Here is a 72,089-nt window from a genome sequence, read left to right on the forward strand (position 1 = left end):
GCTCGCTTGGAGGTACCTTTATTATGTCTGCATGTATCTGACAGCGGTGGCATTTCCGGACATACTTGATGCAGTCCATTTCTACAAACAACCAAAAGTAACCAACCCAAAGTATCTTTTTTGCTAGGACAAAACCGTTCATATGTGGACCGCAGGTCCCAACATGAATTTCCTCTAGTACCCTGGATGTTTCCTTCGTGTCAACACATCTTAATAGTCCCAAATCGGGGGTCCTCCTATATAGGATTCCTCCGCTATGAACGAAGTTGTTGGACAATCTCCGAAGTGTGCGTTTCTGAGTAGGATTTGCAAGCTCTGGGTACTCTCCTTTTGCCAAATATTCCCTGATACTATGAAACCAAGGCTTTCCGTCTGCTTCTTCTTCAACATGGGCACAATAAGCCGACTGATCATGGATCTTTACTGGAATGGGATCAATGAAATTCTTGTCTGGATGTTGTATCATAGATGACAATAAGCCGACGGTTGAGATCCCGATAGTCGACACAGACCCTGACCTTCTCGTTCTTCTTTGGCACTAGCACGATATTGTCTAACCACGTCGGGTATTCTACTACCCTGAGAACCTTAGATTTGACCCGCTTGGTAACCTCTTCCTTGATTTTCAGACTCATATCAGTTTTGAACTTTCTGAGCTTTTGCTTTACCGACGGACATATTGGATTGGTCGGCAGTTTGTGAGCCACAATAGACGTACTCAGTCCAGTCATGTCATCATACGACCAGGCAAATATGTCCTCATATTCCTTTAGAAATTTCGTGTATTCTTTCTTTTCTGATGGTGATAGGTGAATGTTGATTCATGCTTCCTTGATGTTTTCTGCGTCTCCCAGGTTAACAATTTTGGTCTCGTCTAGGTTGTACTTAGGTCTGTTCTCAAAGTTCTCAACTTCTCTAACAATCTCGTCAGGTATGTCATCTTCGTCTGAATCAATGTCCATTTGTTGCGTTGTTTGATTGCATGTCATAGTTGTTGGTTCATCAAGATAAGTAATAGTAATGTTGTATAAGTAAAGTAATGAGAGAAAACGATAATGAGTGTTGATTTATAAGAAATGTCAAAATGCTTTGATAAATTGCATAACTGTTTTGAACATTGAAGATCTTATTGCGGGAATTGAAAATACGAAAAGAAAATCATTTAGTAAAAACAATGGATAATGCTTGTTTTAGCCTTGCTACCCCGAGGCTCGTTGGGCTCTGGTTGTCCTGATGGTCCAGTTATTGAGATGTGCACCTTTACTTACAGCTTGTATGGAAGGGCCTTCCTCCCCCTCCTCCTCGAGAACAACACAACAGTCCATGTCGTTGTCTTATAGGAACAAGTTCTTCACCATTGCCAGTGCTTTTTCTTCATCTGACCTATAAACAATGTCGGCCTATTGGAAAGTTTTCTCCAGACGCGGTATTGGATGCTTTAGTGGATAGTAAGGACCGCACCATGGCGGCAACCAATTGTTGAATTCTTCCCAGGTATATTCATATCCCAGACCGAAAGTAGTGCCATGTTTCTTGAGTTTTATGGGCTTAGCGATTCCTTGTAGGTTCTTGCCGAGCCCCTTGCCAGGTTTGTACCCACTCTAATTCAGTATACTCTCAATTTTGTTATCCTACTATTTGTATTTGTCAATAGCATTGACCCGTTTGATGTGGTGGTAAGTCTTTCCACCTAGCTTCCTTCTTCCCTCGATCGCAGGAATGGTCTGACGACCGTATATAGGGTTGCTACTGTCGCCGTGAATGATCAATTCCTGGTGATTCCATTCAAATTTTACTGCCTGATGCAGTGTTAATGCTACGGCCCCAGCAGCATGAATCCATGGTCGTCCCAGCAATAAGTTGTAAGATGCTGGCAGGTCTATCACCTGGAAGTCGACGTAGAACCATGTTGGTCCTATTTGTAAGCATAGAACAATCTCACCGATAGTGGACCTCTGAGAACCATCGAAGGCTTTCACACTAATTGATCCATCTTTTATCTTGTGCAGTCCTTTACCCAGTTTCTTGAGCGTCACCAACGGACAAATGTTGAGACTGGAACCTCTATCAATCAGGATTCTGATGATGAAATAGTCTTCGCATTGCACGGTGATGTGCAGTGCTTTGTTGTGCCCCAACCCTTTAGGTGGAAGCTCGTCCTCATGAAAGGTGATCTCATTGCTCTCCAACACTTGTCCTACCATATTATCCATTTGCCCGCCCGTGATGTTGCTTGGTACGTATGCTTCACTCAGCACCTTTAACAGAGCATTCTTGTGTGCCTCAGAATTCTACAGCAAAGAGAGAATGGATATTTGTGTCGGCATCTTGTTTAATTGGTCGATGACCGAATACTCCTTGGCCTATATTTTCCTCTAGAGGTCATCTGGACTTGTCTCAATGATGGATGGCCGATTGGAGGCCTGCTTGCTTGACTCAGCTAGATATTCAGGGGCATAGACTCTACCAGTTCTTGTTATACCCTGTGCTGCAATAGTCTCTTCAAACCTGACCTTGCCTTTCCTTCTCGCCTCGGCTGTATAGTCCCAGGGTACAGCCTTTGTATGGAATGGTGTTCTTAACTTTAATAGAATTCATTTTTAACCAGAGCAGATCCTATAGGCATGTTATCTACCCAATTTACCCACAATATACAACTACTCACCCTTTTTCACTAATCACCCCAATAATTATTTACAAATTATTACAGACCAAATGATTGAATTACAGATAAAGTGCAGAAATAAGAAATTACAACTAAAGGAAGCCTGATCTTGTCGTTCTCTTTAAGTTATGTAATTAACCACTTCAATACCAATATTTCAAAGCCTTTTTCATATCTGGGTGTGTCAGAGTTCCCTAAGGACCTCAAGGGATCCCGGGCGGTCACACCCAAATTTACATAACCAAACAGAATTAGTGCAGTGTGGAAGGGCCAGCTTTTATGTGTCCAAGTTCAGAAGGAGCTCAAGGGTCCCAAGGCAAGGCTCACACAAGAGGGGCAGAACCTAGATTCTAGGAATAGGTGAGAGTGCTTGACATAGTTTGGGAAAAGAGTTTGTTTAAAACTGAGTTGAAAGTAATCAGTAACAGAGGCAATTTGAAAGCAGTTGTAGTAATAAAACTTAAAACTCAAACAAATAGAATCAGTAATCATACAAGGGGGTAAAGGGATCTTGGGAATACACTTATCTGTAAGCACATGACCCCAGCAGGGGTCTGGTTTGGACATGCACAACAATAGCTGAAGTTGGCTTGGTCACAAACCAGCCAAAAGAACACAAACACATAGAGGGGATATGGGGGTTTGGGATTCACAAGACAGTAAGTACACAACAAGTGACTGCCAGAGTATGCTTCAAAACACACATAGGGGAAGCATCAATCTGAGGAGGAAGGGAACATATTACAGCATGCCAATAATGTAACTTGATTGCGGAACCATAAATACGAGTACTCAAGAATAAGGGAAACTGAAACAACTAAAGAAGCATATTGTTGTTGAGGCTTGAAAAATTAACTAGGACATACCAGTAGAGAAAGCAAGGTGCATAAAGGTAAAGTAAGCAGGATTCCACAATCTAGCCTTGGCTTTTAGCCGGCTAGACAAAGCAATAGCACAAATAGTAATAGAGAAAGAGAGAGTTTTGAGTGTAAGTGTGTTTTGAACTCAATTGTTTGTGTGTTTGAAAGAAGAGAGGGTAGGGTATTTATAGTTTTGAAAACGAGTGAAGAATAAGGTAACCAGTAAAGTTTCAACTCAAACATGGAAATAACCACAATCAGAATCAATTAACACAAGTACTCCCCTTTAATCAAGGGATTATTGCTCAAATATATAGAGAAAATTGGGTATCAACACGCACACAATACAACTATTTTTTTCTTTTTTTTTTCTTTTTCAATTCAAGTGGCTCTTGCTCTTTCAAATTAGTGCACCTTATCCTTATTTCATTATTTCCACTCAAAATCCAAACCAACCACCCCACACTTTAACTTTTATAAAGTTCATAACAATTCAAGTGCTCATGAGAGGTGAAAAGGTTCAAAAAGATGGTTATTTCAAACAAATGGGTAAGGCTTGTAATGTGGTTGCCAAAGAAACATGATTATAGGCTCAAAGGGGTTAACTATGATACATAACAATTAGGCGGGTAAAATACATATATGGCTCAACAAAGAAATGCCTATATCACTTCCAATACTGAACAAAACTACTATTTCGTTGTGCAAACACACAGGGCAAGTTCTAGACATCAAATGCAATGCACAGAATACAACAAACCTCATACACACATGGCATATGACTCACTCAAGATTGGACCATCAAGACACTCTAGTCAAAGCAGTTGAGTAAAGTTAAGAACATACAAGTTAAGGTACTTATACAAGAGTCAAAAACTGAGCCTAACCGTCACAACCAAATGACTCACTATTCTCAAGGCATAATAAAGTCAAGAGATATTGCTTCAATTCAAAACACAACACAATGGCTCCTACTCCCGAAAAAAACTAACTACGCCCGGTTCATACAAAACCCTTGGAAAAGAACCGCGGCACAAAGAAAAACCAATGGGGAATTACTACAAAGAAAATCTTTTTTGTCCTTTTTTCTTTAGACTTAAGTTCCTCAAGAAAATTGTCTAGGATATCCATCGTCAGGAAAAGTTCAATATTTTTTTTCTAAAAAAAAGTATTATTCAATTAAACTAACACCGCTAAAATACTCCCAGACAGTCTCCTCACCCCACACTTAAAATTGTGCATTGTCCCCAATGTACACCATAACTAATAAGAAGGTAAAAGAAACTTCCTGGTAGGCCAAAGGCCGAAGCACTAGCAACTCATAGGGTACTTAGATTTCTCTCAGGCCTGGTCCTTCGTGCGAGTATCTCACACTTAGTTCCAACCATCTGGTTTGCTATTGCATCCTTTCAATAGCTTTTCTGCGCCTAGAAAATAAAAAATTAACACTACAAAAATAATACAATTAAAAAATTAATAAAAAATAAAATAAAAGAAAGCAGTAAAGCTGGGTTGCTTCCCAACAAGCGCTTGATTTAACGTCGCAGCACGATGCGAATCACTTTTTGTCTCCACCTTGAACTTATGAATTGGACCCCTAGTTTTGATTCTGCTCTATGATCATGCTCTTGGGGTGATGGAACGAATTTGACTGGCCCAATAAAATAATGTAGTATTCTGCACTTCTTGCCTTTAGATGAGGTGTGTAATCCTGACTTTCTGGCAAGAAGAATTCCAAAATGTAAGCACCTTGTTCCTCATTCCTTGACTCCTCAAGTGGCTCAGACGACTCTATTTCCATATCATCATCAAAACACAATGTGGAAAAATGTTTGGAGTGTGGACCAATGCGCTCAACTACATGAACCTTGGGACTATCTACATTCTCAACACTAATAACAATAGAGTCAACTAAATATGTATCCTTAATATCCTTGGTTGACTCTAGTATCTCTTCTACGACACTGACATCCTCAAAATCTAATTCGATTGATTGTTGGTGTTTTACTCTGGCCTTCTCCTCTAGCTCCTCAATTTCTGTATCTAATTCATGCTCTTCTTGGATACTATTCACAATATTGACTTGTTGAGCATTAAAATCTTCAACCAGTTGACTCATGTGAACTTTCAAGTTGTGAATAGTTTCCTCCTGCCTTTCTATCTGCAGTTGTAATTTACTATGTTGTTCCAAAATGCACTTTAACATATCTTTGATCTTCTTTAGGTCAGCTTCCCTGGGTTCTTTGTTCCAATTAACTTCACCAGAAAAAGAAGAACCATCAAAGTAAGGGGTTGGGGGAAGGTAAGAAATATAAGCACAACCGTGAAAGTGACCATCTTGACCACCACATATTTCACATATAAGATTGAGTTGGGGCACAAAACTCGCTCTCGGGAATATTTTGATAATTTTTCCCTGGGTGGTTTCCTTCACAATATGCATAAGGAGGATTAAAGGTAGAATTACCAACATCAAAATTCTCATAATTCCATGATATCGTGTTTCTCAAATAAAACTAAAATAAAAAAAATTTAAAAAAATCAAATACTAAAAAATAAAATAAAAGTTCAAACTTGAAACCTAGCAATATGTACACCTACAACTACATCGTTAGTTCCCCGGCAACGGCGCCAAAATTTATCATGCCAACTATGCTTTATAAAAAGGACTAAGCGGTCATTGCAAATATAATCCGGTTTACAAGTCCGGAGTCGAATCCCACAGAGAACTAGGGCTTAGCTACAACTGTTCAATATTGCTAAGACAAGCTCGAACAATTCCTAAGTTATAAATATTAAGATTCTTATATCTAATTAACTAAATAATTAAATTAGTAGATTAACAACTAAAGATACTAAGGGTTAGAGACAAGATTAAGGAGGTCTAGAGTAATGATTTCCCCAATTGTCGGAATCTTTCCCGCTATGTCTTCTATAATTTCGCCTAAGTATTCTCTACCGATCATGAGCGCTCTGCGTGTTGTAATTCTCTCCCGAGTAATTACGAAAATTTACTAGACGTACTCTCCCGAGTTACGCTAGTTGGTTTTAATTACAGATCACTTAGATTGCACCCAAGGTTTCGTTATCCCTAATCCCTCCTTTAAACCCTTGGTTATTGATCCCTCACATACATCGGGAGTGATGTTGTTCAACAACTACCTAAATATGCACTCTCTCCTGAGTAATACACACTAAATAGGAAGAGTCAATTGAGAGTTGTTCAACCAACCATAATATAAACGTAGTTGAACAAATAGAGAAATGTTACGACTCATTATATAAAAACATAACAAGAATTTATCCTACAAAAGGTTCTATCAAAACTCTAGATAACAAATTAGCTATTCATAATAGTATGTAAAACTATAATACTAAAAGTCATAACCAACAATGAAAAATAGGAAGGTGAAGGAAAAACTCGTAGAAGAATTCCCCGCCTAGCTCCTATTGTGTCTCTGCCTCCTTAGGTCGAATCTGTGTCTCAAATCTGTCCAACCTTCCTCAAAATAGCATTTTTACATGTATTTATACCAAGTAGGGTTGGGCCGAGATGAAAATACCTTCTCCTGTGCGAAATAGGACACTCACTCTGTAAAATTTGTACTAATGGGCCGCACCATGCGGTGCGCTAATGGCCTTTATCAGTAGCTTCTCACTTTTTTTGTCAGACCCACCTTTGTACTGCTGCACCGCGCCTTGAGGCGCCCCATGCCGGCAGTGCAATTTCCTTAGAGTGAACTTATTTCGTCCTCTTTTAACATCTAGACTTGGTACACGACCTCCGAACACGATCCCGGTTTAATGTATTGGGCTTTTACTCAGATTTCAAAGCTCCTGATTGATCAATTTAGCTCCAAATTAACTCTTGAGCTTAGGATCACTTCCTGCAAGGCATAAAACACACAATTAGTGCAAGTCACTAGCGATTAAAGCTCAAACTCAATTAAAGTGCAGTAAATTAGAGTGTAATAAGCGACTAAAATACGTAATTATAACCTATCATCAGTAATATTAACCATGTTAATCAATAAACTAGATAAATTAATTAGACAATTTAAGTAAAAAAAACTCAACGGGATCGTTAGTTTACCCATAGCTCTAGAATATCGTCTCTCGTTGAATTCGTGTCTAATTTCTCCAGCTTGTTTTTTTTAATCTCTTAATTTGTTATTCTAGATTAAATTAGTTAAATATTCATATGTTAGGATTCGCTTGAATAGATTAATTGTTTGGTTTAATTTAGTTGATAGTTAATCACAAGTCCCTGTGGGTACGATATCTGGACTTACAATCCTATATTACTTGTCAACTACGTATACTTGCGTGTGCGTTTGGAAGCAACACAAATATTTTGTAACGACTGCCCAATGAATGTTACCCAATATCAATATGGCAAATCTTTCCTATATGTTGTTTTGTCTTCGGGACTTGTTCGGTGTTGATCACTCGTTGTTTGCAACCGATAACAGCTTTTGCGGACTCATATCCCACTTGTCTACAATGCCACGTGCCACACCATCATTCGCCCAGATATTATAAACCAGTTTTACCCCATACATATGTAAGAGCTAAAGAATATATATATAGTGAACTCAACCCACTATTTGTATAAAGATACCAACAATCTTTGGTAGCCCGTTTTGAAAGTAAGTGTATCAAACTAGAGTCCAACTCTTTATAGAATAATGAAGTTAGTTAGGAGTGGTATAGGTTCTAACTTTACAAAGTTGTGTGTGTTTAGGAAAAGGTTTATGTGTTATACTACTGCAAGTAGGAGTCCAAATAATCCGATCGTGTATTATTATTTATACCAACTTACCAAGACATCAACCGTATAAACCATAACAGGAAAACCTCAGAAACAAACTTATTCGTGTTCTTTGTTTCCCTGATTTGCTTATCTCTTCACGTTCTTCTATCGTCCTTCCAACTTAATACCAACTTGCACAAAACCCTTTTGTTTCTTTTCTTTTTTTCTCCTTTGGTAGATCATATTTATCCATATTCTCAGGCTAGAAAATTCAAATTAAAATATTAGAGGAAAAACAAAAAACTAAAAGAAATAGCTCTTAGTTCCTAAATAAGAAAAAGCAATTTGCCGTTTACCAATCAGATATTTGTCAAATGAGAAATGTACAAAAGCTCGATGACTACTGGTATTTCAATATCAAGTAGTTTTCTCTACACAAATGAGCACACTCTACTTTTCTTAAAAAAAACAAAATCCCTCAACATACTAGAGACACCAAAAAAACAAAGAAAGTTGGAGTTGTTTAGGTGTTAGCTTGAAGGAACCAATGCAAGAATCTGTTCTGCTTGATCGGGGAAAAGAGTTATGAATAGCAATGCACCTGAAATATCAGACATTCAACAACAAAAGATTAGTTAAATGAACAAATGGAACAAATGGAATGCCAACTGACTACAACTCTACAAGAAGTTATGACTGAAAAATAAAGGGTGTGTTTGGTATGAAGAAAAATGTTTTCCATGGAAAGTGTTTTCCTAGAAAATGTTTTCCATGGAAAATGAGTGGTTTATCACTTATTTTCCGTTGTTTGGTTGGTGAATGAAAAACTTTTTCCGAAAAATATTTTCTAGTGTTTGGTTAGAGAGTAGAAAATAATTTTTTATGCTACTCTCCTCATCCTCCTTCCCCAAGTCCTCACGTTTCATGTGTTCTTCAACAACCCCCTCCCCCCCCCCCTCAAATACCTAATGTTTTAAGGACTCTATTTTCTTCAAGAATTTAATTATTTTTAAAAAAATTCAAACAAACCCAAAGGAATCAATATGTTGCTTTATTTTTTTACACAAAAATAACGTTGAAATTTGTGCTCCATAACTTAAAAAAATACTCTTTTTTGGTTGAAAAAGAAAGTACTCTTTCTACAACATGAAAATAAAGTACTCATTTTGTTGAAATGAAAGAAAATACTTTTTCTACATCGTGAAAAGAAAAATACTCTTTTTATTGAATTGAAAGAAAATACTTTTTACTACATCATTTTGTTGAAATGAAAGAAAATACTCTTTCAACATCATGAAAAGAAAGTACTTTTTTTGTTAAAATGAAAAAAAAAATACTTTTTTTATATCATGAAAAAAAAGTATTTATTTGATGAAATGAAAAAAAGTACTACTATATCTATAACATAAAAAGAAAGTACTATTAACAATATTTTTATAGAGGGTGGGGTGCGGGGTGGGTTGGTGGGGTGCGGGAATACAGTAGGGAATGTTGAAAAAGAGTTTTGGAAAAAATTTCCCCTTCTCTTGATAGGGAAAATATTTTCTTCCAATTGAAGGAAAATGAGTTCACGAGGAAAATGTTTTCCAAAACATTTAAACCAACCAAACATGAAAAATTGAAGAACATTTTCCGGAAAATGTTTTCCTTCATACCAAACACACCCTTTATTTTTCAAGTTACCATATCGATCTTGGAGAGTTAACGTTATTTAAAGGTAAATTTAACCTGATAGTGTAGAAAACGTATGTACTATGAGTGCACAAAAGTTAAACTCTTAAGAGAATGCATTAAAGATCTATCCTTATAGAACTTACAGATAAGCACAGTTCCTAGAACAGCTGAAATCTTGCCCTGTATGGTAACCAAACCGGCTTTGCCAGCATCTTGCAGTTCTTTGGAACCAACAGAATCAAATGTTCCTAGATACACGAAATTATATTCGGTTTTCAGCTAATCCAGAAAGACAAGATTCAAGTTGAAATGTTAAATTTGAGTTTTAGTGTTTTACCAGGTTTTACAGTTTGAAGACCTGATGTTATGCATGCGATGTTCTCATAACCTGCTTCGTCTAATCTCTGGGCAGCAGCTGCAGACCTTAAAGCATTTCAAGAAACACAACGATTAGCCACAAGAAATTTGGAATACGTAAGTTTACCATCCATCAATAGTGTGAAGATGCATAGATGCGCATGAAACATAAAGGAGGCAAAAGATCATAGACCAGGCAGCTCTTTTAGAACTCAGATGGCACATAACAAGAATCTGTCCGAATTTCAAGGATACTTGTAAGAAAAATAATGATCGATTTCTCCTTTTGTCTATTCACTAAGGATCTCAATATTGAAAAATTTACCTTCGCTAGATCCATGTCTCTATGATAATTGATAAGGTATGATTATATAGTGCTCCAACTAAGCATTCAGCTCTTAAGTTTGGATCATTTCTCGATATGCTCCTGTCATCCTTATGCAGGAGCTGCGATCTTGTATATATATATTATTCCAATTTTGTTGGATGTACCCAAAGGGACTCAGATCTTAAGTTAAGACCAAGTGTAAGAGCATGAATCTTTAGTGTCAAGAAAATTCACTACTGAATTTCACTAATCATTCTTGCCTCATAGGAAATCAAGAATCGATTGTACTCAGTAGACGCACTCCTACTTACTCATCCACAAAATCAAGAACACTAAATTTGCTTGTTGAACAGTGCTTACTATTCGCAGTGTTATGACATCCTGTAGAACAGTGTGTTGTTGTTGTTTCCTGTATAGTACTTCTTATCTGGTATAAATATGGAATGATTGAAGATCAAGTTTTAACTTTTCCACTCTTAGATATTATCCTCTTTATCAGCTACCTACAGCAGTAACATACGTAAATATAAATTATATAACTGAAACAAAAATTAATTCGAGCCCACTGAATTCACAGTGTTTCCTTAAGGAATTTAATCCACTCCTAGTACCCAAGGTTATGGATTATTTCCTCCCAGGATAGAACGAATTACACACTGGTGTAGCGGTACTTCAAACCCCAGTATTTCAGCGAACGCAAAGTTCGGCAGCAAATCACACTTATAGTTGTTTTGTTTGTAGTTTTAAAACAATGCAGAACAAGGGAGGAGAACTCAGAAGTCGAATAGAAATTCTGAGAGGAAGGAATGCAATGTATAGCCGATGTTGAATTCTTACTGAAGAGGATATCAGATTGCAATTCGTTTTTCCAGTGTATACACAGTGCAGTTTGAGTGTATACAGAGTGTATATCAATTATATACAGAGTGTATATCAATTGTATACTGAGTGTTTCGAGTGTTTTTTTCCGGTGTGTTCTTCTTTCTCTACAACTTCTGCTCTATTTATAGCAGTCATATGAGAGAAATCCGCCCCCTCCATGGTGGAACAAGCATTAGGATATCATGGAGGAAGCACTTACATGGTGGAACGAACACTTGCTTGGTGGGAGGAGCACTTGGCCATGGTGGGAGGTGCACTAGGCATCTTGTTGCTTTCTTGGTGCAACACAATACACGGATTGGAAAACATCCGTTACAAACACGGATTATATCACGTTAATATTCACTATTAACAAATAAATTTGGTCCAAATAATTAATCAATCGATCGATCATTTGATCAAATCCAAATCCAAATCCCATTTCCCATTCACTCTCATTTTAAGACTATTTCATCTCAAACAAAAACTCAACAATCCAAAACTCAACAATCCCCCACATGAATGGGGAATGGCTATATCACGGAAGTATGCATGAAAAACTTGTGTGATTTGCAAGCAAGAATTAATTGCATCTGGATAAGTAGGTTTCCCTTTGAACTTTCCGTAGTGAACTTATGTCGGATATACTCGGTCAATCGGTAGATTTGATATCTTTGAACCGTCGAACTTTAGTGTATACCTAGACAACCATAAGTCACACAATCAATCCCTTAACCGTCTTTGGTTCTCATTGTTGTGTTCGTTTCAGCCATGAACACTGCCTGGTTTCATAAGTGCGTAGAGAATTGGCCTTGCAAAATTCTCCTTGAAGCGGCTAACACTTCACACTTACATAGGTGATTCCTAAACGTGTCATCCCGTAGATACACTATTTGATATACCCTGTATCAAATTTAGAAATCATTAAAAAGCATTAATGCTTTATCCTTGGTACTGAACATTGTCTCATCACGAAAATGGACTAAAAAATTTTGTTGACAATGTTGAACCGTCGTTAATGACTTTGTTTGATCTCTTTGAACCTAGATCTTGGGATCTCCAGTCTTCTAGGTAGAGTTACCGCCACAATGACTTGTTCTCGGCCATAGTCCCATTCCCTCGATGATTTCTCAACTACCTCTCTAGTTAGGCCTTTTGTAAGTGGATCCGACACATTATCACTTGACTTTACATAGTCAATCGTGATAATTCCTCTAGAGAGAAGTTGCCTAACGGTTTTATGTCTTCGTCGTATATGACGAGATTTACCGTTATACATAACGCTCCCAGCCCTTCCAATTGCCGCTTGGCTATCACAGTGTATGCATATTGGTGCCAACGGTTTGGGCCAAAATGGAATGTCTTCCAAGAAATTCCGGAGCCATTCAGCTTCTTCACCGGCTTTATCTAAGGCTATGAACTCAGCCTCCATTGTAGAGCGGGCAATACATGTTTGTTTGGACGACTTCCAAGATACCGCTCCTCCACCAATAGTGAATACATATCCACTTGTGGACTTCGAATCAGTTGAACCGGTGATCCAATTTGCATCACAATATCCTTCAATCACCGCAGGATATTTACTGTAGTGCAAATCAAAGTTTTGGGTATGTTCTAAGTATCCCAAAACTCGTTTCATTGCCATCCAGTGAGATTGACCTGGATTGCTCGTGTATCGACTTAGTTTACTTATAGCACAAGCTATATCTGGTCGTGTACAATTCATGATGTACATTAAGCATCCCAACACACGAGCATAATCCAATTGTGATATGCTTTGGCCTTTGTTCTTTGCTAGTGCAAGATTCACGTCAATTGGAGTCTTTGCAACTTTAAAGCCCAAGTGCTTGAATTTTTCAAGTACTGTCTTAATATAATGAGATTGTGACAATGCCAGACCTTGAGGAGTCTTTTGGATCTTAATCCCCAGAATTAAATCCGCAATTCCCAAGTCCTTCATATCAAACTTGCTAGTTAGCATATGCTTAGTAGCATTTATGTTGGCAATGTTATTACTCATTATCAGCATATCATCCACATATAGGCAAACAATGACTATGTGATTTGGAACATTTTTAATGTACACACATTTATCACATTCATTTATCTTAAAACCATTTGACAACATTGTTTGGTCAAATTTCGCATGCCATTGTTTGGGTGCTTGTTTTAGTCCGTAAAGGGACTTAACAAGTCTACATACCTTATTTTCTTTACCTGGAACCACAAACCCTTCAGGTTGTTCCATGTAAATTTCTTCCTCCAACTCTCCATTTAAGAAGGCCGTTTTAACATCCATTTGATGAATTTCAAGACCATACACTGCAGCTAATGCTACTAACATCCGTATAGACGTAATCCTTGTAACTGGGGAGTATGTATCAAAGTAGTCAAGACCTTCTCGTTGTCTATACCCTTTGACAATAAGTCTTGCCTTAAATTTATCAATAGTGCCATCATCTTTCATTTTTCTCTTAAAAATCCATTTAGAACCCAAAGGTTTATTTCCAGGAGGAAGATCAACCAATTCCCATGTATGGTTGTTCAATATGGATTCTATTTCACTATTGACTGCCTCTTTCCAGAACAATGATTCCGAAGAAGACATAGCTTCTTTAAATGTTCGAGGCTCATTTTCCAATAAGAAAGTCACAAAATCTGGTCCAAACGAAGTAGACGTTCTTTGACGTTTACTACGTCTTGGATCCCCCTGATTAAATGTACTTTCTTTTGTTTCTTCCCGAGGTCGTTTAGATCCTTCACCAATCGACTCGCATTCCTTTTTATACGGATATATATTTTCAAAGAACTCAGCATTATCTGATTCTATAACCGTATTATTATGAATGTCGGGATTTTCTGATTTATGAACCAGAAATCGATATGCTTTACTATTAGTCGCATATCCTATGAAAACACAATCAACTGTTTTCGGTCCTATTTTTACCCTTTTGGGTTTAGGAACTTGCACTTTTGCCAAACACCCCCACACTTTAAAATAATTCAAGTTGGGCTTCCTTCCTTTCCATTTTTCATATGGAATGGATTGTGTTTTGCTATGGGGTACTCGATTTAGTATTCGGCTGGCCGTAAGAACGGCTTCCCCCCACAAGTTCTGTGGCAAACCAGAACTTATCAACAATGCGTTCATCATCTCCTTTAATGAACGATTCTTTCTTTCCGCAATCCCATTGGATTGGGGCGTGTAAGGGGCTGTTGTTTGATGAATAATTCCATATTCTAAACATATTTGTTCAAAAGGAGATTCATATTCACCACCCCTATCACTTCTTATCATTTTGATTTTCTTGTTAAGTTGCGTTTCAACTTCATTTTTGTATTGCTTGAATGCGTCTATTGCTTCATCTTTACTATTAAGTAAGTAAACATAGCAATATCGAGTACTATCGTCAATAAAAGTTATGAAATACTTCTTTCCACCGCGAGATGGTATTGACTTCATGTCACAAATATCTGTGTGAATTAAGTCTAAAGGATTTGAATTCCTTTCAACCGACTTATAAGGATGTTTAACATACTTAGATTCCACACATATTTGACATTTTGATTTTTCGCATTCAAACTTAGGCAATACTTCCAGGTTAATCATTTTTCGCAAGGTTTTATAATTGACATGACCCAAACGTACATGCCATAAATCATTTGACTCAAGTAAGTAAGAAGAAGCTGAAGTTTTATTATTAGTTTCAACAACTATTACATTCAGCTTGAAAAGGCCCTCAGTAAGGTAACCTTTTCCTACAAACATTTCATTCTTACTAATCACTACCTTGTCAGATACAAAAACGCACTTGAAACCGTGCTTTACAAGAAGTCCAGTAGAGACTAAGTTCTTCCTAATCTCGGGAACATGAAGGACGTTGTTCAAAGTCATGACCTTGCCAGAAGTCATCTTGAGAAATATCTTACCGTATCCTTCAATTTTTGCTGTAGCAGCATTTCCCATAGAGAGCGTCTCTTCGGGTCCAGCAGAAGCATATGTAGAAAATGCTTCCCTCACAGCACAAACATGGCGAGTGGCTCCAGAATCAATCCACCACTCCTTTGGGTTTCCTACCAGGTTGCATTCAGAAAGCATGGCGCACAAGTCATCAACATCATCATGCTTTTCTACCATGTTTGCTTGACCCCTTTGCTTGTCTTTCTTCCGAGCACGACACTCCGTAGATTTGTGTCCGGTTTTCCCACAGTTGTAGCAGTTTCCACTGAACCGCTTCTTGCTTGGGTTGTATTTCGGACCAGAAGCCTTCTTTCTCTTTTTGTTATCTTCAACAATATTTGCTCCCATTATTGTTGAATTTCCACGGCCTCTCCTTTCAGCAGCTTTATTGTCCTCTTCGATTCTCAATCGAACAATGAGATCTTCAAGGGACATCTCCTTTCGTTTGTGTTTCAAATAATTTTTAAAGCCCTTCCACAATGGAGGCAACTTCTCAATTATTGCTGCTACTTGGAATGCCTCATTGATGACAAGACCTTCAATGAAAATTCCGTTAGTAAAATTACTAAAAAATTTACTTTCAACATTAGCATTCATTTGAAATATACCTTCAGCAAATAGATCATGAATAATCACTTGTAACTCCTGGACTTGGGTAATAACAGACTTGCTATCTACCATTTTGTAGTCCAAAAATTTTGCAGCGACGAATTTCTTCATCCCGGCATCTTCAGTTTTGTATTTCTTTTCAAGCGCATTCCACAATTCTTTTGACGTCTCCACGCCACTGTATACATTATACAGATTATCCTCCAGTCCGCTAAGAATATAATTCCTGCACAAGAAGTCAGAATGCTTCCACGCCTCAATCACGAGAAAGCTATCATTCTCTGGAGTTTCATCTGGAAGATCAGGAACATCTTCCTTGATGAACTTCTGTAGACATAACGTAGTCAAGTAGAAGAACATCTTTTGCTGCCAGCGCTTGAAATCCATCCCGGAAAATTTTCCGGGTTTCTCTGCCGGTGCCAACGCCGGAGTTCGACTTGTCGATGCGTTGGCAGTCATCATCGGAACAGCTTGATTTCCGTCATTCGCCATTTTTACTGTAAAAATGACACAAACAAACGTTTAATAAACGTTTAAAACTGGAGTGAAAAATCACGTAGATTTTAATCTCCAACAAAACGCCACGAAGGCTTTACTCTCCAAATGGGAGTACACAAAACCACAAGGGTTTTAAGTTTCCAGGATAATAAAAGTAACACAAATACAGAAATTAAAATTATTAAATTCCTTAAGTTTGTTGTTGTTGTTTCTTGTATAGTACTTCTTATCTGGTATAAATATGGAATGATTGAAGATCAAGTTTTAACTTTTCCACTCTTAGATATTATCCTCTTTATCAGCTACCTACAGCAGTAACATACGTAAATATAAATGATATAACTGAAACAAAAATTAATTCGAGCCCACTGAATTCCTTAAGGAATTTAATCCCCTCCTAGTACCCAAGGTTATGGATTATTTCCTCCCAGGATAGAACGAATTACACACTGGTATAGCGGTACTTCAAACCCCAGTATTTCAGCGAACGCAAAGTTCGGCAGCAAATCACACTTATAGTTGTTTTGTTTGTAGTTTTAAAACAATGCAGAACAAGGGAGGAGAACTCAGAAGTCGAATGGAAATTCTGAGAGGAAGGAATGCAATGTATAGCCGATGTTGAATTCTTACTGAAGAGGATATCAGATTGCAATTCGTTTTTCCAGTGTATACACAGTGTATACAGAGTGTAGTTTGAGTGTATACAGAGTGTATATCAATTATATACAGAGTGTATATCAATTGTATACTGAGTGTTTCGAGTGTTTTTTTCCGGTGTGTTCTTCTTTCTCTACAACTTCTGCTCTATTTATAGCAGTCATGTGAGAGAAATCCGCCCCTCCATGGTGGAACAAGCATTAGGATATCATGGAGGAAGCACTTACATGGTGGAATGAACACTTGCTTGGTGGGAGGAGCACTTGGCCATGGTGGGAGGTGCACTAGGCATCTTGTTGCTTTCTTGGTGCAACACAATACACGGATTGGAAAACATCCGTTACAAACACGGATTATATCACGTTAATATTCACTATTAACAAATAAATTTGGTCCAAATAATTAATCAATCGATCGATCATTTGATCAAATCCGAATCCAAATCTCATTTCCCATTCACTCTCATTTTAAGACTATTTCATCTTAAACAAAAACTCAACAATCCAAAACTCAACAATCCAAAACTCAACACAGTGTTTACTATTCTATTTACATGCCTTTTGAGCGAGGATCCAAGTGGAGGTCAAGCTAAGTGTTGAAGTGTGTGATCATCTCATCTAAAAGCTTAAGCTATTAGAGAGAACACACTTTTATTTACTTAATTATGTCTTCAACTCGTCCCCTCATGTGCGGGCTTGATTCTTTTCGATGAGCCAAGCACGTGGAAATTCTTTTTGATATTTGGTGGCGATGAGACTCGAACCCAGGACCTTTGCCTGCTCTGATATCATGTTGAAGTGTGTGATCATCTCATCTAAAAGCTTAAGCTATTAGAGAATACACTTTTATTTACTTAATTATGTCTTCAACACTAAGCATTTCGTTTTCATGATTCCACATTTGGAATGGTTTCAATCAACATGGAAGTTAAATTCACTTGGAATATTAGCCCTAAACTGATCTAACTTTAACTAAAAAATAGTTAACTTACCTAAGACCCTCTTGACAGACAAGTAGCAGCTTGCTTTCAGGAGAAAATTGGCTTTTAACAGATTGCACAAACTCAGGATTGGGCTTGGTAAATGGCAATCCATAAAATAAACCAGAAAAATTGTTGTGCAGCTGTCTCTTGATTATAGTCCCTGCAGAAAATAAAAGGCACTAATCAAATTCTGAACAGAACACCAATGCAGCAGCCCCTAATTCCCCGGCACGCGTGGAGCTGGACATCTGAAGTGTGAATAACATAACATTGTATAAACGAATAATATGAATAGCTCCGACCCCAGTAACATGAAAATTAATATTGAGCAAAACTCAGTCTTAAGAGTTTGATCATGAGATGAGAATTGTTCAAGAACATATAAGGAGACAATAGTCTGCTCTCTCAATCAACGTGGGAGATTGTAACAAAAAAAACAACTAAGATAAAGGAGAAATGATATACCTAAGTCATTATCTGTGTTCTCAATAAAGAGTGGTACGTGATAACAGTTTTTGATATGAGCTCTCTCGAATTGAGTTTTGTCGCGCACATCTAGAACTGTATATCCCTCAACAGCTACAAGTTTCTTCGCCTCATCAGCATTCACAAACTCAACTTCTGCTTTAATTTCGAAAGCTCTCCTCCTAAGAGGTTTCCCTATCACGATCCCTCCTCGATACTTGACAACCAACAAAGATGATCCCAAGTTGCTGAAATACACATCACATCACTTAGTTGAGCTCCTAAAATTTTCACGCGAAAATGAAGAGGGTGCAAAATGACAGCTAGAATAACATCATATCATGCATTTTTGTACAAGGTAATACAAAAATATAAGGATCAAATTGATAGAGTCGCCACCTAAAATAACATGCAGTTTGACCAAGTGTTTCCTATAAAATCACATAAATATGCTCTTGCATTCAACTAATCAAGAAACAGTGACAAATGAACCATTAAGACTAATGTAGGCCTTTGGACATAAGAATTGTAATTTTTGAAAAAAAGTAGTATTTGGACTTAAGTTAAAAAATGGTACTATTTGAAATCTGAAATTACGTTTGTACATACATTTCACTTGAAAAAATGTTGCAGCTTTGTGAATGGAAATTTTTTTTTCTAGTTTTTGAAAAACTCATTTTCGAATTTTTTTTAAAAACTTATAAAATTTCATGAACGAACACATTTTAAAAAAAAAAAGAAAAGGAAATTTTTTTTTGGACAAACGGGCCCTAAGCTTACATAGTTTCAACTCATGTAAGCAAATAAAATCTTCTAAAGTTCCTCACTAGGATAGACTTCGTGCACCCAAACAAAAAACAAGAGGGAGTTATTGAAATATAAGGAAAACTGGAACTGTCTGAAATCAAATGCAAGAAACTAAATTATTCATTTTCCGTAGTTTGTTTTTAGGTACCTAAAAAAAGCTTTTCTTGGTAGGAAGGAGGAAGAGAAACATACCTCCGGGAAGAGAGTAATGAAGGAGAATAGCAACTAATCCCTGCCATCTCCACAGGGTTTCCAATGTGTTGTATAATAAATTTAATTTTTTTTCTCCTCTCACTTCGAGTTGATAGTTTCTTGGCTAGAAGCCAGGCGTGGGCCCAAGAAATTTAAGAGAGTGAATGGGTTTCTGCCACGTGGAAACAAGAAAATGAACTGGATTAGATTTCTCGTATACCGAATTTTTCCAGAAATTGCACGAACATGGTATAATAACAGGACCGTGGCTAATAAAAAGCACTTAAGTTAATAGGAACTTCTTTCATTTTGAGACACTTTTCTATAGATGATAATATTCCAATAATTTATATTTTGGGATTTTTTTATAGATACAAAATTAGGACAATATTTACCCCCTTTAACTAGGTTTTTTATTTAACAAAAAAAGTAGCTAGATTTTTTTTTTACAAAATCCGGTTAAAGCATACAATTTTTATACAATTTGTATATACCTTTATGTTGTAATCAAACACATACAACTTGTATACAATTATGTTAGTTGTATGTATTTTGTTTTCGTTTGTGCATCCCACATAAAAAATACATATGTCTTCCTCTTCTATTGCAAACAAATTTTCAACATATGTGAAAAACTATAATCACAAACATAAAAGATGAGTAATTTTATTGATGAATCTTTGTGGTTACAATTCTGCTAGTTCCCTTGATTTTTCTCTCCTGATTATCTCTATGATTCGAGGGCTGAAACAACGTATTTTTCGAATGTAGGATGATGCAAACCTCTTGGGGATGTATTTGATCTCCATCTTCTTGAACTATTTGATTGTCAATAAGTATTCGGCCATATTTTGATCTATTTGTGAATATCCCAAGAATTTATGGAATTTTCGAGATGTCTCTTCAAGAGAATATGTATCTCTTTATATAGGCGTGAGTTAGGGTTGAAATCCTCAATAGACTTTTGGGATATTTATTATTATTATTTGAGAAGAAGAAAGACTTTATCCATTATTAAGTACTAACAATACATAGTGGTGTTATCACATTGGGATGAACACACATGACAGTAGTAAAACAGGTAGAGTTAGTAGCAGATAAACTAAGATTACCAAGTTTGGCCAAATTATTACAAACAGAACTAGATATATGCCTAGTAGTAACAGCTCCATCCCTATCCTGATGCACGAATTCTTTGACTTGGTCTGGAAGCGTTAAAAGGACAACAGAATCCTGTCGTACCATAGGGTTTCCCAACATCCTCAATAGAAACTTGCAATCATTAATTAAATTATTAATAATAGGGATTTTTTTTCTAGTAAATGTATGATCTCAGCAGCAACAGTCTCAATCTCAATGGGTACTAGCTGCCTTTCTATTTCCATTTGTAGCCCCAACTTGAACGCTTGCAACTCCGTGTGAGTTGAGTTGTAACTAAGGATTTTCTTGTTGAACCCCATTATCCATTCTCCTTGTGCATTTTTGATAGTTTGCCAATTCATCCATTAGGATTATTATTCTGGCAAGCACCATCAATATTAAGTTCAAATTTATTTTATTTCTTTTTTTGGCTCGTTTGATAAGGACTGCAGTGTATTTCTGCCCTGGGAGAGGCAGTAAACTTATATTCCAGAGCTCTCTGCATCAAAACCAAGTTTATGAAAAATTATTATTCAGGTTATTGAAGGTGTCATTATTCCTATTCGTCTAGAGGTTCCAAATTGCAAAGGGGAGAAATTCTTTCCAAGATAGGTTAGGATGCTGGACCTGATAATTAATGTATTTTTTTATAATGATTAGCCAGTGGTTAGTAGAAGAGTTAAAAGATGAAGGATCGATGCCAACGTTATTCCAAAAGCTAAGTTAGAGGCTGCAAGTTAGGGCATTGCAGGAAAATATGTCTAATAGATCCCTCCTCCTGTTTGTAGATTTGGCAAGTAGCTTCTATGGCAATACCAATGTGGCTCAGGCATTGCCATGCTTAATCCACTAACTTGAATAAGTGGTTGGAATTGAGCTAGTGGTAAAATTATCAGTGGCATTTAGGGACCAATAGGGGTTGTCGCGATTGTTATGATGATTTGCACATTTGACCATATGGATTTGTTGGAGAGTGGTATTAAGAAGGTCAAAGAATAAGTTAGATAAGTCCCCTTCACCATTTTTCCTGATATCCCTAACCTTGAGATATACAATATAGTATCATTTTGGTATACAAAGAATTTCAGTCTTCTTTGCTACTACTACTCAGTTTCCACCCAAAATTCAAAAATCCAGTCCAAAATCTCTACCAAATTGATTTAAAATTAGCCACAACCTCCGATCAACATTTCAAACACTTTAGTGAATCAAATCGAAATAACTATAAACTCAACAAACCCATTTATGAGTTGCAAGTTTCAAATTTCAAGGTCCTTCGATGATAGATCTGATTTTTCTTACAATAAATCTCCAACAAATCAACGTTAAACAGTAGAATCTACACAGCAAAGAATAATATCCATTGAATTCCAACAACAAAACACTTCAACTCGCACACAAAAATTCAAATCTAAACTTATGAACTCATATACATGGAGTTTCTAAAAAAAAAAAATTCTTTTAGATTTAAAATTGTATCCACTGTTTTGAACGCATACACATGATATTTTGGATTGGAAAAGGAAAAGCGAGAGGAGGGAAATAGAAGAGATAATGAATTAGTTTGAAGAATTAGATATGGTAAAGGCATAAAAATTAAAATGTGTAATTACTTAGGATAAAATGTGTACAGATTGAAACAAAGTTTAGAACGGGTAAACACGGGTAAAAATTTTGAGCTAAGTAGGTATTTATTGTCGTTTCCTCTAATTTAAACAACGAGATGTGGTAGGCATTTATAATATCGAAACTACCCTCAACACCTGACATTATATTCCTAGAGCAATAACAATTCATCAAGCAAGAAAAAACATCTAAAGAGCAGAGTCAGACTTATTTTTCCACTGTTAAAACCTTGAAGTTTCATGTCTAATTTTGATCTTTGAAGTCTTATGCGTATCTAATTTGATTTTCTAACGGAGTTTTGGAAACTTATGTAAACGTTTGGTTGGAACAAAATGCACTAGAAAACAATGGATTGAATATGCCGAGCCAACCACCACAAATTTGATATTGAAGCGTAGTAAGTTTATTGATTGACCGTTGACGAGACACTTGGTAATAAACATTGTATTAACCGAAATGCTTATCCGCTCACTAGTTTAACTTTGAAGAAGAATCTTGTCAAAAAGGTAAATAGTTAACCACACCACAGTGTCTCAACAAATCTAGCAATTTAACCCTAGAAGCCAAAAAATTAAAGTGAAAATACATCACCTAATCATCCTTAAGTGCAAAATGCGCCTGCGAAAAACACTTGTCTTGCATCCATAAGTTTGGTGTGGTATAAACACCTATGTAGGTTAATTTTTTCCATGTTAAAATCATATATTTCAATCTTCTCTTTTCCAATGAACTGACTTGTTCATCTCATCCATTAATTTTTTCCATGTTAAAATCATATATTTCAATTCTCTCTTTTCCAATAAACTGAATTGTTCATCTCATCCAAATGCATATACAAACAATTGTTTCAACATAGATGATAAACAAAAGCAAAACAATGGATAGCAAGATCATTTTTTGTGACACTGATATCCGAGATAACTTGTGCGCACCTCGAGTATTTCACCTAACTCTCACCAACACAGGTATCGGATAACTCCACGGACTAAGGCTAGGCAGAGAAGAAACCACAATTAGCAAGATCACAAGAGATGGACTGGACAACAACTTCAATGCTATAGTTACCAAGTCAAAGTATGCATCCTGTATAAGCAAGTCCAAGCATATCACTGGCAGAAACCAAAAGTAAATGTTGTTGGGGGTTGGGCGCTTGGGGGGCAGGAGTAGACAAATCCAGGTTATCAGAAATGCATTTAGAATACAAAATTGATTCTTTTCAGGGTCAATGTGACCAGTTCTACAAAATACTGGCCTCTCTTCAGCATCTCTTATTTGTATACAGGAACCCAACAAGCCAAAGCAAGCAAATGCTAAAACAGAATGCTATATTTCAGAACCTAGTAAGTCAGGAAAAATGGAGAACCTAATGTTAAAAATACAAGCTACCATATTAGTACAGGAGAATGCATTCTGCTTTAATGAAATGCAGTACAAAAAGCCATTCTAACTTAAATCTGCACAACGGTACAAAAGTTTGAACTTGTTCATAGCTGCACAGGCAATAGCATTAAAACTCATCAGCTGCCTCAAGCACCAAAAGAAATGGCAAAAGAGGAACTTGCTGTGACGAAACCGAAATCTACAGGGAAAGTCGTGTTTCTGCTACTGTCTTTGCAAACTGCTGCATGACCTCTGTAGAACTCTATTCATTTTGAAGACAGTACAATTGCCGTATATTTCCTGAAGCTGACAAATTATGGGAGAATGGGTGAGAGAGAAGGAGCAAACTAGTTTCCATTACACACGAAAATTTAAACCATCACAATTACCATATAACCAGTCTTTAAAGCACTGATGGAGAGCTGTTGTTAATTCCTTTTTCCGGCTCTCTTCAAGATCAGCTTCCCGCAAGTTCTGCTTAATCTCCTCCAAGTTTTTTTGCTGAAACATTAAGTATGAATGACGATAAAGCAAAAGTTTGACAACTCAGATAAACCATTAGAACATGGAATGGACTGTACTACTGAAGGCATAAGAACAACAAATGGCAATGGGGTAAACAAATGTTATACAAAATAATTACAAAAAAGAAGTAAAAGTTTTTCAACTTACCCTTCTCTGCTGCGATGCCATGTAAGCATCAGGTAAAGGGAATGGATTGTTTTTTGTAGACCCAGATTGTTCACCTTCAAACCAGTTTGGAATCTGTGGACATGGAGATGTGTTCTTTTTAGCATGCAAATCATAATCATAAAGCAACAGATTTTCAGCAAACGTTCCTTTGACAGAATTCAGATTTCAGTTTCGGAAACTAACAAGGATACAGGACGATTGAAACTGGAAGCAATACTATGTAAATTGAAAAATAAAACTCAAATATGAACTCGTCATCCAGATTGTTTAAACATACCAAAAAGTTAGTGAACTGATCGGGGACTATGCGACTGGCGGACTCAGTCTGAACATCAGAAACACCTGCAGGATGTGAAAGCGAATCATGTGGATCAACAACGCCAAGAGCCACAGGTTCATCCCATTTGTTGATGGCTGGATCAATACCAACTACATTCAGGTGCTCCTCCAGCTGGGAGTAAAAAGTATTGTATGGAGCCACCTGATAAAACCATGAAACATGAACGGCGCTCAGAATCTAAAATTCCGTGGAACTGTTAACTCTGAAGCTAGGAGCATACTGTCACAATAAATAGAATAGAGATGCATATAATGAGAAAACACAGAACACTCTACTGTCAACTCTTACATCTGATAATAAAAATAGAAATGCATTAACCAAGCCCCAGTCAGCTTAGGAAAATATTTTTTTTATGATGTTTATGTCTGAATCAGCTTGCACGCACCTCGACTATTCCCCGAGTACCTGCTACCTCCCACCAGCACAGGTACCGGATAAATCTGCCCACTAAGGCTTTAGGCAGATACGAAGAAATCATCTACAGCTTGTTTGGATGGTTGTTATCCATCACTTCATAATTTATAGTTCTATAATGTATTGTATTATTTTGTGGATACAAATTCAAATAGATTGTATCTTTTCTTGTGGTTAAGTAACATTTCTATTGTTTGATTTCATTATATGGTATTGTATAATAATTGATAATTTACTAACAACCCCTTGTTGTAAAATATACTAGTAGTTGTTTTCGCTGGTAATACCGCTAAATTAATCATAAAAATATTGGTGTTACTGATAATATGCTTATGATTGAGAGTTGCAAGGAACTAGACGTCTGATCGCAATTCATGTCTAATAGCCATATACTTCCTTCTTGGCTACTGTTTCTTAACATATACTACTAAAGCAAACAACGACAAACAAAAATTATGACAAATAATGATTGCACCAAGTTTTTTTTTAAAAAAAAAAAAAAAGAGAAATCATGAACTAGTACATAATAATTGCATACGAAGTAAGAAAGAGAAATACTTGTGGTTACTAATTGGCTATAAGAGTAGCAAATGAACCTGAAATATGTGGTAGAGATGTCTGATTGCATAAGTAAGAAAGAGAAATACTTGTGGTTTCTAATTGGATATAAGAGTAGCAAATGAATCTGAAATATGCGGTGGAGATGTCTAAAGTAGATGAGAATGAAGAAATTATAATATGATAAAGATAAAATAGGGTATAGGGTGGAGTTAAGTAGAAAAACAAGGTAAATGGTAAAATAGGATTATCAAGTAATAAGAGCATAACGGGAAAGAGAAATAAGGTAACGATCCCGACACACCAAATCAGTCGTCACACAAAATGGGCTTTTTTGCTAGCATTTTCTGCTTCCCTGGGATATGGATCTCGGACTTCGTGGTTCTCCTACTTCATTGATCATTAGGCCACAGTGTTATAAATAGCGCTCGCCTCAGCGCTAATAGCGTGAGGCGAGGCGAGGCGAGGGTGTGTCGCTTCAGAGCATATCTTGCGTTGCGATTCCAAATAGCGCTCGCTTCAGGGTGTGTTGCGTGAGGCGACAGTGTCGCGAGTAGCGACTGTAGCGCCGCTATTTTAAAAAAAAAAAAGAGAGAAAGGGAGAAGACTCAAGTCGGGAATTAGGGCTTCGATCTTTTCACCTGCGAACAAAAAAACTTCAGTGATTAGGGATTTTCACCGGCGAACAAACCAACAGTCTTCTTCCGTCTTCTTCCTCGTCATCTGGCTTCATCTTCTACAAGCTTCAATAGCGAAAAAACAGAGGTATGCTGCTTCTTCTTCTTTCTTCTTTCTTCTTTCTATTTTTTTTCTTCTGTTTTTTGTCAGATAGAAACAGAGCCAAATAGGGTCTGTATTTGTGGTGTTTTTGTCGAGCAAAAACTGAGGCTTTTCTTCTTCTCTTATTTTTTTTTTTTTTTGCTCTGTTTTGTCTTCTTCTTTATTTGCTGTTTTTCCAGAGGCAAAAATTTCATTTTTGTTCTTCTTTCTTTGCTGTTTCCAAAGGCAGAATCAATTTTTTGTTTTGCTCTATTTTTTTTGTCTTTTTTTCTTTGCTGTTTTTTTCCAGAGGCAGTGTTTGCAAAGGCAGAATCATTTTTTTTTTTTTGCTCTATTTTTTGTCTTCTTTATATAGTGGAATTAATTGCATATTGACTTGACATTGAGTTTTTAGTTATATGTATATAATATTTTATGTTTTTGTATAAATTGTCGCTTCACATCAAAAAGGCGAGTGCTTCGCTGCGTGCCTCTCGCCTCAGTGAAGCAGGCCCTCGTCGCTATTTGCCGCCGCACGCTATCCAAAACACTGTTAGGCCACATCCTTAAGTGCAACCAACTTAGTCGCAAAACGTGGATCTTAAAGCAAAAGAGCCACCAATCCAAAGAATTCTTAGCAGGAATGTGCCCAATAAAACTACTGCTGCGAGATAAAACCTATTAAGATGCACCATCTATTTAGTACACGACTTAGTAGATGGGTATAAAAGGTACGGAAGATAATGTCACAGGTCATTGCAGCATCAATCGCCTTTTTTGGGGGGATATGGTAAACCCTAACACACCCCCCCCCTTCCATCCCCAAAGCCCCCAACCCAGAAGCCAAACAGTGGCATTTTCCCACTTTACTCCGTTGGTGACTCGAAGTTCACTTATCGTGGTTGGAGTTAGACTATCCATCACTGGTCTTTTGATCACTTCTTAGCTTCCTTATTGTTCACAACTTGTTCATGGTTTAAGCGGGACGTCGGTGGACCTGGTAATATAAAGTAAAGTACACCTAGTAGAATCCCTAAAGTTAAATTTTTCACCTCTGGCTATCCATATATACCTCATGCCAAAATTTAGTATCTCAATTTTCTATATTGAACTGACAATTTTCTAAATTGAACAGACAGTCAATTCCACTAGGCACACATTCTGCTCCATCATTTAATGAAATCGCAAAACTTAAATTTATCTCCACTATTCAACTATTTCAAGAAAATTACCACAAACCAAATAGGCTTCCAAACCTCTCAATTGCGCTAAACTGACAGCCACATTTCCAATTGTGCTTGCCCCATGTTGTCTGACACGTGACAGAAACAGTTTCTGATCAGGTGCTTATATTTTGCAGTTTGCACCCAGATAGGACCCTCAGATTACCTAAACAAAGAGCTGCATGGTTCATAAGGTATCTGCCATGGTGTCTATTTGAAACTCCTTTTTCTTGCAGGGATCCAGATATGAAAAACAGACCCAAGACCAAGAACTGCTGGTATTTTAGTCATTTTCCACTTAATCATAAAAAATAAGAACAAAATGCTAGTGTAAGATCAATGATAGCAAAAGCAAATGAAAATGGACTCTTGGGATACATTCTGAGTTTGCAATGAAATTCAATGCCACCGAGTGAGTGGCATATAAGCATTAAAAATAAAATGAGAGAATTGGTGATCCATGGAATAAGATGAAATTTATTCAGCAGCAGTGTAGAAGTTTAAGATTCACCTGCAATTTATGGTTATCACCAACAACAAGTGGTGTTTGATTTACTCCCAGGAAAAATACACATTCACGACAGTTGATGATACAGATACGTTTAGCCGCTGCTATCACATGCACACGTTCACAGTGCTCAACTCTTACAGCCTGTAAAAGAGGTTACAAAGCGAAATGCTCATATTTCATCTAGAGAATCGGACACATAATGGTGAAATATATGCAGTCATAAATCAATTAACTCATAAGACAAGCAGAAACTATGGTTTATGTGGTATTCGTTACACCTTGACCCAAAAATTAAACACCTCAGGTAACTGTTTAGTTTTTATATTGAGATTTCAAAATCACGGCTAATTTAAAAAATGCATAGACTTCTAAGTGGCAGCAGAAAGCAACAAAGTAGAAAACATCAGTTTGATAAAGCATGAATTTCTTTCTTTTTCATCTTATTGCATGTATGTCTAGCTGACTTTTCCGTGCCTAGCATGTACGTGAGAAGAGAACAAGAATGCAAATCCAAAATCTCTGGGTGCCAGGTAACAACAAACTCTCACAAAGTTTAAAATCCACAATTGCTTTTCACATTGATAATCTGAATACCAACTTAAGAAGGAACATGCAAATCTTCCTGAACTCTCAGCGAACCTACCTTGCCAACAGCTCCCAGGAAAATGGTTGCATCAGAGCATCCGTATACTGTAGCATATTTCAGAGGTGCTAAAATGTAAATGACTGATTCATGGCAATTGACAACCTGAGCAGAACACAGAAAAATGAAATGGAGAAAGTTTCAATATCAAGATCCATGTAAAAGTCCCTCTTTTTAAACTAATTTAGATGACTGCACAAAGCATAAAAGAGAAGTTGATAGAATGCTGCAGAATTATTTTCTATTGGATAACAAGTCCCCAACTTGTTTGGGACTGACAAATACTCCCTCCGTTTCAAAACGATTAGCAGTATTTCCGTATTAGTCCGTTTCAAAAAGATTGGCACATTTTTATATTTCCTTAATGGGAAGCTTTTATAGCCACACAAATGTTATGGCTTGTTTAAGACCACAAGTTTCAAAAGTATTATAGCCACACAAATATTATGGCATACTTAAGACCACAAGTTTCAAAAGTCTTCCTCTCTATTAAATTTTGTGTCAAGCCAAACTAAGACAAATAAATTAAAACGGAGGGAGTAATTGTTGTCGTCGTTGGATTACAAGCCCGAAGCATTACCTAAAGAACATATGACATTCATTTTAACCAAAGCAAAAAGAAAGGCTAAAGATTTTACCAATGCAAAGTCATTTCATGTTTTAATCCACAACTGTAACAGCCTCACAAGGTTTTGGGAGTTGAGACTAAGTTGGGATTTACCAAAGACATTAATGTCTGAGCCGGGTTCGAGCCGTGGAAATAGCCTCTTACATAAATGCAGGGTAAGGCTGCGTATGATATACCTTTGTGGTCCGGCCCTTCCCCCGACCCCGCGCATAGCGGGAGCTTAATACCCCGCTTAATGCACTTGGCTGCCCATTTATTAATGTCTGAGCGCATAGCTAAAGAAACACATACAAGCTGATCAACCATTTCCATCCTAAAGACATAGCTTTCTCTTTTTATGAGATTGGCTTTCAATTGACCAATCAATCATGACTCAAATTCCAAACTAATTGTGGTTGGCTATATGAGCCCTCTACACCTATTTTTCCTATTCGAGTCCATTTTATTCTTAAGGGATTCTCTAAACTAGAGGTTTTCTAAACCACATTTATATACTGAGTTTTAAGAAAACTAAAAAGCTCTTGGCAAGCATTAGACCTAATACAAGTGAAACGACAACTGATATTTAATGCAAGTTGGTATTGCCTATATGGATCCTTTGCTTCCACAATAGGTTCTTAACTAAGTCACATTAATCCCAAGAGATAGCAGGTCTTTCATAACAATTTTGGTCGAGGTAATTTTAGATCTACCTCATCTCTTTTTAGCACCTTCACTCATAATTGTGTCGTGCACAAATGAAACTAATGCATATAGATGTCTGTAAGCCTTGGCTAAACTATCTCACGTGACCTTTCTTTTGCCATCTATCTCTACTATTTGCATCCTCTATCGGATGCAGTCATTTTTATCTTGTTGAATCATGTACAACTTGTCTACGATGATTATCTTGTTGATATGTTGCGCCTCAAAAGCCCAAGTTTCCCAAAAGCCCAACATTCACCATCACTATATTATTGGTCTCAAAATTGCTCAATGAAACTTACTTTGTTACTTTGGTAGGCATCTTTCAATTGGGTATTACTTCCATGAGTTCCATCACCCTCATCTATTTCAACTATTGTGTTCTGATCTAAAATAAAACATCTTTCTCTGTCATGCCTTTTTCCCTTGAATGTCTGGCCTAAATATGTGAATTGTCTGCATTTAAGCATTACAATCGCATCAAATATCACTTTACCTTCACGTGAACAAAAAACTTGTGGTACATATATTCTATCTTACTACTACATATCGTAAAACCCCAATTCTTAAGAGTGCTTCTATATAATACCATTTTTGATTGATTACCTCTCTTGTTTCCTAAATTGACAGAACATTATACACAAAAGAAAAACATGCACCAAGGAACCTTATCTTATATACCCCTGTGGTCCGGCCCTTCCCCGAACCCCGCGCATAGCGAGAGCTTTGTGCACCGGGCTGCCCAAAGAACCTTATCTATATACCTACAGTTAAATCATTTAAAACCAGGGCAAGTTAGTTCACTCATCCACAACAAAGGTAAACAAATAGGGGCACAAGCCAGATTCCTGGTATAAATCCACGAAAGTTCCTCTATATCTCTCTTCGCCATTTTCACAATAGTGATCGCTCCATCATACATATCCTTCATGACATATATATATTTGATATGAGTTCCTTTCATCTCAAGCATCAACCTAAGGGCTTTTCTTTGCTTTATATTATAAGCTTTATTTAGCGCAACTACTATCATTGAGATCCTCTTCCTCTTCTTCTTTCATCAACTTTCCAATCAGAAATACAACCTATGTTGTAGATCTACGATGCATAAATCCAAATTGATCCTGCACTAATCTCTAAATTTATGATCATCAATCTTCAATAACATTCCATCATGATTCATAAGTTAATATCACAGATAGTTTTCACAATTTTGAATGTCTCACAATTCTAAATGAAGGATACCCCACTCGTTTGGCTACTTTCTACTTCTTAATATAACATTAAAATAGTTGGGTTAATCTTAACTAAACATAGTACTCCAATCTCTCCAAGCACTTCAAAATTATCAGGATCACAGGTTTTTAAACCATTTTCAGGTCATCCTTTACTTCATTAGACCTCTACAAATGCAACTAAGGTTTTGTCACAAATGTACGAAGATCTATAAAGCTATCTTTGTGATTTCTGTTGAGCAATTGATTGCTATAGCATCTTCATTTTCTCTTTAATCTCACTGTCTCTTGTCAAACCTTGTCAAGAGTCATCTTTAACATACTGAACTTGGTCCAAGTCTTTATCCTCTCCCCTGTTGTATCAACTTATGCATTTCTTTCTCCCTTTTCGCATCAACTTTTGTATAAACCATCTAAAGCTGCACCTCTCCCTTTGCTAATCACATACCTCAATTTCTCTCTTAACTCGATAACTCTTTAAAGACTTATTCATCTTCTGTTGTAGGTAACTTCCTGTATAACTCTTTTTTTTCTTTAACAACTATTTGACTACTTCATTCCACCACCACAATTCTTGAGGTCAAGGCCCTAGCCCCCCCCCCCCCTTTTTTGACAAGTAAAGGAAAACGATGAAGGCCCTAGCCTTTAGACTCATTTATACTTCCAATTGCTACTTTTCTTCAAGTAACTATCTATTTCCTTCTATTTTATATAACAACCCAGTATAATCCCACTAGTGGGGTATGGGGAGGGTAGTGTGTATGCAGACCTTACCCCTACCTGGGGTAGAGAGGCTGTTTCCAAATAGACCCCCGACATCCTTCCCTCCAAGAACTCCCACCTTTGCTCTTGGGGTGACTCGAACTCACAACCTCTTGGTTGGAAGTGGAGGGTGCTTTCCTTCTATTGTATATTAACAGTAATTTCTAAGCTTCATGCTCCCTCTTTTCTAACTTGTCCTCACATGTTATTTGCTTTGTCGCTTTTAGTGTCAATATCGAATTCTCAGTTTTATGCAATTTTTCTACTTTCCCAATCCACTCTTTTGCTTCACATCCAAGACCACTCCTTAGTATCATCTTGTACTCCGTGCACGTCGCTCTGTCGCATCTATTGGCTTTCACTTAATACAGTAGTAAAGCCCTATACCAACAACTTATCCAATACTTCTTCCTATCATTTTCCACATACTCCGAGAGTGCATTTCTCTTCTAGCCTCGAACGATCTATCGCCAAACTGACAAGGGACTTGTATCTTGACACACTAGCCCCTAGGACACATGAGTAATGATGCTTTAAAATTGTCAAAAAATAAATCAAACAACAGCCAGAATTCCAGATATATGTTGAAGCTATTGCTGATCAGTTAGACATGAAACCAAGAAATCAAAAGAAGTAACATACCAAAGAGGCCCCAAAATAAGTTGCCAACAGAAAACTACTTCAATGAATCAACTATTAAGCAAGTAGATTCTCAGATACATGATGCCATGTAAGAGGAAATCTCCTTGCTGTTAACTTAGAATATTTAGCCCTTTTTTGGGACAAGTGCACAATTAATATTAATAGCTTCAGATATTAAATTAATATAACAAACATATAAAGACAGTTCTTCTACATTAGAATCTTTATAGATAATTCTAGTTTTCCAACTTCACAATAGCATTGATCATGAGAACAAACATCAGAACATAAAGACAAGTGCGCACATACACAGATTACAGCACATTACTGGAAATTAAAATTCTTCAATAAAAATGGTGTTCTGGAGCACCCGTGCAGCATCTTATTATCTGTGTGATGTGTCTGAAGTTTGTGTTCTTTAAGTTCCAGCCCAATTGTCTGATGTTCTTTTAAAAATACGGAATGTTCGCCAAACGGCACTGCGACTAAGCTCCACATTACTGTGTTTCCAATTCAAGAGGGAGGAGTATACTGGAAGGGTATCCATTGATGACAGGTAATGCACAGAGGAACAGGACTTAGATAAGGGAATTGTGGACCTTCTATCAGAAACTCTACCAGGAAGAGAGCAATTGGATATCAACACAAGAACGGGTTGAATTCAGTATTATTATGAGAATAGTGCAAAAGCTGATTGCAATAGAATCTTTACTATTCTGATTGCAATAAAACCAACTCCAGATATTTTATGCCTGACATTTGTAGAAGAAAGTAGCTGACGATATTATATCTTGATATAACTTCACAAATGGGTAAGATAGAATCCTGTCTCTTCTAGAACAGAAAGCACCAACAAATTATAAATATTTCAGGCACACTTGTTATGATTCAATTCAAAACCAAGAATATGCATTAAAATGGTGGCAAAAGAAGCACATTCAGAATAAGCTTCCTTGAATCAGACCACTGAGGTCATTTTATTTTAAAAATTCTAGAGACCAGATCGAAATATTAAAGACTAAGGAAAGATTCCTGTGCCACCGACAAAATACTTGTCTCACAGAAGCAGTATCAATTTATATTGAATCATGCAACTTATATCTTTGACAACAACAATAAAATAAATTCAGTTTTTTTTATTGGTAAAATTACGTTTTAGCATAAGACAATAAGATAAAGTCAGTTAAAATTTACCTTCACAGAAGAGCCTTTAAGATCATTTGGCTGACGTACATATGATGTTTTCGAGATTCCCTCAATGAAATTTGGGCCTCTAGGACTCAATGAACTCTTTACTGAACTTGCAGAGACATCAGCCATTGGCACATCCTGGTCGATGGCACTGGTTGGTCCATTTTCCTTCGCAGAAGCCCTCTCAGTAATGCGTTCCAGAGCAGACGCTATATTTTGTAGCAGCCAATCATGTACTTGAGCTGCAGGAACAGGAACAGCTGGCATGTCTGGATCTGAATTGGCAAAAAATGGGGCATTCTGACTCAATGGGATTCTCTCAGATCCCTTTTCACCAAAATAGAATAGAAAACCAAGATGCTCAAATTTCTCTGCGGACAGAACCTAAAGGCATTACACTAATTGGTCAGCTTTACATTATATCTTTACCCAGTACTCTATGACACAAAGGTAAGAGAAATGGCTGCAAACAGGCATAAATTTAGGCAACAGGTTCAGCATTAGATGTTTCAGTTTCTAAACTTCCTGGCATCAGTTGTCACTGAGAGTTTCACAAAATGCAATTACTAGGGTAATTTTGTTTTTTCTTAGATCCTACAATATCGTGGAAATCAGCATAACAGAGGGCATCATAACTACCCCAAGTTCATTAGAGAGGGCTCCAATCGTCACCCAGGAAGAATTCTATCACGAGGCATAAAAGTTGGAAAAGAAGGCCTGACAGGTAACATCATGTGCACGCAGTTCCAGAGTGACAAAAAGTGCATTTGGCTGGCATATCTGCAGTTAGAATCCATTTAATGGCCATTATCCTTGCACAACCTGTGAAATTTGATGCACGGGAATTAAGTGCATTGGAGATTGCCAAATTCTAGAGAAAATACTCCACTATGTACCTACGGGACTCCCCCATTCATATACCTTCTTCCACATAGTTAAAGGACAGACTCACCTTTTACTCATCAAAGAAAAATGACAGACTCTGCCAACAGCCCCGAATAAATAACATTTGTTACTTGAAGTATCATTTCCATCAAATGACAATTTGGAGATTGGATATTCACACATGCTCTCTCAGGGTTCTACATCAGAGGCTACACAAATTTCAACTGCCGTGAGCAAGTAACTATAATCTCCCTTCTTTTTTTTTCTTCGACAAGTCGATCAATCGTCTTCACTTATCTCAATTAGCTTGTTTGATCGATAACCTAAGATCAGGCGTGCCTCCTTTGTGATATAGAGAATGTTTTAAAGTTCATGTAGCACTGCTGCTTATGCCTAGATTGTTCTTGAGACTAGCATCACTAAAATGTAAAATGTCATGTTCATGTTCCCAGAGAAGACGTGAGCTTGAACATAGACGGAAAGAAAAAAATGTCGGGGATGATGATTATGAATTTCAGTGATATCTACAACTATCCAACAAGGCTAGGGTTCAGTATCATCAGCTATGCCGAGGCTAACTGTGCTAATCTCATGTCAAATCCTCAAATCACATAAGTATCAGGCCCGAATATATAAAGAGCAGTAGGATATCGAATACATGGTGATGGACCTCTACAGTTCGATGATTCCCATGAATGATATGTTCTAGGCTATTGGTAAACTTTTTGATTGGTTAATAAGTTTAGTCACCTTGATGGGGAAATCATACATACGAGGCAGTGTACCCACGTATATAAACTTACAAGGACATAATTTTCTACAAAAAGCGTCCAGTCACCATTACTAGCCATGATATTGGTAAATAGAATTTGGAAACAGAAAATATTATTTGAAAACAAAACCCACTTTGATACTGGTAAATATGATTTGAAAATGGAAACATATTCACAATAAAAACTATCTTACTTTCTAGAAACAATCTCATGCATCCCTCCCACGTATATCCATTTGTCTCCACTGTAAACTAACCTTGTAAATTGTACTTGACGCCAAAAGAAAAACTTCTAAACAATGAAACTCTATGGTCAACCTGAGCCTAGACATAGATAATACAGCATATAAACCTAGGCTAGAGAATGTAGAAATAATTTTAGAACTACCAGAAGGGGCTACATGATATTAAATTCTATATACAGGATAAAGAGTGTACTAACTATTTATTGAAGTATTAAACAAAGAACTACTCATATGATTCGATTTTATGTGACACTCTTTCCTCTTTAGCATGTTCCAAAAAGATTGACACCTTTTTCTAATGCACCTATTTACTTCTGGTATTCTCATTTTACCTTAATAACATACTCTTATTTAATAAAATACTCTTATAGGAATGACATAGCATCTTTCGGATCACAAGAAGGTAAGGGTACTTGGGCATCTTATACACATTTAGCTTATCTGTCAAAAGTTTCCTTCTTTTCTTAAATTCTTTATCCAGTCAAATTGTCATATAACATTCACATAAGCAAACTAGAAATAATCATACTATTTAGTGAACAAGTTGAAGTGGGCGTTGAACTTGTCCTGGCCCACACTTGCTTGAACTTTATTCTCACGCTTGGCTAAGTTCACACCCACCTAAGGCTGAATCCTGATCTTAATGGACAGACTTGTCGAGCTTCGAGCCCAACCAACCCAATTGACAATCCAAACCTTCCAAGATACCTCATAGGAAAGAAAAGTGAACTTTACATGATACTAAAAAGTTAATATATCCGTTGACTCTGTCACATGAACGCAAATATAATTAAATCTTTTTCATCAATTGGATGCATAGTTAATGTCTTACTGCATAAGCATGACTTATAAAGACCAGGACAAAAGTAATTCAACAAATCAAACCTGAACCTGCTAACCAAGTGGTCTAAGAGAGATAAAGCAAAAACTTTAACCTGTTAACCAAGTGGGTCTAAGAAAGGCAAAGCAAAAACTTGAAAGGAAGCTGTTCTACATCGATACAAGTGGCAAGCATGTAGATGCAGGGGGAAAACAACGCCCGAAGTTATACATCATTCACCAGTGGGTTTTTGCATTAGTATTGCTAGGCATACAAACCTCCCCACCTGCACCTCAATTTCTTTCTAGTTGTAGCAGTTAACCACAAAAATTTATGTTCCTCCCAATTCTTTTGTATTCGCATTGTTTCTCTCTCAAACATTCACACCCCAGCTTGCAAGACAACTTAAAACCGCATAGAATCCAAGGCCATACTGCATCAACTCCCTTAGAATTCTTTATTTTTATTTTTAGCATTGCATGTTGAAATCATAGGATATCAGCTAAACCATGTATGTTGAATAACAAGAGGGGTGTTACAAACATGAAGTATGAAATTCACAAACCAGTGTTTCGTCGCCCTCTCCTTCTACTGCCTCTGACAAAAGAGACAGAATGTTTCCCAGGTGCTTTTGTAAATAGGATAACTGATGAGCCTCTTCATCAGATTGTGATGGCATATTTCGTCGACTATTGCTACGTACAAGCTGCAATGACAGAAACAAATCTTCTGGTTATTATTTCACAGCAGTGCAACGGGTGTTTCATGGTACATGCCACACTATTTAAATGAATAGCACAAATAAAGAAAACAGACTCGTTAAGATCAAGAAGGGAAGTCATTTAACATAGTCAGAAAAACGAGCCCCGGGAAGCATCCTTCATCAAGATCCAAGAATCAAAAGAAAGCAAACTTGCACAACCATAGGCCTATCTACAATCTTATGAAATTCCATGCATAGGACCAGGGAGGATCCACGGTGTTAGCTATGGGTTCGGTCAAACCCAAAAGCTTTGGCCTAGATCCGAAATATGTATTAAGAAATCCACTAAATATGTATAAATATTTAATTATGAACCCTGCTATTAGCACTGAGGTCTATCCTAGAATCCCGAACCCATATTCAAATCGTAGATCTTCCTCTGCATAGGGCCACAACATCCACCACTACTCTTTCCGCCTACAACTTAGTATAAACTAGTATTTTAAACCTTTTCTACTAGATATATATTATTCTACTTAGTATAAAGTTTTGACACCAAGTACAACACTTTATTAGTTCTCAAGTTCTTTTCAACATGGTAAACATTTCATCTTACAACTTCTTCATATTATCTAAATCCTATTAAAAAACCATAACTACAACTAAAAGCTTCCAACAAATAACCAAAAATGCAAAGAAAGCTCAGTAAACAAATCAAAACACTGATAATTAGAAGAGCTTTAAGTTATATATACCACAACACCATCACCAGACAAATCATCAATGATAATTAGAAGAGTTTTAAGTTATATACACCACAATGTAAGGAATTTTTACACCATCAAGCCACCTTTTACCTACTTTGCCAGGTAATTAATCTTGTTTTCAGGAGTATAAATCCCACATATAAGAAGGCTTACCCTTTGGTGACATGATAAAGTAAACAATTCTTATGTTTATATAACTTAAACTCTAATTTAGGAACTACACATTCACAAAAATGCCGAGTTTGGAACAATGTCCTCACCTGCAACGGCGACAATGCGGACAAGAACCCGTCGAAAGCCGAAGTAGAAGGCCAAACATCAGCTACGGCAGCTGAATCCTTATGTCCTTTAGGAAGCAACCTTTTGTAACTCTGAATGTACAAAAATACAACCAAATCAAACACATTAACACCGATAGAGCCGACCTCGGAGGGCTTAGCGGTAACGAGAGGGTCCGAATCGGAGTGAAGAACACAAGCAATGGTTTCGAGGACGAGGCGAGCGTGTTCGAGCGAGATCTGAAGGGACTCAGCAATGGATTCCGTGTTAACGCGTTGGTTCGTAGTACTTGACTCGGAGGACGAAAGGGAGGATAATAGCTTGTCCTTAATTGGACCTAGGGTTTGTGTTCCGTCGGTGAAGATTAGCTTCGGGATCGGTAATAGGCCGTGTTCAAATGGCTCCCTGCGTGGGTGAATGTATATTGGGGCGGTGGATGGTGTCGTCGCCGGTGACGGTGTTTCATCGGATTCCGCCATTAGTGTTATTAGTGGAGAGGAAAAAGGTAAGAAAAAGCTGTGGAAGAGTGGAAATGGCAGTGATCAGTGCCAATTTATTTTATTCAAATATTCAATCAATCTCTTACTCGAAAAAACAAAAGGAAGAAAATGGCAGTGATCAAAATCTCAGCGAGAGAAAAGCAAGGCTGAAAGCCCGCATAGTGTTGATTTGTAAAAACTTAATCAATAGCAAAACAAAAATGCATATTGTTAGAAGAAGAAAATGCAAAATATATATTTTTGTTATAAAATAAAGGCTATAAAGTAAATACAAGTATAGATAGAAACTGATATATTATTCTGATTCAAATTGATGTACATAATGAACTGAAATCTTTTCTATTTATAGAAGAAAGGAAGTTGTTGTGTAAGCTGCTACGCAAGCTGTTGTGTAAGCTGCTACTACAAGCTACTGTGTAAGCTGCTACGCAAGTTGTTGTGTAAGCTGCTACTGCAAGTTGCTGTATAAGCTGCTACTGCAAGTTGCTGTATAAGCTGCTACTATACCAAATATGGATAATCTAATGTTTATCCATAACCGGGTACCGAAGTGATAAGCTTCTTCAGGAAGCTTATTTCCAATAGAGTACTAAATAGATAAATATATTTACGGTGGAGTCTCATATGGATAAGCTTCTTCAGGAAGATTATTTACAACGGAGTACTAAATGTACATCCATAATATAATATATTTATAACACTCCCCCTTGGATGTTCATTAAAAGATAATGTGTCTCATTAAAACCTTACTAGGAAAAGCCACGTGGGAAAAAATCCTAGTGAAGGAAAAAGAGTACACATATTTAGTAATACGCATTGTTAGGTGTCTCATTAAAAACTTTATAAGGGAAAAAGAGTGCATTGCGTATTTTACTCCCCCTGATGAAAACCTTGTTTCAAATATTTGAGTCTCCGCATTCCAATCTTGTATATCATCTTCTCAAAAGTTGAAGTTGACAAAGATTTAGTGAATAAATCTGCTGGATTATCACTTGAACGGATTTGTTGCACATCAATGTCACCACTTTTCTGAAGATCGTGTGTGTAGAATAATTTTGGTGAAATGTGCTTCGTTCTATCTCCTTTTATAAATCCTCCCTTCAATTGAGCTATGCATGCAGCATTGTCTTCGTATAAAATTGTGGGTCTTTTCTCACATTTCAAACCACATTTTTCTCGAATAAAATGAATTATTGATCTCAACCATACGCATTCCCTACTTGCTTCATGAATAGCTATTATCTCAGCGTGATTTGAAGAAGTAGCAACAATAGATTGTTTTGTGGAGCGTCATGATATGATAGTACCTCCATATGTAAATACGTAGCCGGTTTGAGATCGAGCTTTATGGGGATCAGATAAATAACCTGCATCTGCATTACCAATACGATCTGCACCACTTTTGTTAGCATTAGCAAGATAAATAAGTGCACCATCTACACCGAGATAGAGTATTTCAGGACCAAGGAGCTCCTCATCCTCTTCTAGAGGTTGGAACGGATCCTTATTCACTTCAAGTGATTGAATATTCATTGGTGTACTTAATGGGTACACTTTGTCCATGTAAAAGTATTTTTAAGACCCTCTTGGAGCTCTTCCGGAGTTCCAATAAGATTTATGTCACCAACATAAATAGCAAGTGTAACAAATTTTGATGACATTTTCTTTATAAAAATACATGGACAAATAACATAATTTATGTAACTTTCTTTCAGCAAATATTTACTGAGGCGATTATACCACACGCGCACAGATTGCTTTAAACCGTACAAAGATCTTTATAATTTGATCGAGTACATTTCTCAAGACTTTGAATTATATGCTTCGGGCATTTTCAATCCTTCAAGGATCTTCATATAGATTTAGCCAAATAAGTCATATAGGTTAAGACTTGTATCTAAATGGTATGACATCTTCAAGTGTCTGGACTGCTAGTCTGATCCTCACAATCGTTTATAATATTGTGCACTATATTGTATTAAATATATCGTCGACGATCATTTTGTGTCAGTTCCGAAGCGACATAACTTGTGGAGATCTCATCACTTTCTTTATTTTCAGGTACCTGAACTTTTTCGGGAGTTTCATGAAATGTTATGTCGTGGGCTCTTCTAGAGCTTATTTCCTCCTCATTTTGATCATTAGCTCCTACTATTTTTCAAGGATTGTTACCTTTGGAACCGATTGGTCTACCACGCTTCATGCGTACAGTAAACTCTATCCTTCAGGGACTTTAATTTTAATAGGAGCATTTGCAGCTGAAATATGATATTTAATTTTGGATCAGCAAATGCTTCTGGCATTCGACTTGAATTATCTTCTAAGTGAGGATCATGATAATTCGATTCATATAACATATTTTTCAACTGTTTATTCCATCCCCAAATGTTAGAAAAACTAACATATATCCCCAATCATCTTTGGAAAACATATCTTTGTGTATTATGATAGAGAAATTAATCATATACCACGCAACAAAAGATAGTAAAAATATTTGGTTTCTGATCCTAAAACAATTGTGAAGGGATGACTTATCATATATTGTTGATCTGATGCATACAAGTGTTGTTATATGCAATTTAGAAAATCTTAGACCAACACATGAAGCTTTGTTCTCATAAGCAATGGTTTAGCCATTAATAGGAGGTATTCAATACTAAACCAGCTTGGATATAAACCAGCATTATCAAGATGAACTGTCTTGATTTCATTATCTGAAAATTATGCTTTTAATCGAGAAAAGCAATTCCAAATGCCAAACTGCAGGTTGACAATAATTACACATGTAACCATCTCATATATGCACCTATAAGTAGTTCACATGATAGGTGAACGGACCCATATTCACTTTTTATATATTTCAGAATCAGGGGTCTTAGTCCCAACTTTAGCTGGTATAATCAATTCATTATGAGAACAAGCAACATATGAGAATTCCTGAAGAATCTTAAAAATCATTTTTTCAACAAAATATTTTTTTTTTGTAAAAATAAAAAAAAAATATTTTCAGTTTTTAACAAAATATTTTCGTTTTTTAAAAACTGAGAAAAATATTTCCAACAAACTATTTTCGCTTTTGAAAAATGTTTTTTTTTTCTTCATTTTTCAGTTTTTTTTTAAAGATTTTCTTTTTGTAAAAACTGGAAAACAAACTTGTAAAAACTGATTTTTTTTTTGTTGTAAAAATAGAAAAAAATCATTTTTTAACAAATATTTTCGTTTTCTAAAAACTGAAAAAATTATTTTCAACAAAATATTTTTGTTTTTTGAAAAATATATTTTTCAGTTTTTTAAAAGAATTTTGTTTTGTAAAAACTGGAAAAACAAATTTGTAAAAACAAAAAAAATAATTTTTTGCTTTTTAACAAAATATTTCGTTAAAAAACTGGAATTTTAAAAAAGAAACTGGAAAAAATGAAAATAGGGGTCGGGTTGTGGGTTTTTTTAAACACGGGTCGGGTAAAAAAAAAGAAATGAATCGTTTTAATCTGGTGTTGCCACATGGCACTCTATCCAAAAATGGGGTATTTTTGTTTCAAAGTATGACAATAGGGGTATAGATAACCCAATAGTATGACGGTAGGGGTATGGATAACCCAATAGTATAACGAAGGGTACAAGTAAATAATATTTGAAAGTAGAGGGGTATATTTAGACCTTTTCCGAATTCATTTAGAAAAGAGTCTTCCGGCCACACGAAATTCTCAAAAAACTTTGTTGATAAAGTATTTTAGAGAAAATCAACCCATATAATTTTTTGTACAAACTTTGATTTATATCTATTTATAAAGTTATTTTTTATTCTTTACAACGTAATACAAGAAGCCCTACTCCCCACATAAGAAATACTCTCTCCTTTCCAAAAAAATTCTATTAATATTTTTTATTAAATAACAAATTAGTATTTAAAGTTTGTTAGGTGAAATATATCTTTATATTATTTCTAAATAAATAAATTTCACCACAACTCATTTACAATATTATTCATATTTACATTAAAACTTAGATACTTTGATTCTCGTTTTTCAACTTAGATACATAAACTAATGATGGGGCAACTAAGTAAATTTTCAGATAAGCCTTCAATTGGGTTGAGATACACTTATTTTGGGGGTGAGCTTCATGAGTTGTATTTAGCCTGCTTCATGGGGCAGAATGAGCTATAAAAAATGATGAGTTAACTTGGGCTCAGCCCAAATGAGCTAAAATGTTTCCAGCCTAACCCATTAATCTCTGGACAGTTTGGGCAAGTTGGATGAGTTTGGGCTAAAATTACCACCCCTCGCAAAAACTTTTTTTCATTATTGGATGTGTACATGGATGGAATCTGTATCAACTTTTTAATTATTAGTGCGGGTTATATATAGGGTTTGTTCGGTGTTACATGAAAAATTTTCATGAAAAATGAGTGATTTTATCACTTATTTCTCTTGTTTGAGTGGTGAATGAATTTTTTTTCTAGGGTTTGGTTAGAGAGTGTAAAAATATTTTTTAGGAAAATAATCTCTTATGCTACTCTCCTCATCCCTTCCCCCCCTCCTCCCCAAGTCCCCATGTTTCCTGTGCTCTTCTCCCTTCCCCCTCCCCCTCTCCCCTCTCCTCTTCCCCTTCCCCATAAATACCTAATGTTTTAAGGACTCTATTTTATTCAAGAATTTAATTATTCTTCTAAAAATTCACACAAACCCCAAAGTAACTAATGTTGTGCTTTACTTTTTTGTGCAAAAACAATGTTGAACTTTGTGCTCCATAATTAAAAAAAATCCTTTTTTGTTGTTGAAAAAGAATGTACTATTTCTACAACATGAAAAAAGTACTTATTTCGTTGAAATGAAAGAAAATACTTTTTACTACATCATTTTATTGAAATGAAAGAAAATATTTTTTCTACATCATGAAAAGAAAGTACTTCTTTTGTTAAAATGAAAAAAATATAGTATTGTTTATATCATAAAAGGAAAATACTCATTTGTTAAAATGAAAAAAATATTTTATGTATAACATGAAAAGAAAATACAATTAATAATATTTTTATTTAGGGTTGGGGTGTGGCGAAGGTGAGGGTGGGGTGGGTAGGTGGGGGTGTCGGGGTGGGTTGGTGGGAATTGATGGAGATGGGGAATAGATTGGGATAAATTGAAAAAGAATTTTGGAAAATATTTTCCCTTCTTTTAATAGGAAAAATATTTTTCTCTAATTGGATAAAAATAATTTCATGAGGAAAATATTTAAGCCAATCAAATATAAAAAATTTAAAAAATATATTTTGAAAAATATTTTCCTTCGTACCAAACACTATCATAGTGGAAAAAAAATTAAGGGGAGTTGAAGAAGAAGACAAGAAAAAGAGAAGCAATAGAAGAAGCGAGAAAGAGAAGAAGATAAGAAAGTTACCTTTTTTTATTGACTGGCTACGCTTTAAATACAAACCCAAATAATGGCTATCCCTGTAACAGTAAGTGAGTTCGCCCAGCATGGAAAAGGACTGAGCAGCTCAAATTATAGTGGACCTTGTAGGTAAAAGTGAAGCCATTTCGAGGAGAAAAAATTCACAAATAGCCACTTTTTAGTTCCTATAATAGAAAAATAGTCATGATTCATGAAGTTAAAACGAGTCCGAAACTGAAATAATGGTATTTTAAATTTAAAATACCATTATACAATTAAAAAAAGTTATATTTCTAACTAAAACGCAGTATAATACTACGTTTTATTTAATAATTTGTTTATTTTATAGGAAAACGCAGTATAGTTCTACGTTTTCCTATAAAAAAATATAACCCCTTCTTCTTCCCCACGACATAATTAGTGTTCAATTTTAACCCCCCCCCCCCCAATTTCTGCTGGTCCCCCCCTCCGATTAAAAAAATTCCTTGGGCCCCACTCGTCACACAAAAAGTGAAGAGCGTAGGTCCCGCATATAACCCGAGCCTTTGATTATTGTGGATTCCTTCTTTCGGGCTCAAAATTTCAAATTTCCAACATTTCAAAAAACATAATAAATCGAGATATTCCGATTTAGTTTATGTCGAAACTCGTAGAGCATATGCATATTTGTTTTCTTGAATGTGTTTCCACATTGATTTGTGTTATGTTTACGATTAAATTTATATGTTATTTTTACTCGGATTAAATTATTAGTATTTTAAAAAATAGTTAAAAGTTGAGAAATAATTTTTATTTTTAATGAAATTGTTCACAAATATCGTTTATTGTTTTATATGTAATTTCGTGAATGTTATGATCATATGTTTGTTGTTTTTATTTAGTTTAGATTATTTATTCTTAAAGAATAGTTGTCTTTTAGCATAGTAAAATATAGAGCCTTTTAGCGTAGTAAAATATAGAGTCTTATAGCGTAGTAAAATATAGATCCTTTTAGCGTAGTAAAATATAGAGTCATTTAGCGTAGTAAAATATAGAGCCTTTTAGCGTAGAGTCTCTATAGTTTAAGTATTTACTAACTACAAACTCTATCCAATTACCCTTTATAAAATTAATTATTTAATTTATAAAACAAACTTACAGAACTAACAAATTAATATATGTTGTCAAATTAAATATCGAGCGTGGAACTCATAGTTATATACCCTGTCCAATTAAAAATTAATTATTTAATTTATAAAACTAACAAAATTTTAAAAATATTGAAATTGACATACATAAAAATTCATGATAACTTGGTGCTACTGGGCCTCAAATATCGAGCCTGGAACCCATAGATAATTACTCTGTCCAATTAAATAATTAATTATTTAATTTATTAAACTAACAAAATTCTAAAAATTTTGAAATTGACACACATAATAATTAAGGATAGCTTGGTACTACTGGGCCTCAAATATCGAGCCTAGAACTCATAGATAATTACTCTGTTCAATTAAATAATTATTAAACTAACAAAATTCTAAAATTTTTGAAATTGACACACATAATAATTAAGGATAGTTTGGTGCTACTGGGCCTCAAATATCGAGCGTGGAACCTATAGTTATATACTCGGTCCAATTAAAAATTAATTATTTAATTTATTAAACTAACAAAATTTTAAATTTTTTGAAATTGACACACATAAGAATTAAAGATAGCTTGGTGCTACTGGGCCTCAAATATCAAGCCTGGAACGCATAGATAATTACTTTGTCCAATTAAATAATTAATTATTAATTATTATAACACAAACACACAATTAATATGTTTAAATTACAGTAGACGACATGGACTTGCCGCCTGTGCATCCTGGACCAGCCGCAGATCAGATATTAGTGTTACAGGGCGACCATAGGTCCACCTACATATGGGAGGGACATTTATTGGATCAGACTCTCCGCGCCAGGAGACCGGACGACTTGTGGGACTTTTTGAGGGAGAGAGATTTTCATCCCCGCATAGTCCATCGCCTGCGTGCTACAGGCTTCCTTAGAATTTTTTAGATTGGGTAGTTGCAGCTCGACTGGTCTCTCATCACGGCGTTGATAGAGCGGTGGCGATCGGAGACACATACTTTTCCCCTTCCCACTGGAGAGGCCACCATCACGCATCAGGATGTTCAGGTTTTATATGGGTTGCGTGTTGATGGACTGGTCGTTGCACTGCCCCAGTATATGAGAACTATGACGTGTGCCCAGTATTTCGATTTGATGGGGTAGTATACTGGTTTCAGGCCACAGGGTGAAGCTGCAGTTAGAGGGTGCAGTCGCATTTCTGTGACAACTATCAGACAGCATATGGAGGTATTGCACCCCGACATTACCGGCGAGACAGAGGATCTCCATATTCACCGGTACACAAGGTTGACGATGTTTCTTCTTTTTGGGGGTGTCTTGTTCCCGAACACTTAGGGAAATCTAGTGAGTATGCGCTTTCTTCATCTTCTTCAGCAGCTAGATGAGTTACCCTAATACAGCTGGGGAGCTGTTGTTCTTGCCTACCTGTACAGGAGTATGTGTCGGGCTAGCATATTGTACATATTCGGACGGTACCCCCTATAAAAAATGTGAGTGTTAATACAAATCCAATTCAAACATAAAATAAACATCGCTAAAGCATAGAAAAATTAAAGTTTACCAGTAGTCTTGTGGATTATATAAAGTCAAAAAATTATTTTGTGGTTGCTCATTTGTCGGTGGCGACAAGTTTAAATCAAGGCAAACTCTTTCATCATGAATCTGTCCGGCAAAAACTGCTCCAGAATAACCACCCGACGACTGGGGGTTATCCCTACTATGCACACCCTCATTATTGGGAACGTCTTCAACCTTGACGTACATTTCCAACAATTTTATTACAATAAATTCCCTGTATTCATCTGGAATCCGCAAAAAATCTCTAAAAGTTTCATCATCTTCAATGTTAAACTCAGAATAATAAGCAAACCCTTGTAGAGTCACAGAATACAGAAATCTACTAGTTACTTTAAGGTTCATCGAACGTTTCTGCACACTCATTTTTTTACGTAACAACGATACCAATTTATCATACTCCATTGTAAGCGACAATTTAACATGACACTGTGGAAGTAAACTATAACTCACAGAGTTATTCTCCATTACAACCTCCCCCCTCCAAATATAATGAAACCCTTATTTTTGGCTCTTCAGACATTATAAAAAAAATGCTTGATAACAAGAAGAGAAGTATGAACGGAAGTTTGAAGGAAAGTTTTGAATGGATTTTCATAAAATCCTAACGCCTTTAAATAAGGCAAGTCCTAGCTTGGGGTGCAGAATTTTTTTTATGTAAAATGCAGTATAATACCACGCTTTATGTATTTGAATTATTGTTATGTCATTTATCCGCAGAACACTTATTGGTGGGCCCAAAAATTAATGTAAAACACAGTATAATACAACGTTTTAGTAAAATGTAGTATTATACTACGTTTTATATTTAAAAAACGAATATTGTCAGTTATCCTTAGAATAGGGAATATTGGTGGGCCCAAATTGAAGTAAAACGCAGTATTATAATATGTTTTAATAAAACGTAATATTATACTGCATTTTAGTTAGAAATGTAACTTTTTTTTAACTGTATAATGGTATTTTGGGTCCAAAATACCATTATTTCAGTTTCGTACTCCATTAACATGGCTATTTTTCAATTAAAATGCTGAAAATTAGCAGTCTGTGCTGTTACTATATTTTCCAGAGAGGTCTGAAAAGTAGTAATCAGCAAAAAGCATTTGGTTGGGAAAATTCCTTTCATTTTCGATTCGGGGTAACGAGCCAAATCCAACAGGACATAACTCTCTTAACCAGTGTTGAATTTGAATTTGCCAGACCAAAATCTTTCTTTCAGATCAGATATGATAGCAATAGTCCATGGGACTGAAACACTCTATGCCCATAGACACAAATTTTTTGTTTCATTCTTTAAGTTGCAACTAATCTTTTGATGGTCATTTCCCGCAGTTGCTTGAGCAGCATTTCTTGCATGATGCTACTATATATGATTTGTGATATCTTCTTCTTTTTCTATAACTGTCATTTTTGGGTCCACTTGGTTGCAGCTTGACTATTCCATCAAATTCTTGACCTCCCACTAGCACAACTCGGGGCAGGGGCGGATGTATAGCCTAATTCACGGGGCACGTGAACTCATGGTCTCTCCGTCACAATAGGTATTTTATGTACATATTTTCTTAAATTTATCTAATATCATCTGCTGGCACCCATGCTCCAAAGAGGCTAAATGATGCACTTGATTGAATGTTAAGTTATTTACCTAGAGGGGTAGGTATCAATTTCCATTTAATACTTTCTTTTTTCTCATTTTTTTAATGGTGCACCCAAGTTATAAAAATCCTAGATCTGCCTCTGACTCGGGCACATCTGCCACCAAAACTTAGGCAGCTGGAAAGAAATCATCTAGCGTCTTTTGTCTCTATTGAAATTTGAACCTTAGTTTCTCATGGTTTTCACCTATGTAATCGAACGCTAAGCGACATTCTTGGGTACATGACCTTTACATATCATTACCAGAATAATGCTGGAAACCAAAAACTCAACATTTTCTGGATGTTGTAATCCTGTGTGTTAAACACTATAAGTACTGAGGACTAGTCTCTTTTACACAAATTTAAGATCCCGCAAGTGGCTAACTGAACCTGATACAATGAGGAATCATAGACCACATAATTCTATGCAACATTCCAAAACCCATTATGTGCTAGAACAATGACAAACAGATGGTCAATCAACTACTTTCATAATATAGCACTTTCATTTCTAGAAGGGGAAAAGAAAAGGAAATATGAAGGTCCCATACAGCATTCTCAGGCTTCCAAAATTCATACATACAAAAATTTTGGATTTTTTTCTTCACGTCCCTTCTTTCTTTGGATTAATACCTAATGTAATCGACCTTCGGCCACAAACTGGAATACCACCACTTTCTACACAGGTATATACAGATTCCCGGCCGTGCTTCTTCTTCCATGGAAAATTATGCACAGTAATGCTGATAACAAGTTATTATGAGCAGATAAACTGACCAGGTGCACTCCACACCAATAAACATCTGATTAAAGATCTATCCGTTCTGATCTCGCAAAATCTTGAAACTTAATAGGCTGTAAAAGATACATGGAAGAGATCCTTGTCTCACATGCTCATTTCCATCTAAGTTCACGATATAACATCGACAGACATAATTTCTTTTGAACCTTTTCTCCTTTCAACTGTGTAACAACCATATACGGAGCCAATATTTAAGTTGCTTGGACACGGGTGCGGATCTACAGATCGGATATGATTCGAGGATATGGATCTTAGTACAGATATGTGTGCGGGGATCCGGCTAAAAATAATTCAAAAACAGAAAAATATCTCTAAATTATGAGAAATTTTATGGAATACTTATGTATAGCTTGTAAAGTGTGGATTCTTTTTTATTCTCAAGTTGTAGATAAGTAAAGGATTGATTTCCTAGATAAGGTATGTTTTTTTAGTTCAAATTTACCCTAGTTTTGGTTCTGACTTCGGGAATTAAATTATATCTCGTCTAGAATTTTTCGTCGGTCGTGGTCAAAGCACGCAAAATTATTTGACCATATCCAGTAAGGATCTCATACCCACACCTATACTAGTGTCGTGTCGACACGGGTGCGACACCTAAACTGCCATGTCAGAGCAACTTAGGCCGGTATCAAGTGAACTGATAATTTCACACTTAAAAAGAGAAAAGCTAGTTTTGAATTTTGAGACGCATAAATATAAAATACAAGATAGCAATAGTCCACGGTTGAAACCCATTATTATGTCAACAGAAAAGAGATTTGAACTTCAATAGAGAAAGCATTTATATAGAGCTGAATGCACATTTTAAAAGAAAGAACCAACTGACTACGAGATATTGAGTTGCATGAGACAGCTAGCTTTCAACAGACTTGGAACACATAAAAACCGAAAATTCACAAGACTTGATCTTATACATAAAGGTATTAATTTTTAGAACTAGGCGAAGAGGATAAAAGGTTAAGAAGAAAAGCCCCTTATTTTCTAGTATTACACATCATTTTCTTTCAGTCCGGACACAAGGGGGAAAATAGCATAGGAAAAAATGAAAAACAGATAGCAGACAAAGGTACAGCTCATAGCAAGCAGTCTCTTCTGGTAGGCAACCTTTCAAAGAAATTAAGTGGGATAGAACGAAGCTTGAAGCGTAACCACGGATGTCTCAATGTATAAAATCCAGTAAAGAGTACCAGAACTTGGAAAGGCGTGATATAGACTACAATGGCAGCAACCAAGCAGAAAATCACAAGCACGGCTGTCGCCCTAGGGTCACACCAGCTCCGCAATGATAGCAGCCTCTCCCCTTGAGTAGCCCAGTCACCAACCACAGTCTGAATTCTCCATGCAATCATTCTCAAACGGTCATATCTCATACTAACAATATCCGATGAAAATGAAGTTGGAAAACTATCAAATTCCTCAGATAATTCATCTTTAAGAGCAGTATCAACACAGGAAAGACTAGTATCTGTGAGTGGAGGATGCACCGGCCTCCACCTGTAGTTCCAAACACTGATTAAGGAGAGAGAGAGGAAAAAAACAGGTAGGATAAGTTTTGGATTTAGAACCAGTATGATGAACATGATATGGATCAGAAAAGTTGTAACGGGGTTTCTCCAATTACATATTTGATCAAATTTTTTTGCTACAGCCTCTAAAATACCCATAAGCCTGAAAAAGTTAACCCTGCTTTTCCTTATACTCCACAAAGAATACTCTTCTTCAAACATATATTCCACTACCTCTTTTCCCAAAGATGGATCAGCACGACTCAGTCTCATGAAAATCTGCTGGGCATGGTGCCTCAAGTCGTCAACCTGTTTAATTGTTAAAGGATGAAGATACTGCATCTTGGGTAACAGTGGCCGAGAGTACATATACGTCATATTCAACTGATGAGCAAATAAAACGCATAGTCAAGCAAATTTCACCCGTCTTCCTCAGCCCACTAGTATCAAAGAGCATTAGTGGATAAGAATGTGTGTAGACTCGGCCTGTTTCAAGAGTGGAAATACGGATCCTAACCTTTCCAATCCTCAAGTCCTTTGCACCTTCAGGTTTATCTCCTCCTTGCGGTAGGCAATTATCAAAGACACCTATAGTTATAACAGTGCAAGGGTCAAATACCTCCCAAGTGTAATGCTCATTCCACGTGGGAGAAAGGCTATCAGTAATCGTCCTAGTTCCGACCCACTTCTGCCCATATTTGGCAACACAATAGGCATCTGTAGTTTCCTGCCCGTCTTGTCTCTTCATTGGCTTGAGGCCCTGAGCATTCAAAATACCCAATTCAAGCACGCCAATACTGGACTTACACAATTGCTTTGCGGTTGGTCTAAGATCACTACTGTAACAGGTAGACTCCTCCAGAACATGGTAACCTCCCTCCAGACATATACTCATCAGGATCTTGCTATCAAACCAGACTTTCTTCTTCTTTTCACCGCCAACTTTAACCTGCTTCTCAAGTTCATACCACTTACAGGTTACAGGTTTCTCATCCAACCTCATATCCACATGTGACAAACGAATCGCAAACCTCCCAAGAACCTCATCCTTGTTAGGTGAAACTTTATCTTCCACAGTAAGAATCAACAGCTGATCAAATGGTTCTGCAGCTACAAACATTAGATCCTCGTTCCAGCAGGGATTGATAGTCATACTCGTGGAAACCTTTGTACAACATGTCTGATTTCCGAGGATGGCTTTTATGAAAACTTGCGGTTGCCGGATCCTATACATATCACTTGGAGTCAAGTCCTGGAACTCAATCACATTAACTCTCAGGTACCAAAGCTTTGGCAAGAGGTACACCTTAGATCTTACATTTGCAAGGACATCAACAGCAGAAACATCTGAATTCCAAGCTTCAGGAAATGTGTCATCTGCTTGAGCACCCATCCAAAGAGCCAACAGCAACTCCCCTTTGTCTTTAGACGACCAACTCCTATCCTCCAATCTATACCACTGAGGAACCAAGGTCTCAGGGGGAACCATTTTTGGGATCTCACAACTTAAATCAAACATACAGCGACCAACAAAATCATCATCAGAAATATCCTTATCTTTCACGGTCACCTCAAGTACAGGAGCCTGAATCCTATCTTGGGAGAAAGCAAACGTCTGATTCCATTCAGGATTTGACGTCTTCTCAAAATGGCGGGTCGTATACTTTTTATCCCCCAGCCTAACCTCAACATAAGGATCAAGACTACCCGTAAGCTCATTCGTAGGTAAACCTCTAGCCTTCACCTCCCGCACATAAAGATATTCCATTTGCTCAACCTAATCTTCACTCCACCAAAGTTGGAGTTCCTCTCCTTGAGTGAAAAAAGAATTTTTTTTCTGGTGTCTAATACTACAATGATCAATAAGTAAAGCAGAAGAAGTCTCAGCAGAGACTGGAAGTTAATTATGAAGAGAGACAATGTGCTATGTTAATGTTCACAAATCGAAACATGGACTTAGACAAGGCAGCCAATAATAACATGAAAAACAGCAAAATCTAATATTTGTCACTGGAAAAATTCAAGGGTTATATAGAGGGAAAAGAACCTCATAAATGATACTTAGAAAATAGCAGAACCATTCACCACTGTTGATCTGAATGCTTCAATCCTGCACAACATCAATAATGAAGAAAATCAAGTTCAGACACAAAAATTAGGATCGTCATATCCAATTCAATTATCTTAATTTCAGTTTTTCCGATGAATAGGGAGGATATTAAACTAAATTATGATTAAAATATCTAAAATAATACTCCAACCTGAAGAAGCAAAAAAAAATATCTTATAGTATTCTTTTGTCGGAACTGACCCCTGAAGTCCAAATAAGACTTTCATCAGCAGAGAAATATTCTTTTTTGTTTTTCTTTACTTTTTCCTATTTTTCACTACATTTTGTTCTGGTACCCACATACAGAAAAACTTGCCCCAATAAAGTCAAAGAAAACTAAAAATGATTATGTCTGTCTCAAATCGGTTCATTTCAACCTTATTCATTGTCCAGGACAGTCGAGTGATACTGAAGTAATTAGTTTATTAGTACTATATTTAGTACTCCTTTAGTCCCATTTTAACTATTACTCCATCGGTTCCAATTTACGTGTGAACATATTTGACTGGACATTTTAAAAAAAAATAAAAGACTTTTTGAATTTGTAGTTTTAAACAAGTTAAAAAGGAGTCCAGAGTATTTGTGTGGTTATAAAAGCTTCTCGTTAAGGGTAGAATTGAAAATTTAAGCTAAATTTATTTTCAAATTTAGAACGGGGTCATTCTTTTTGGAACAGACCAAAAAGAAATAGATTCACATAAAATGAAACAGGAGAGTATATGTTAACTTTTTCGCACACTCATTAAGAAAATAATGAATACAAAATATAATTTACTAAATTATTTTTATTAAATGCTTTTTGCGAATTGAACAATATTTAAAAAATCACCACTTTTTTATTTTTAAGGTATAACTGAAAATAATTAATAAATTTAGTCTTGAATTCCTGAAGTTATAATTATTTTGGAATAATTTTTTTTTAGATAAGGCGACAGTTAAAATGAGACGGATGGAGTATACAAGTATAAGTTTTTTTTTTTTAGCTAAAGCGACAATTAAAATAATATAGAGGGAGTGTACAAGTACAAGTTTTACAATAAAAAGAGTTAATTAATACATTTATTTTATTTTATAGTTTGACTTGGCATAAAATTTAATTAAAAAAATAATATTTTAAATATGTGATTTTAAATATGCCATAATATTTGTATTGCTGTAAAACTTTTGAAATTGCTATAGCATTTGTACCGCTCTAACATTTTCTCATTCCTATTCATAAAAATTGCACGGGACACCCTATTTGGTCGCCTCCATTTAAACTATACCCATTTTTTTTTTAAAAAGTTTTAACGTGTACCCACTTTTTAAACAACTTCAGCCCCCTTTCTCCTCCTCCTTCTCCTCCTCAAAGTTTTATCTTTTCTTTTTCCAGAAGTAAGGTTCATCCCTATCTACTTCTTCTTATTTCTCCGGTGAGTCCTATAAATTTTCAATCATTTTTCCTTTTCGCCGACACCCTCAGCTGTAAAGGTTCTATCTTGGTTTTGCAACTTGAATTTTATGGACAATTTTGATGTGAAAATGGGACAAGAGAAATTAATTATTAATTTTATATTGTTGTTTGGTGAATTGGGTCTGGCGGAAATTGGAGATTTCAGTTGTCAATTGGATTGGTAATGTGTTGATGTTTCTTGGTTCCTGCTACTGTTGTTTTAAGTTACTTCATGTGGGTACAACATGCCCCCTAGAGCTCTAGAATTGATGTTCGCCAGTTACAAACAAAAACTTCAGCTCTAGAGCTGAAGTTCGCCAGTTACAAAAAGAAAACTTTAGCTCTAGAGCTAAAGTTTGCCAGTTACAAAACAAAAACTTCAGCTCTAGAGCTGAAGTTCGCCAGTTACAAAACAAAAACTTAGCCAGTTACAAAAACAAAAACTTCAGCAATTACAAACAAAAACTTCAGCAAATAGAGAACAAAACTTCAGCTACTATGCTTAAGTTCAGCAATTACAAACAAAAACTTCAGCGCACTTGGTTCAGCACACTTGCTACTTCAGTCCCGTCTACTTGAATGCTGAAGTTTTGCGTGATTGCCTTTGCTACTTCAGCCCCGTATGCTGAAGTTACGTGAAAAAGTGGGTATGCTTGCAATTTTTTTGCAAAGCAGACACAAATTAAAACGTGACCCAAAAAGCGAGTATAGATGCAAATGCTCCTTCCTATTGCTACTATTAATAAGGGGCAGTTGAGGAGCTTGGGTCAGGTTACAATTATTTTGTACATTAACTATGTTGTACTAAGTGCTACAGTGTGCACCTTTTCCCGGAAGAAATTTAAAAATAGTTAGATTTACAAGTGGTCATTCAAAAATAGCCAGATTTACAAGTGGTCATTCAAAAATAGCCACAATTTCAAAGGTAATCGAAATTTAGCCACTTTTCATGTAAAGATAAATCTGAACGAAAACATTGTTCAAAATCCGGAAAAATACTCCAGCATAATATACTGGATTATACTGGAACTCCAATCTAATATACTGGAGTTCCAGTATAATATACCGGTCTAGCATAATATACTGGAGTTTGGAGCATCAGTGCTCCAGTCTCCAGTATATTATACTGGAGCCAACAAAGTATACCGGTCCAACATAATATGCTGGAAGTTCATACACATGTGCATCGAACTCCAGTATATTATGTTGGACAGGTCTCTGTTGCAGCAAAATAGCGGTTATTTTTATTGACTTGGTAAATGCTGGCTATTTTTGAATGACCAGTTCGAAAACTGACTAGATCGTGCTATTTTAATCCTTTTCCCTTGTGGCTCCAACCTGAACTTTCTTTTTCATATGCAATTGTCACTGAAGATTGAAGATGAAGACACAACCAAAATTTGTTATTGAGAGAAAATTGAAGATGTGGAATTTTGCCAAGGTGGAGATTTGTTGAAATTGGCAAAATGTTTGTCCCACATCGGTGGGAAAACAAAAGTTGGGGGGATTTTCCCCCTATAAAAGAAGGCTTAATGTTTAGGATTTAAACACACCTCTCATTTGCCTTCTCATCTGTTTAAGGCATTTGTATCTTCTCTCTTTAGTATTATTTCACTTGTATTTTTGGAGTGAAATAAAATATTGGTTGTGTCCGAGGAGTAGGCAAAATTAGCCGAACCTCGTAAATTCTGGTGTTCCCTTTATTGTTGCTTTATTGTCTTATTTATTATTTGGTGGCTGTCATAATTTTGGTATAGTAGTTGTGACTTATTCACACTATATACATTTGGCTTCCGCAACAATTGGTATCAGAGCCAAGGTACTGTCTAAGTATGCTCTGTGGTTGCAGCATAGTCTGATCTTTCCACATCAGAAAAGATTTATCTTGGTAACTGTGTCAAGGTTCTGTCTGAGTATGCTCTGTAGTTGCAGCTTAGTCTGATCTTCTACATCAGAAAGGAAATAATCTTGATTTGTGTCGTCAGCTATTAAATAATATTTGTGTCAAATATGGGAGATAATAAACAAGAAGAATCTACATCAAGTGTCAACAATACGTCATCATTGGCATCTTCGCTTATGACAAGAATTGTGTCAAATGCGAAATTTGCGGTAGAAATTTTTGACGGGTCCGGGCATTTTGGGATGTGGCAAGGCGAGGTTCTAGATGTCCTTTTTCAACAAGGGCTAGATCTGGCCATTGAAGAAAAGAAACCAGATGTTATTGGAGAAGAAGATTGGAAGATTCTCAACCGTGTTGCTTGCGGTACCATTCGATCCTACCTTGCTAGAGAGCAGAAATATCCATACACAAAGGAAACTTCTGCAAGTAGATTATGGAAAGCACTGGAGGATAAATTTTTGAAGAAAAACAGTCAAAATAAATTGTACATGAAGAAGAGATTGTTTCACTTCACCTATGTTCCTGGTACCACGATGAATGAACATATCACCAGTTTCAATAAGTTGGTTACAGATTTGCAAAATATGGATACAACTTATGATGATGGTGACTTGGCCTTGATGTTGTTGGCGTCACTTCCTGATGAGTACGAGCACCTTGAAACTACTCTACTCCATGGAAATGACGAAGTTTCTCTCAGAGAAGTTTGTTCGGCTTTGTACAGCTATGAACAAAGAAAGCGAGAAAAACAGAAGGGCGGAGAAGGAGAAGCACTATTTGTGAGGGGTCGTCCTCAAAATCAAACGAGGACAAAGAAGGGAAGATCCAAGTCAAGATCCAGACCCAGCAAAGATGAATGTGCCTTTTGTCGAGAAAAAGGGCACTGGAAGAAAGACTGTCCGAAGTTGAAGAATAAGGCCAAATATAATAATGGAAAGGCCATTATGGATTCAAATGTAGCTGATTGTGATGATTCAGACTTCTCATTAGTTACAACAGAGTCATTAACATCATCAGACATATGGTTGATGGACTCGGCTTGTAGCCATCATATGTGTCCCAACAGGGACTGGTTTGTGGAATTTCAAGAAGGAGAATATGGAGTCGTCCACACAGCGGATAACAGCCCTCTTACCTCATATGGCATTGGTTCAATACGATTAAGGAACCATGATGGAATGATCAGAACATTGACAGATGTTCGATATGTACCGGATTTGAAGAAGAATCTCATCTCTGTGGGAGCCCTGGAATCAAAAGGGTTCAAAATCATTGCAGAAAATGGAGTGATGAGAGTATGCTCCGGTGCACTAGTGGTAATGAAGGCTAATCGGAAGAATAATAATATGTACCGCTATCGTGGCAGTACAGTTATTGGGACAGCGACAGTGACATCCAGTGACGACAAAGAGGCAGAAGCAACCAAGCTATGGCACATGCGCTTGGGACATGCTGGAGGAAAATCCTTGAAAACTCTATCAGATCAAGGATTGTTAAAAGGAGTAAAGGCTTGCAACTTGGAGTTTTGTGAGCATTGTGTCAAAGGGAAACAGACAAGGGTTAAATTTGGTACAACGATCCATAATACTAAAGGCATTTTGGATTATGTACACTCTGATGTTTGGGGTCCTTCCAAAACACCTTCATTGGGTGGGAAACACTATTTTGTAACCTTTGTTGATGATTTTTCCCGAAGAGTATGGGTGTATACAATGAAGAGCAAAGATGAAGTGTTGGGAATTTTTCTCAAACGGAAGACGATGGTGGAGAATCAGACAGGCAGGAGGATCAAGTGTATTCGCACAGACAATGGAGGTGAATACAAAAATGATCATTTCAATAAGGTATGTGAAAATGATGGCATCGTCCGACACTTCACTGTTAGACATACACCACAACAAAATGGAGTGGCAGAATGTATGAACCGGACCTTGCTGGAGAAGGTACGGTGTTGTTGTCCAATGCTGGCTTGGGCAAAGAATTTTGGGCTGAGGCAATTACATATGCATGCCAACTCATTAATCGCTTACCATCTGCTGCTATTGATGGCAAGACACCATTTGAAAAATGGTATGGAAAGTCTGCTGTAGATTATGACTCTTTGCACGTGTTTGGCTCAACTGCATATTATCATGTGACAGAGTCAAAATTGGATCCAAGGGCAAAGAAGGCTATTTTTATGGGAATTACTTCTGGAGTCAAAGGATATCGCTTATGGTGTCCTATGACAAAGAAAGTAATATTCAGCAGGGATGTTACCTTTGATGAATCTGCTATGGTAAATAAGGTAACAGAAGATACCAAACAAAATGAAGGTGCTTCTAAGCAGGTGGAGTTTGAGGGAAAATTTATTTTTCCTACACAAGAAGCAGATGAGGAAACAAATGAAGATTACCCTCTGGAAGGAGAGCCAGTAGAGGAGATTCCAACTCAGGAACCTCAACAACAACTTGAATCAATAGCAACCAGCAGGCCAAAAAGAACAATAACGAAACCTGTTCGTCTCATAGAGACGGTTGCTTGTGCAACCTCAATTGTAGCTGATGATGTTCCTACTACTTATAAAGACGCTGTCCAAAGTTCAGAAGAAGATAAGTGGAGGATTGCCATGAATGATGAAATACAGTCCCTTCATCAGAATCATACATGGAGATTGGCCAATCTCCCGAAGGGAAAGAAAGCAATTGGGTGCAAATGGGTATTTGCAAAGAAGGAAGGATTTCCTAACCAAGTAGATGTTCGCTACAAAGCAAGATTGGTGGCCAAAGGATATGCTCAAAAGGAGGGAATTGATTACAATGAAGTGTTTTCTCCAGTTGTAAAACATTCCTCCATTAGAATTATGTTGGCTTTGGTAGCACAATTGGATTTGGAACTAGTTCAGATGGATGTAAAAACTGCGTTTTTACATGGAAACTTGGAGGAGGAAATCTACATGACTCAGCCAGAAGGATTCAAAGTTGCTGGAAAAGAAAATATGGTGTGCAAACTTGAAAAATCATTGTACGGATTGAAACAATCTTCTAGACAATGGTACAAGCGATTTGACGAGTTTATGTTGCGGCAAGGGTACAAGAGAAGCAAATACGATCATTGTGTGTATTTGCGCAAGCTTAAAGATGGTTCCTTTGTATATCTTCTCCTATATGTTGATGATATGTTGATAGCTTCCAAGAATTCGGAAGAAATTGATAAGTTGAAGATTCAACTGAAGAAGGAGTTCGAGATGAAGGATTTGGGTGAGGCAAAGAAAATTCTTGGCATGGAGATAATTAGAGATAGACGTTCAAAGAAACTCTGTTTATCTCAAAAGGAATATTTGAAGAGAGTACTTCAACGTTTTGGCATAGATGACAAGACTAAGCCAGTTAGTACTCCACTTGCTTCCCATTTTAAGCTAAGTACTACTATGTCGCCAATGGATGAAGCTGAACGAAAGTATATGTCAAAGGTACCATACGCAAATGTTGTTGGTAGCTTGATATATGCAATGGTTTGCACAAGGCCTGACATTTCACAAGCTGTTGGAGTTATTAGCAGATATATGCACAATCCAGGGAAGGAACATTGGCAAGCTGTGAAGTGGATTCTACGGTATATTCATAATACTGTAGATGTCGGGTTAGTTTTTGAGCAGGAAGACAATCAGTCTGTAGTTGGATATTGTGACTCAGATTTTGCGGGTGATATGGACAAACGAAGATCAACTACTGGTTATGTGTTTACTTTTGCAAAGGCACCAGTTAGTTGGAAGTCTACTTTGCAGTCAACAGTTGCTTTGTCTACAACAGAGGCAGAGTACATGGCTATTACAGAGGCTGTGAAAGAGGCAATTTGGCTTCAAGGATTGCTAAAGGAGCTTGGTGTTGAACAAAAAGGTATCACAATTTTTTGTGATAGTCAAAGTGCTATTCAATTAGCGAAGAACCAAGTGTATCATGCAAGGACGAAACACATTGATGTTCGGTATCATTTCGTACGAGAAATCATAGAAGAAAGTGGAGTCACAGTGAAGAAAATTCATACTACGGAGAATCCTGCTGATATGCTGACAAAGGTGGTGACTGCGGTCAAGTTTCAACATTGTTTGGATTTGATCAACATTGTTGAAAACTGAAGATTGAAGATGAAGACACAATCAAAATTTGTTATTGAGAGAAAATTGAAGATGTGGAATTTTGCCAAGGTGGAGATTTGTTGAATTTGGCAAATTTTTGTCCCACATCGGTGGGCTCTTGAGTTTTGGGGGGATTTTCCCCCTATAAAAGAAGGCCTAATGTTTAGGATTTAAACACACCTCTCATTTGCCTTCTCATCTGTTTAAGGCATTTGTATCTTCTCTCTTTAGTATTATTTCACTTGTATTTTTGGAGTGAAATAAAATATTAGTTGTGTCCGAGGAGTAGGCAAAATTAGCCGAACCTCGTAAATTCTGGTGTTCCCTTTATTGTTGCTTTATTGTCTTATTTATTATTTGGTGACTGTCATAATTTTTGGTATAGTAATTGTGACTTATTCACACTATATTCATTTGGCTTCCGCAACACGTATATCACCTTTAGTAGATTTAATCCCTAATGTATGTCAAAAGCAGATGAATTTGGTCCTGGAGCCCTAAAACTAATCGATTTTTCAGAACATGTTAACTTTAACCCAAGTAATCATTAGCTCCGCCAGCGACCTCTTACGGTTTTACTCCTCCCCTTACCCAACCCATAACGCGCCATAACCTATATATCAACACTTTTATAGAATTTCAAAAAAGAAAAGGGTAAAAGTTTTGATAATGGCAATTTTCTGAACTATCGAAGAATTAAGATATGGAACCCCAACTGAAGAAGAAAGTTAATATGAAAATGGCTTCAAAGGAAAAATAATCTTGAAAACGAAGTGCTCAACGAACCAGTATCACAGATTCATAATTCTTAAAGCCACTTCCTCTTATACCTCAACCCACAAGAAGGATTCTTGAATTAAGCAACACGAATGAACTCCAAAAGTACCCACTTGAGAGAACCAACATCTACGATGGCACCTTCTTGTTTAGCCTCTTAAATTAAAATAGATTATCACTAAAGTTCCGCCTACATGCAAAAGTTTTAAGAAATTTCAAAACAAGTTTTGCAAACCACGAAAATAAAGAACAGATGTTTTTTTTTTGCAAAAACATGTGAGGTGATGTTTGGCTTCAATATGGTTCATCTTAAAGTATATCACTACGGAGAACTAATAATTCTTTATAGCTCTAACAAAAAGAATTAACATTTCCAAAAAACACAAACAACCCAGTTCAAATAGGCAATTACTCAGACAAGAACAAATTCATATCTAAATAAATAACATGAGAGAAAAAGATGTAGGCTCAACTCAAAGTCCCAAAGAGACAACTTAACCGAAATTGGTTAGACACCCAAGAAGAAAAACGTCAGATAGCCCAAAAATCTAGTGGGGTCAAACAATAATTCCACATGAGATTCATGAAGATAAGAACTCTACATTGAATAGAAAGTGATACTCAATACACCAGATGAAAAGAAATCGAGCTTCCAAATCAACATAATGGCGGTTTTAGAGTAAAAAATACATTGCGAGGATATATGCCAAGTAATTTTGTAACAATTCGGCCGGTTGTTTTGAGTGTTTTAGCCTCGTTTCCCTATTTATTATTTCTTCTATGTTATATTATGATTATGTGACTTGTCGGGGTGGTTAGTTTTGGTTTCGTATGAGTTTCAGAGTGAATTGGGATGCTTAGTCCCAATGTTGGAAGCTTAAATTGAAAGAGTGATTGGAGTTTGACTTGTATGTAGATGACTCTGGATGGGGTTTTGACGGTTTCGATAGCTTCGTATGGTGATTTTGGACTTAGGATCATACTCGGATATTGATTTGGAGGTATGTAGGCCGTTTCAGCTTGAATTGACGAAAGTTAGAAAATTGAAGGTTTGGAAAGTTGAGAAGTTTGACCGGGAGTTGGCTTTATTGATATCGGGACCGGATTTCAATTTCAAAAGTTGGAATAGGTCCGTAGTTTCATTTATAATTCGTGTGCAAATTTTGAGGTCAATCGGAGTTCGTTTGGTATGAACCGATGTTAATTTTGGGCGTTGGGTGTTCATGATTTTCATAGGTTTGAATAGGGCCGTGATTCATAGAATCAAAGTTGTTTGATGTGATTTTAGGCCTCGAGTAGGTTCGCTATGTATTTTGAAACTTGTTGGTATGTTCGGACGGGATCCCTGAGGGCCCAAATGAGAATCGAATTGAAATCGGATCATTTTTGGAATTTGTTGATTGCTGAAGCTGCTGATGTTCTGGTGTCATCACACCTGCAGTAGGATTGGCCGTAGGTGCGGACACGTGGGTGCGAGAGTGCCATCGCAGATGCAAATTTGAGTGGACTGGGGGAGGACCGCATGTGAGGTCAACACTCCACAGAAGTGGGCTTGCAGAAGCGAGCCACTGGCCGTAGAAGCATGAGCGCAAGTGCGTTTTTGGTGCCCGTAGAAGCAGAATCTCAGGGCTTAAGTGAGAGATGCACCTGCGATGGAATTTTCGTAGGTGCGGAGTCGGAGAAGTGATCTATATTCCACAGAAACAGAAATCACTAGGCAAAAAAGGGGCAAATCAAGGGTTTTATTTTATTCTTGATCTTTTGATCTAGAGAGCTTGGTTTTTGGTGCTTTTTGAGAGAGATTTTCAAGGAGTTGATCGGGATAAATGATTCTAACTTAGATTTGGCTATTATACATGAATCCATAGTTGTTTTTATTACCCGAGGCTAATTCAGTTAGGAAGTCTTGTTAGTATTTGGAAGAAACTAATATAGAATTATTACCCGAGGCTAATTAACATAAACTCGCTCATATTTGTAAAGTCGTGAAATACATTGGATCGTTACTTGAGTGTAATTCCCCGTGTATCCATACTTGTAGCCATTGATCATTTTACTTGCTTTTTTGGTTAGTTTACCATTTTGCATTTAGTTATAAACATTTTCTAAAAATAATTCTAAGTGTTTTGCATTGCATAACAAGTGATAATTCTCTTATATTCCTAATCGCCTACATATTGTTCTCTGTGAGATTCAACCCCGACTCATAGTTGGGTAAATTATATTGTATGCGACCGTATCCATTTACTTTTTAGTAGTGGATTTGGACGTCATCACTCTGAACAAGTTCAGACAATTGTTGCAACTTCACACAATTCTCTGATGAAGATTCTATGTATAACTCAACTAGTAACACATTGGCCTATTCCTGCTTTAAGACTGCATGTGCACACAGCATTCAAAGGAACAGGAACTGTACATTTGCGTGCCTCTGTTGATCATCTTCTGAACACTGATAGGCTGCCTCCCAGTGGTATTAGCATGATATCATGCTCATTCTGGGGGTGGTCTTATGGTGCAAGGAGAGTCACATAGTAGCAAGATTTGGCCAGTGATTGTCACAAGAAAGCAGGAGGTAGAAACATCATGGTACAGCCCATTCTACTCACACGCAGTACTCTGAACAACTTTGGAATTTAAGTACTGTATGGGGATGTATCTTACCAGTGGTATTACCATTTTATAATTCTCATTTTGGGAATGATATAGCACCATACGAGAAAGAACTAAAGCTTGTTCTGGAGTAGGGAATTTGTGCAGCTGATAATGACTTTGTCCATTCAAGACTGGGTAAACAAGTATGCTTGGAAATGGTCCTTTCGAAACTTCTGCTAGAAATCCAATTATCCAATACCCAATCAAAAAGGTCAAAACTGGTGTGGTCTAGCTGCACAAACAGTCGACTAACCAGTCATATGATAATACGCAACAACTAACAAGGAATCTTTCTCGGCAAATGCATCACAACATTTGGAAAGACTAAGGTGTCAAACATAGTTCCACGCATCATCAGATTTTTAGACAGCTACAGCAATTGAAGGTACCGTTAGTGATTCAGTTTGACCAATTTGGTAAGCAAAACATGGCGCATGATGAGAGATTTCGAGGTGCTACACTGACGTTTTGCACGTGGTTAGAGGATACAAACGCCACCTTCAGCTTGAAGTTGTCTACCTCAAACTTTTGTAATAGTTAGGTGTAATTGCTTTTGCTCATTTTCCTTCCATTTGTACGTATCTTGTATTAACTGGATTCCTATTTTGGATTATTATTTATATATTTACCACAAGGAATCAAGTTGAGTGGTATATTTGCTTAAAAAAAAGTTCAAAAGTTCATTAAGCTTGAATCGCTGTGTGATTCATGATTTTAGTATTATTTGATATGATTTGAAGGCTCGACTAAGTTCATATGAGGTTTTGGGACTTGTTGGTATGTTTGGTTGAGGTCTCGGGGGCCTCGGGTGAGTTTTAGATGGTTAAGGGATCAATTTTTGGACTTGGTGTTATGGCTGAAGTTTTCTGGTGCCTATGTTTGGTTTCCTTACATGCGATTGCGTGGATGGGTCCGCGATCGCGTAGGCTTATTTGGACAGTGGTAAAATTTTACTCTACGTGTTCACGAGCTGGAGTACTCGATCGCATAGGTTAGACCAGGCAGAGCATCGCGAACGCGTGGGCTATGCCGCGTTTGTGGAGAGGAGTAGACTGGGACCCCACGCATTTGGTCTATGTGTTCGTGGAAGGGGAGTCATGTTCGCGAAGCCTGGGGTCAGTTAGGCACTGCGTTCGTGAGTGTTACCTCGCGTTTGCATAATAGGATTTTGGCGTCAGAATAGTTTGTGCTACGCGAACGCGAGAGGGGGGTTGCGTTCGGAAGAAGGGTCACCTAGGCAAAAACTTTTTTTTAGGGAAATCCGTAGCTAAATTTTTCATTAAACACCACCAAAATAAAAAATACATAAGCCATTCGAGCTATCGAGCCAGGTCATCTAAATTTCCTTTATCCCGTCCCAACTAACCCCCCCAAAAAAACGAAAACAAAAAGAAAGAAAACCTTAAAAAGAGGGTATCTATTTATCAAGGAAAGGGCTGAAAGGGATTCCTACATCAACTTTGCCATAATTTTCTGCAATTCAACAACTGTTCAGTTTTTAATCATCCTCCTCCTCCTCTTCGCTTCCATCATCGTCCTTGTCATCATCATGAACCTCAGACTTTGACTTGTCTGATTCCTCCTCTTCTGCATCACCAGCCTGTTTTCTGTTATAGGCATCCATGTTCTTTTGGTATTCAGCCTTTCTTTTCTCAGCCTTTGCCCGGTAAGGTGCTTTCTCAGCATCTGACAATTTTTTCCACGCGTCTCCGCCAGCTTTACTAACAGCGGCAACAGATTTGTTGTTTGGGTGCTTTTCCTTGTACGTCTTCCTAAACTCCTCCATGAAAACGAAGAAGGCATTTGGAGGCCTCTTAGGCTTGTTTGGATCCTTCACGACTTTCTTCGCTTTCTTCGTCTCCGTAGCCTTCTTCCTTACTCCAAGCTTGGAATCAGCTCCAGCCTTAGATTTAACTCCTTTCATGACGAAACCTCTAGAGAGAGAGAAACAAATAGATGTATATTCCTTTGGTGCGTTGTGAGTGAATTGGTTGAGCGAAGGGGCGAGAGATGAGAAAGTTCCAAGTGAGGGACTGTAAAAGAATTTTGCATAGTGTAAATATCGAATCATAGGCAGAAACTTAAATATTTCATAACGAGGGTTTGAGTTCATATCACAAATTTGATTTTGGGATCTCGGTAGGAGGCGATTCTTGGATAGATTTTACGTGGGTGATTGGGGTAAGTGATTATTACTTAGTTTTGGTTAAATTCCATGTTTATGTCTTTGATTTCATCATTTAATTAGTGATTTGGGGTGAAAATTAGAAAAAATGGAGGAAAGTTCTTAGGTCAATTTTTGGGGATTTGATCGAGATTTTGGTATCGGATTTAAGTAATTTTTGTATGGGTGGACTCATGGTTGAATAGGTGTCCAGATTTTGTGACTCTTATCAAATTTCGAGACCCGGGGGCAACTTTTTGGGTTGACTTTTTGACTTTTGATTAAGATTTTAGCATTTTCTTATGGAATTGATTCCTTTAGCTTGTGTTGATTGTATCGAACTGTTTGTGTCTATATTCGAGCCATTTGGAGGCCGTTTCACAAGGTAAGGGCTTGTCGGAGTAGGGATTTGCATAGTCTGAGGTAAGTAACACTTCTAAACTTGGTTCTGAGGGTACAAAACCCTGAATTATGTGTTATGTGATTGGTGTTTAGGTGACGCACATGTTATGCGATGGGCGTGCACAGTAAGAACTGTAACTTGGTCGATTCCATGAAATTGTATAGTTGATTTATCATGTTGTTATCCATATTTTCATCATGTGATAAAGTAATTGAGTTGTCAGTCACGATAGAAATCATGCTTAGGCCATGTGTTGGTACTGTAAGGGCTCGTAGAGGCCGTGTTAAATGTTGAGTTAGTTGCTAAACTGTCATTTTGTACTTAGTCATAGCTTTTATTGTATATTAGATCTCAGTCTATGTTGTCCTTTTATTGATACATTATACCTTCATTATTTGGGCTGATTATCATGATTTTTGAGAGCCCGAGTGATTGGAGAAATTGATGACTGAGTGAGGCCGAGGGCCTGATTGTGAGGATATTTATGGGAGCGGGTTGCACTCCACAGTAGGTTAATTTGATTCATGTCATGATTGTCCTATTATAGCGCTTGGGCTAGAAATGCCCCTCCGGAGTCTGCACATCCACAGTGAGCACAGGTACCTACTAAGTGCGAGTACGAGTGATTGGGAAGAATGAATGATTGTGAGGTTGGAGTGAAAGGGAGGACTGAGTGACTGTTATCTGAGAGTATGCACCTAATTTCATTATTGTTGTACTTCAACTGGCATATATCACTGTCATGTAGTTACTGAGATGTACTATTTCCTGTTTCAATTGAACTTGACATGAATTAACTATTTTGGCCTTAACTGTCAAACTTGAGAGCATGCCTACTTTCCTGTACTGTATTTCTGATATTGAACTACAGTCACTACTTTCGGTCCAATAGTTAGTCTTGTTACATACTGAGTTGGTTCTACTCACGCTACACCCTGCACTTCGTGTGCAAATCTAGGTATTTTCGGACACAGTGGGAGCTGATTATATGAGCAACTTGATCATTCGGAGATTTCGAGGTAGCTACCCGGCGTTTGCAGACCTTGACTCTCCCTCCCTATCTTTCAGCTTTATGTATTTAGTTACAGCTTTTCATAGACAATATTTTTCAGACTTGTGTTGTATAGACGCTCATGTACTCAGTGACACCCTGGTTTGGGAATTTTTGAGTTGAGTTTTGACCTTTTATCCAGTTATGAAAGCTTTAATTATTCAATTCTGTTTTAGTTCATCTCTTTATCTAAAAGTGTTGGAATTTATTGAGTTGTCGGCTTGCCTAGTACCACGTAAGGCACCATCACGACAGTCCATGTTTTGGGTCGTGACAGCAGGTGCGGTCACACCAGAACCCCTGCCAAGCCAGCATAGCCAAAATGATCCAAAACGATCTGAACCTCATCCGAAACTCATCCAAGCCCCTCAGGACCCCGTCTGAAAATACCAACAAGTCCCATAACATAACACGAACTTACTTGAGGCCTCAAATCATACATAACAATATTGAAACCACGAATCATACCTCAAATCGAACTTAATGAACTTTAAACTTTCAACTTCCAAAACTTGTGCGAACTATAACAGATCAACTCAGAATAACTTAAAAATTTGTACACAAGTCCCAAATGATATAACGAAGCTATTCTAATTCTCGAGACCACAATCCGAATCCGATATCATCATAGTCAACTCCCGATCAAATTTATAAACATTTCAAACCTTCAAATTGCCAACTTAATCCAAATAGTGTCGAAACCTTCTAGAAACATCCAAATGAAAATTCGGGCATACCTCCAAGTCCAAAATCACCATCCTAACCTAACGAAACCATCAAAACTCTGATTTGGGGTCAAATACACAAAATTCAAATTTGGTTAACTCTTCCAATTTAAAGCTTCCTAGTTAAGAATCATTCTTCCAAATCAATTCTGAATCACTTGAAAACTAAAATCAGTGATTCACACAAGTCATGATATATCATATGAAGCTAGTCAAGATATCAAACAGTTGAATAGAATGCAAATTCTCAAAACGACCAGTTGGGTCGTTACAGAATTTTTCCTAATAATTAATATTGTTTGTCACACACAGGGATGATGTATATATAAGGTGATGAGCGTATATACATGTGCCATGGGTATTTATACTCGAAGTAGATTCTAGACTACTTTATGTCTTATTTGATTGTGTGTTCTACTAGTTCTATATTTTACTCAATTGATTGACTACATAAGCATAATTAATCATGCTAGAGTTAATGTAGAGGCTAATGATATCTTATTTTGAGCATGATCAACTATTCTTGAGTTCATCGCTATACTTGCATTAGACGTAGTCACATGTATATTATGAACGCATGTCTGTCGTTGTTATTCTTATGTTATGCCTTAAATTGATGTATGCCTACTAGAGTTATCTTACCCATGTTAAAGATTATAAAATGTCTTTTGATATTTATTTAGGCATGATGATGATTTGGATGATGTATTACATGTATGGTTTGTGGTCATACATACATATAGGCATACATCCAACCTAGGCAGAGGCGGATGTAGTGTGTTAGTTATGGGTTCAATTAAAATTTATGTAATGTCTTTCGATGCAGAGTAGAAATTTATGTGTAAAAATTCATTAAAATTGCAAAAATAATAGATTTTAACCCATAACTTTAAAAATATAATGGGTTCAATGTTAAAAATCTTAAAAGTTGAACCCATAGAGTTTAAATCCTGGATCCGCCTCTGAACCTAGGGATCATCTCTTATATACATCCATATATCCATGCATGGTTATTTCTCTGTCCATGTGCATTGTATATGCTTACATCATATTCATATGGATACATCACTGCATATGATTCTCGGATATGGACTGAGGTTATGACATGATGTTTCTGTCGTGCGGATATTGTGATATTATTATTGATTTGGCATGAGATCTTTGTCGTGAGATAATTGTGATATTGTTTTTAATTTGACACGAGGTCTTTGTCGTGTGGTAAATTTGATGTGAATTTATATTGGCACGAGGTCTTTGCCATGCGTTTATGGTGATATTGATATTATTGCAACACGAGGTTTCTGTCATGCAGTATATGAGGCTTCGTCCATGCATCGTGTGGATAAGGATCCATCTTCCTAGGATCGTCCTCTCATATTTCTCTCTTGATGGCGTATACGCAGGTTGTGAGAAATTGATAGCTTCCTAGTTGATTGTTATGTAAGATCCAATGTGATAAGTAATTGAGCATGAAGGTGGAAGCTTGCCCATTCAAGTGAATCATTTGTGCATATACACGCATTTATATGTTCTCCCCATGCATATAATCTATCTATGCAAGTTGATACATTTTGCAATGCATGTGACATTATTAATGAGCTGTTTTACTCTTAGAAAGTATCAAATGGATATAAAAAGAGAGTTATTATCATACATTGATATGTTGGACCCATGTAAAGGTTTCATAAACATACCAATTAGAAATTGATATGAAATTGGATCATTATTGTATATAAACACTCTACATACATGTGGAGTATTTGTGTATACGTTGGTGTATGTCTTTTTTGTGCACAGATTTGGTACAAGTTGTATTTTCTTTGACCTGTTTAATTGGAAAAAAATATTTATTATCTCTTTTTCAACTATGCATCTTTATTTGCGATATTTACTGTTCTATGACTATTTCCCTGGATACTTTTCTGCCCTATATATGCTATTACACTGCACGGGTTATATGAGTGAGTATCTTTTGACTTAAAAACCTCGTCAGTGCTTCACTGAGATTACTCAAGTTACTTACCGAGTACATGAGGTCAGTTGTACTCATACTACACTTATGCACCTTGTGTGTAGATTTTGGAGTTGAGTTGTTGTGGAGGACAAAGCCTATCATTAACGACGTACCATCATTCCATATATAAACTACTACTTGTTCATGGTAGCTTAGGACTTATATTTCTGTTTATATAAATTTCAAATAGATGATGTATTTTTCTTCAAACTAGAGTTGTATTCTTATTCTTAATCGCTCATGACTTGTACTACCAGTTCTTTTGATAGTTGTATTGATTTTCATATTCTTATTTATTATTATTGATGATTTTTCATTAGAGTTGCATCTTTGATTATTTAGCTTACCTAGCGGGTTGAGTTAGGTGCCATCACTATTATGTGAGATTTTGGATCGTGACACTCCCAAACACACAAATCTGAACAACTAATGGTACGTGCAAGTATGAGGGTGTCTAGCCCATTCCCTAACCCTCAGCTTTTACACCTGGGAAGGTTAACCACATTTTTCTTTTCTGAATCTAGAGTGTTGATACCCAATTTTCCTTATATTTTTAATTTTTAATATATATACACTTCCAAAATAGCATATATGCATATATAAGCATGCATAAGCATTTTTATAATTTTTCTATAATTTTAAAGGCTTCAAATTGATTTATTTCTTCCCTTTTACTTATAAAAATTCCAATAATTATCCTTCAAATTATTTTTTGTTGTGATTTAGCTATCAAAATTCTATATTTATGCCAAAATTGTTTAAATATTTTTAGCATATTTTTTATAACTGCATTTACATTTTTTAAGTTAATTTGCATAAATTTGCAATACTAGCCCTATTAGTGCATAATTACGTTATTAATACATAAAATAGTCTTTTATATTTTTAAAATATTAAACAACTATTTTAATCATTTTAGTACACGAAATTTGTTTTTTCGAAAATAATTTTATTATTTTTTATAAATTATATAGTACTGAAAATGGCTATTTAAAATATGGCCTAATTATATTTCAATTGTAGCCCCAATTCAACCTTAATCCTAACCCAAATTTCCAGCCCAGTACCCAATTAAACTACCCAGACCCAATACCCATCCGCCCAAACCCAATACCCGGCCAAATCTTGGCCGTTGATCGTTTTGATCAATGGACCAGGTTTTTCCTTTCCTAATTAAACTAACCTATACCCCCCCAAACCTAATTCATTTCACGACCTACCCCGCCGCCCTAAAATCCTCTCTACTCTCAAAACGCTCTCACCCTAACCCTAATCCCCAATCTTACTGACCCCCATCTATGGTTATCTCCGATGACCTCTCATCATCTCTCAAGCCTCCAATGGCCTCTCTCATATCACTCTTTCCATCTCTAAGGCCCTCAAGGGACCAGGGCTATGTCGACTTGTATCTAGGGTTCATCTCTCACCTGTTCAAGGCCATTCTGGTGTGATTTCGAGTGAGATCGTCCTATATTAGCCACGATCTATGATTTTCTAAACAAGTTTCTTCATCTCTGTATGGTTCTCTTCGAAACCTTAATTTCGTTTCTAAACTTCCTAGATCCGTACAGATCTAAGACGATTTGAGTTTATTTCTTGTGTGTTTTACAATAGCCTTGTAAGAATCATATAATTTCAAGTGAT

General features: G+C 36.6%; 3 protein-coding genes and 1 pseudogene across 3 annotated transcripts; all 4 read right to left on the minus strand.

The window, feature by feature from the left end:
• Positions 1 to 8,660: 8,660 nt before the first annotated feature.
• Positions 8,661 to 20,042, minus strand: LOC104243971 (rhodanese-like domain-containing protein 9, chloroplastic). Its single transcript, XM_009799262.2, has 6 exons — positions 19,670 to 20,042; positions 18,671 to 18,918; positions 18,215 to 18,365; positions 10,290 to 10,375; positions 10,096 to 10,200; positions 8,661 to 8,879 (listed from the first exon to the last, which is right to left on the minus strand). Exons 1-6 carry the CDS (start codon positions 19,714 to 19,716, stop codon positions 8,809 to 8,811), a joined length of 708 nt encoding a protein of 235 aa, XP_009797564.1. The 5' UTR covers positions 19,717 to 20,042; the 3' UTR covers positions 8,661 to 8,808.
• A 3,571-nt stretch (positions 20,043 to 23,613) lies between these two features.
• On the minus strand, positions 23,614 to 39,270 carry LOC104243962 (uncharacterized). The gene is made up of 9 exons (XM_009799250.2): positions 38,551 to 39,270; positions 37,386 to 37,526; positions 34,102 to 34,482; positions 28,957 to 29,061; positions 28,314 to 28,454; positions 24,786 to 24,989; positions 24,488 to 24,580; positions 24,205 to 24,316; positions 23,614 to 24,121 (listed from the first exon to the last, which is right to left on the minus strand). Exons 1-9 carry the CDS (start codon positions 39,046 to 39,048, stop codon positions 24,078 to 24,080), a joined length of 1,719 nt encoding a protein of 572 aa, XP_009797552.1. The 5' UTR covers positions 39,049 to 39,270; the 3' UTR covers positions 23,614 to 24,077.
• An 11,211-nt stretch (positions 39,271 to 50,481) lies between these two features.
• Positions 50,482 to 53,679, minus strand: LOC104244009 (FT-interacting protein 3-like; annotated as a pseudogene).
• An 11,789-nt stretch (positions 53,680 to 65,468) lies between these two features.
• Positions 65,469 to 66,099, minus strand: LOC104249369 (HMG1/2-like protein). The gene has a single exon (XM_009805782.2). It carries the CDS (start codon positions 66,010 to 66,012, stop codon positions 65,587 to 65,589), a length of 426 nt encoding a protein of 141 aa, XP_009804084.1. The 5' UTR covers positions 66,013 to 66,099; the 3' UTR covers positions 65,469 to 65,586.
• Between the last annotated feature and the right edge of the window lie 5,990 nt (positions 66,100 to 72,089).

This window comes from Nicotiana sylvestris, chromosome 3 (genome assembly GCF_000393655.2).
Source record: "Nicotiana sylvestris chromosome 3, ASM39365v2, whole genome shotgun sequence".
Lineage (NCBI taxonomy): Eukaryota > Viridiplantae > Streptophyta > Magnoliopsida > Solanales > Solanaceae > Nicotiana > Nicotiana sylvestris.

Excerpts from the sequence above, each read along its gene's own strand:
- LOC104243971 (XM_009799262.2), bottom strand. The coding sequence starts at position 19,716 with ATGGCAGGGATTAGTTGCTATTCTCCTTCATTACTCTCTTCCCGGAG. Across the intron at positions 10,376-18,214 it reads GTCTGTCAAGAGGGTCTTAG|GTCTGCAGCTGCTGCCCAGA; the intron begins GTAAGTTAACTA and ends AAATGCTTTAAG. Across the intron at positions 8,880-10,095 it reads TCTAGGAACTGTGCTTATCT|GTGCATTGCTATTCATAACT; the intron begins GTAAGTTCTATA and ends CTGATATTTCAG.
- LOC104243962 (XM_009799250.2), bottom strand. The coding sequence starts at position 39,048 with ATGGCGGAATCCGATGAAACACCGTCACCGGCGACGACACCATCCACC. Across the intron at positions 37,527-38,550 it reads CCGCATTGTCGCCGTTGCAG|CTTGTACGTAGCAATAGTCG; the intron begins GTGAGGACATTG and ends CTGTCATTGCAG. Across the intron at positions 24,122-24,204 it reads CTTTAAAGACTGGTTATATG|CTTCAGGAAATATACGGCAA; the intron begins GTAATTGTGATG and ends ATAATTTGTCAG.
- LOC104249369 (XM_009805782.2), bottom strand. The coding sequence starts at position 66,012 with ATGAAAGGAGTTAAATCTAAGGCTGGAGCTGATTCCAAGCTTGGAGTA.